Source organism: Chlorocebus sabaeus, chromosome 6 (assembly GCF_047675955.1).
Source record: "Chlorocebus sabaeus isolate Y175 chromosome 6, mChlSab1.0.hap1, whole genome shotgun sequence".
In the NCBI taxonomy this organism is placed as follows: Eukaryota; Metazoa; Chordata; class Mammalia; order Primates; family Cercopithecidae; genus Chlorocebus; species Chlorocebus sabaeus.
The window spans coordinates 4,773,824-4,845,912 of record NC_132909.1 but is presented as its reverse complement, the minus strand read 5'-3'; the positions used below and the strand labels follow the sequence as shown (position 1 = coordinate 4,845,912).

General features: G+C 44.8%; 1 protein-coding gene and 2 pseudogenes across 1 annotated transcript; all 3 read left to right on the top strand.

Moving 5' to 3' along the window:
- Nucleotides 1-20,298: 20,298 nt before the first annotated feature.
- LOC103235216 (uncharacterized) lies at nucleotides 20,299-37,795 on the top strand. The gene is made up of 4 exons (XM_073015998.1): nucleotides 20,299-20,401; nucleotides 25,859-25,946; nucleotides 29,401-29,527; nucleotides 35,946-37,795. Exons 2-4 carry the CDS (start codon nucleotides 25,932-25,934, stop codon nucleotides 37,652-37,654), a joined length of 1,851 nt encoding a protein of 616 aa, XP_072872099.1. The 5' UTR covers nucleotides 20,299-20,401; nucleotides 25,859-25,931; the 3' UTR covers nucleotides 37,655-37,795.
- Nucleotides 20,398-22,544, top strand: LOC103235217 (tropomyosin alpha-3 chain pseudogene; annotated as a pseudogene).
- Nucleotides 37,716-51,018, top strand: LOC140711956 (uncharacterized; annotated as a pseudogene).
- Nucleotides 51,019-72,089: the final 21,071 nt, after the last annotated feature.

Sequence of the window (72,089 nt, the reverse complement as noted above, 5' to 3'; positions counted from 1 at the left end):
ACTTGGGAGGCTGATGCTGGAGAATCGCTTAAACCAAGGAGTCAGAGGTTGCGGTGAGCCAAGATTCCACCACTGCACTCCAGCCTGGGGACAGAGTGAGAATCCGTCTCAAAAAAAAGTAAATAAATGTAATCTTAATCTCTGAATCTGCCATTTCAATTTATCAAATGCACAAGATTCCACCTTACAGATTTAATTTTCTGTATATGTTCTATATTAACACCATTTACACACCTCACCTCAACACTTTTATTCAATTAATCTATGCATTAATTGATGACTATATGAACTGAAAATAGTGGTAATTTAATTTCTACCCACTCTCTTTTACGATACTCTAGTGTTTCACATTATGTCGTTAGGACATGATATCAGACTGTTCCTGTGGTAGATGCCATCGTACTTTCTTTCTTGGCATAAAAGGAAGTGAGTCTCTCTGTGGCTGTCCTGATATGGGGTCAGTCTTTTAAATCTAATTTAGTCATGAGGCAGATTCCTGTAATTTTATACTCTAATCAGTCTATCTACATTTTATCAAGGTCTTTAAAGATTTATTCATAATTGCTATCAGTCTGGGGTAATATTTTACACATCAATGCAAACTGGTCAAAACCAAAATTAAAAACTCTCACCTGTGTAAAAGATAAAGACAAGGTATTAAATAAAAATTAAATATGTATCTTCATTATTGGAAGAACTCCACTAACTGGCTTTGACAGTAGAGCATGGTGGTTAATGCACTCTGAAATCAGCCCAGACAAGATCAGTCCCCATTCCACCCCAAACACAGTGTGAATTTACACAAATGTCATCTCTCTGTGCTTGAGACCTCTTGGTCTTTATAATGGTGGTGCCTGGCTCATAGATTATGAAGACTATGGAGGTGAATACATGTCTGTTCTTCATAGCAAAGAGCAATTCATTGCAAATACACTTAAAATGGGACACATCCAAAGATGGCAAACTCTTCATAATATAAAGTAACTTTATGAAGTATTTCTATTTATTTTTTGAGACAGGGTGTCACTTTGTCACCTAGGCTGGTAGGCAGTGGCGCGATCTCGGCTCACTGCAGCCTCAATCTCCTGGGCTCAAGGGATTCCCCCACCTCAGCCCCCACCAAGTACCAGTTACCTTTCAAATGTTGTTCATGCATCACGTTCTCTGCAGGATCCTGTGCCTCTGAGTAGCAGCCTGTGGGAACTGACAGAACGGCTGCTGGGATGTGGCAATGGGAATGATGTTCTTATTGCAGACTGTACTTGGAATCCTGGGGAATTTCTCTCTTATTTACCATTATCTGTTCTTTTCCATCACTGGGTGCAGGTTAAGGTCCACAGATTTGATTATCAAACACCTAATTGCAGCCAACACCTTATTCCTCCTCCCTAGAGGAGTGCCACAGACAATGGCAGCTTTTGGGTTTAGACATTTCCTGAATGATTCTGGATGTAAACTTCCTTTGTGTGTCCACAAAGGAGTGGTTGGGGGAGTGTCCATTGGCAGCACCTGCCTCCTGAGTGTCTTCCAGGTCATCACCATCAGCCTCCGGAGCTCAGGTGGGCAAAATTTAAAGGGAAAGCCCCCAAGCACGCTGGCTCCTGTGTATTCCTCAGCTGGCTCCCGCACATGCTGGTGAATAGCATTGTTCTCATGCACGTGACTGGCAAGTGGAGTAGCAAAAATACCACAAAGACCAAAGATCTGGGATACTGTTCTGCTGCTCATCACCAGGACACCAGAGAGTCGCTGCACGCGGCACTGCTGTCCTTCCCTGATGTGATCTGTCTGGGGCTCGTGCTCTGGGGCAGCAGCTCCATTGTTTGCATCCTCCACAGGCACAAGCAGCGTCTCCCCCACATCCTCCTCTGAGTCCAGAGCTACCAAAACCATCCTCCTGGTGAGCACCTTTGTGTCCTTTTACACTCTCTCTTCACCTTTCAAGTTTGTTTGGGTCTTTTGAATAATCCCAGTTAGTTGGTGGTGAACATCTCTGCAATGATCAATGCAAATTTCCCAAATGTCAGCCCCTTTTTTCTCATCAGTGGAGACTCCGGTGTATCCAAGCTTTGCTCTGCTTGGCTGAGTACCACAAAACCCCCTGATCTTATCAGAAACATGTGAATTGTACATGTTTGTACAATGTTTATGTTTCTTCATTGATCTCTATAGACCCATAAACACGGTTGTGAAACGAGGCTTGTTAGTGCTGTGCTGGCCAGCAGGGATGACTGCTTCCTTCCTTAACTCCTGATCCCTCCCTCCACCCACACCACACTGGAGCAGCTCTGTGGAAAAAGTGGAATCAGCTTAGAGGTTTTTGGGTAGAAGACACTGAAACGTAAACGTTATAAGAAAGGGATGTTGTACAAGCACACATGCCTCATTCCTGTCCCTTGGAGTGGACGGAATGTGTGCAGATGTGAAGTTCTTGCTGTCATTTATGTGATGAATAATAAAATACATATTTTCTCAGATCCAGAAATCTCATGTCTTCAGCCAACATCCATAAACTGACAATCTTACTTGTTGGCTTGCAAGTAAGGTAAAAATCTAAAACCCTTTGCAATTTCTGATAGTTCTGGTGATGCTGAGACAGGTACGACTTTGTGTAAGAGGAAGGTAGAAAGATTCTTCACCGGCGTGGTTAGCAGACAGAAGACGGCTTTCTGGAACAAGCAGCAAATTCTCTCACCCAAACTGGAGTGAAATGAGAGTAAGATTCCTCCACTCTCTAACCCTTGAATGGGGCTGTCGTGTGAGAGGGAGGATTGAAATGAACTGTCCGAATGTGATTTATCTGTGGTTCATTCTCCTCCTGGCAGAAGGAGGAAAGGACAAGGAGTCCCCGAAGCTGATACTGAACTCATGGGGTTGAGCAGACATTGGCCAACAGGCTGTGGTCAACTCTAATAAAACGAGGCGTGTTAGTGCTGCACTTGCCAGCAGGGGTCACTGTTTCCTTCTGTACCTCCTGCTCCCTCCCTCCACCCACACCGCACTGCAGCAGCTCTGTGGATAAAGTGGAATCAGCTTAGAGGTTTTTGGGAGGAAGACACTGAAACTCCTTTTTTCTTTTTTCTTTTTTTTTTTTTTTTTGTTTTTTGTTTTGAGATGGGAATCTCATTCTGTTTGGCCAGGCTGCAGTGCAATGGTACCATCTTGGTTCAGTGCAACCTTCCCACCTTAGGCTCTGGCAATCCTCCCATCTCAGCCTCCAAAGTAGCTGGGACTACAGGTGTGCCTCACCACCATGGGCTTTTTTTTTTTTTTTTTTTTTTTTTTTTTTGATTTTGTATTTTGTAGAGACAAGGTTTTGCCATGTTTCCCAGGTTGGTCTTGAACTCCTGGGCTCAAGTGATCAGCCTACTTGGGTCTCCCAAAGTGCTGGGATTACAGATGTGAGCCACAGTACCTGGCCTAAAATTCTTTTACTCCTGTTGCATGCAAGGATTTAAGTCACCAACGTATGTGGTTTCCGGGAAGAAGGGTCAGTAGGTGCAGGAGTGGGTGAAGGTGCTAAGGATGGTGGGGTGAAGTGTAGCTGCAAACAGGGAGAAAGACACAAGCTTCTGACCCTGAACAGTCACCAAATGCTGGATGCTGCAATGCTAAGATTTTAAGGATTTAATCATCAGGTCCTTTTTTTTTTTTTTTTTTTTTTTGAGATGGAGTCTTGCTCTATCACCCAGGCTAAAGTGTAGTGGTGCGATATCAGCTCACTGCAGCCTCCACCTGCTGGGTTCAAGCGATTCTCCTGCCTCAGCCTCCCAAGTAACTGGGACTACATGAATGCACCACCATGCCCAGCTAATTTTTGTGTTTTTAGTAGAAATGGGGTTTCAGTATGTTGGCCAGGCTGGTCTCAAACTCCTGACCCCAGGTGATCTGCCCACCTTGGCCTCCCAAAGTTCTAAAATTATAGGCATAAGCCACATGCCCGGCCTCCCTCTACTTTTTTATTGATCAGCTCTCTTGTTGTTTTACCCATTATTGAAAGTGGGATGTTGAAATCTCCTAGCATTACAATGGAGTATCTTGGCGAGGGGAGTGCAGCAGAGGGCAACAGGGTGATGGTGGGGAGAAGGTCATCAGGAAAACATGTGAGCAAAGGAATCTGTATCATGAATAAGTTCAAAGAAAGGTGCTGTGCCCGGATGTGCACATAGGCTAGATTTATGTGTCACTTTACACAAGTATCTTAGTGTAGCAAAGAGTAACAGCAGTATTGCTGCCAGCATCTCTCACCTCCAGCCACAGGGCCGTTTTCTGCTATCTCAGAATAGAACGAATGGTCGGCTTTACACTGAGACATTCCATTCCCAGGAATGAGCAGGAGACAAAAACCTTTCTCTTATCTCAACTGCAAAGAGGCCTCCCTCTTTCACTCCTCCTTCTCAGCAAAGACCCTTTACGGGTGTCGGGCTGGAGGATGTAAAGTCTTTCCTTTCCCACGAGGCCATATCTCAGGCTGTCTCAGTGGGGGGAAACCTTGGACAATACTCAGGCTTTCTTGGGCAGAGGTCCCTTGGGCTTTCCGTAGTGCATTGTGTCCCTGGTTAACAGAGAATGGAGAATGGCAGACTTCTACCAGGCATACTGCCTGCAAACATATTGTTAACAAGGCACATCCTGCACAGCCCTAAATCCATTAAACTTTGACTCAATACAGCACATGTTTCTGTGAGCACAGGGTTGGGGCTAAAGTTACAGATTAACAGCATCTCAAAGCAGAACAATTTTTCTTAGTACAGATCAAAATGGAGTTTCTTATGTCTACCTTTTCTACATAGACACAGTAACAATCCCATCTCTCTCTCTTTTCCCCACAGACAGGCGAATCACTTGAACCCAGGAGGCGGAGGTTGTGGTGAGCTGAGATCACGCCACTGCCCTCCAGCCTGGACAATAACAGTGAAACTCTGTCTCAAAAAAAAAAAAAAAAGAGAGAGAGAGAAAAGCTATATACTCCCCTCACAAACTGGGAACCTCGAGACCTCCACCCTAAAATAGTTATTTTGCATTTCTCCCTGGCAATGTAAACTGGTAGCTTATCTGCACAGGTGTGGGACAGAACCATCTCTCTGCACACCTGAGACAAATGCCTATCTGATTGCTTCACCTGCCCTATTTATGTAAAAATGCAGTCACTGAGGCAGTCGGGTGGGGATTTTAATATCTCGAAGCACCCAGATTCCTGGTGTGGCTGGACTCGGGGCTGGGATGCTGCGAAAGACAGGTTTGAAGCAGAAAGACAAAAGAACAGTCACCTGAGTCAACCCCCGGCGCTGCAGAACAACCGTGGGCGGGCCCTGGACCCTTGGGAGGGAACCGGAGGGGAGAAGGTCGCCGAGGGGGCGGGGCCAGAACAGGTGCTGGGTCGGGGAGAGAGGGTGCAGGCGGCCTTGGAAACCCGGCCTGGTTAGACGGTGGGGGTGGGGCCTGGAATGGGACTGGGCGGGGCAAGAGGGAGGAGGTTGCCTGGGGGCCGGGCTGGACAGCAGGAAAAGACGGGACCAGAGAGTTATCGTCATCTTGGGGTTGGGGTCTGGAAGGGGTTTGGCCCTGAAGGCGGGGCCTGGAGGGGGCGGGTCTGGGTTCTTTCCTCAGCTGGGCCATGGATATCGCCTAGGCTCATCCTCTTGCCCTCCAGGACTGGATCCTCCGGGTTCTGATTGGTGGATTGTTTCTGATGTGCCATGATATTACCCCTAATATCACAGGGATGCTTCCTGTCCCTTTTAAGTTAGTATTTCGAACAATCAAAGGTAAAACAACATATTGTAGTGGGCCACCTGTACTGAACGTTGAATCGTTTTTCCTCTTGAGTTGAAAATAGTTTTAATGCAAAGAATCTTTTTGGAGCAGGTAGAGTCCCGCGTCCTGCAGGCGGGGCGAGCTCCCCTCAGTCTGGGGCAGGGCGGGGGAGAGGGGCAGGGACCTCGCTAAAGGGGTGGAGTGGGGCGCTGGTTATAGCGGGCACTGACAATTAGCGCGGCTTATTGAACTAAGCAAGGTCCTGGGTTGTTTGAGTGGATGATGGAAACTGAAAGGTGACATGCAAAACTATTACACACTGGAGTGGAGGATAATTTCATATTTAATGGAAATAAAGTCAGGGCCTGGAGCGGTGGCTCACACCTGTAATCCCAGCACTTTGAGAGGCCGAGGCGGGAGGATCACTTGAGCCCAGGTGTTCGAGATCAGCCTGGGCAACATGATGAGACCTCATCTCTACTAAAAATAAAAAATAAAAAAAAATCAGCCAGGTGTGGTGGTGCCTGCCTGCGGTCCCAGCTGCTGGGGCGCTGAGGTGAGAGGATCACTTGAGCTAGGGAGTTGGAGGCTGGAGTGAGCCCTGATCTCACCACCACACTCTAGCTGGGTGTCAGAGCTAGACCCTGTCGCAAACAAACAAGCAAATAAATGAAAGGCGTAATTCCTCCTTTGAAAATAAGAGATTTGCTTTCCTTTCGTCTCTTTTCTTAGGACACTTATTTAGAAAATTTGTAAATGGATTTTCTCTGTCTTCTGAGGTTTTGTTGTTGTTTTGTTTTTGTTTGGTTGTTTTGTAGATGGAGTTTTGCTCTTGTTGCTTAGGCTAGAGTGCAATTGCACGATCTCGGCTCACCGCAGCCTTCAACTTCCAGGTACAAGCCTGGTTTCGAACTCCTGACCTCAAGTGATTCGGCCACCTCGGCTTCTCAAAGTGCTGGGATTACAGGTGACAGCCACCACGCCTGGTCTGAAGTGGTGTTTTTTAGAAACTAACTAAACCTTTTTTCAGCTTGATGACCCAGGGATGTATTTCTGAAGGACTTTGGAGCTCTCTTTGAAAGGCAAAATACAAAGGAGATAGTACCTGTATCTCAGTAGGAAATTAAATAATTCAAATGTCAAATAATTCCAATTTAAAGCTATGGCCTTTAAATAATTCTGAGGCTTCGAAGCGAGAGGCCATTTCTCTTACTGTCTCCTGTCTCTGAAGAGGAGGAAGTAAAAGTTGAAAAACAACAGGAATAAAGTCAGTGGCAAGACCAGCCGGTGCCACTGATGACCAGGCCTGAGGTTAAAAGATTAAACCCCCCACTCTAACCACATGTGCTCTCAATCTATCATGACCCTTTCACATGGAACCCCTTAGAGTCGTAAGCCCTTAAAAGGGCCAGGAACTCTTTCTTCAGGGAGCTCAGTTCTTGAAACGCAAGTCTGCTGATGCTCCCGGCCAAATAAAGCCACTTCCTTCTTTAACCGGTTTCTGAGGGCTTTTGTCCATGGCCAATCCTGCTACACCTTGAGAGGAATATGTTCATGCAACTTGAGTCCAGTGGAATACAGGCGTAACTTCTACGAGTTTTCCCGGCCAAGTGTGGTGGCTCACACCTGTAATCCCACCACTTTGGGAGGTCGAGGCGGACAGATCACATGAGGTCAGGAGTTCAAAACCAGCCTGGCCAACATGGTGAAACCCCCTCTCTACTAAAAATACAAAACAAAAGGCCGGGCGTGGTGGCTCACACCTGTAATCCCAGCACTTTGGAAGGCTGAAGCAGGTGGATCACAAGGTCAGGAGTTTGACACCACCCTGCCCAACATGGTGAAATCCCATCTCTACTAAAAACGCAAAAGTTAGCTAGGCTCCCAGCTACTCGAGAGACTAAGCCAGGAGAATCGCTTGAACCCGGGAGGCGGAGGTTGCAGTAAGCAGGTGAGATCGTGTCACTGCACTCTAGCCTAGGCAACACAGCGAGACTGTCTCAAACAAACAAAAAAATGGTGGCATGCACCTGTTATCCCAGCTACTTGGGAGGCTGAGGCAGGAGAACTGCTTGAATCCGAGAGGTAGAGGTTGCAGTGAGCCGAGATCGCCCCACTGCACCCCAACCTGGGCGAGTCTTGCTCTTTACAGCAAAAGAGTTTTCCTGTAAATAATTAGGAAGACTAAGCAGCCCCAAGGATAAGACCTCCTGGGATCATTGTCCCTTCTTATGGAGTGATAAAATAACCTTCCTTGAAGTGTATCAATCCGTCACCAATCAACTTGCTGCACTCTATGCACTGGTCTTGAATGGAAAATATGGTGCTTCTGCTAAAGCTTCTCTGTCTTTCCCTGTGTGTGAAACCTTAATGTCTCCACTTTGGAACGCTGATCCCATTCATTAGGAGTTGATGTTTCCAGGTGGCTATCTTCATGCTTTGTGTTCAGATAAGTTGTATACTTAATCATAAATTCTAAATTTTATTATTTACTGCTGACATCAGTTTCTGTGGTATTGTAGGAGCCTCACTAGAGACGGCACCTGTCGCCATGTTGTAAAACTCACACTTGTCAAAGAAACATGGGTTAGGGTTTTTCCCCTCCTCGGCATGAAGCTAGTTAGCTGAAAGAGATGGTCACCTCCATTACCCAGTAGAGCCAGGATGAACTATGTGTGAGCAAGGGTGTTGTCAAGTCCTCTTCCCTGAGGACTGATTAGTGTTTATCTTGAAAACATGTACTTAATGGGTTGTATAGAACAGTGAAGTTTCTTTCTCTCTTTTCAACCTCTCAGCTGTTTGCCTCTATTTCCCATCACATTCTGGTCTAAGGCTTATCTGTTAATAACTTTTTAAATTTATTTCTCTATTATCGTCGTGCAGATGTTTTGTCATTTGGGGGAAGATTTTGTTTTGTTTTGTTTTCAATTATATTTTCTCAACAATTAGAAAGTGAAGTAAAAGGTATTTGTTGGATCAGGTGCAGTGGCTCACGCCTGTAATCCCAGCACTTTGGGAGGCCGAGGCAGGCGGATCACTTGAAGTCAAGAGTTTGAGACCAGCCTGGCCAACATGGTGAAACCCGTCTACAAAAATTAGCCAGGCATGGTGGCACGCGCCTGTAATGGCAGGTACACCGCAGCTGAGGCAGGGGAATCGCCTGAAACCAGGAGGCAGAGGCTGCAGTGAGCCGAGATCCCGTCACTGCCCTCTAGCCTGGGCTACAGAGAAATACTCTCATTCAAAACAAAATAAGTAAGTAAATAAATAAAGGAATAAATCTCCTCCACAAATGTGCTGAGACAACTAACTGGATATCCACATGGAAAAGAATAATGTTGGATCCCTATCTCACGCAATCAAAATTGTATTTTTGTTATTTAAAAAAAAGGGGGAAAAAAAAAGAGAGAGAGGAGGAAGGGAGCCCTGCGGGAGCGGGTGTTACTTTGTCGCCCAGGCTGGCCTGGACCCCAGGCTCAGCGATCCTCCCGCCGCTGCTTGCTGAGTAGCTGGGTCCTCAGGCTCCCGCCCCCGCGCCAGCATCCCTGCTCTGTTTATCCAGCAGGTGGTCACCTCACTCCTCGCCGGCCTGAGCACTCCGTCCCGCACCCCAGGCGGTGGCTTTAGGGAAGTCTCTGAAGCTGAGCACAGGGTGGATTTTCCCCCCACCGAGTGAATGGAGAACAGAAAGGGAGAGAATTTCTATTCTGTTCTGTGGCCCCTCAGCATGAAATTGTACCTTCGGCCCAGGCAGGGCTTTGCATTTCACATTCTAGTTTACATACCCATTCCGGACAATTCCAGGGCTTTTGAATCATGCCTCAGCCTTTCTGGCGGGTCTCGACTCCAAAACCTTAAAACAGGCGCCGGAGGGAGGGTGAGGAACTCACAGGTCCCGCCCCGGCCCCGCCCTCTGCCGGTTCTAAAGAGCAAAATCTCTCCGCCTCGCGCCCCGCCCCTACCTCGCCTAGGCCCCGCCCACCTCCTCGCGGGTCCCACCCAGGCCTGGCTTTTGTCCTGCGCGCAGATTCGCGAAAACCCGGAAGCGGATCGCGTGGAGTGACGGTCCCATCGCGGCGCGTGAGTTTCGTTGTGTGTTGTATTAAGTCTGCGCTTCCCAGGTCCCTGGCGCTTCTGTACCTGGGGTGTGGGGTCCCCACAAACCTGGAAATTTTCAGCCATCTTCCTTCACCTAGAGCAAATTGAGACGACCCTGTGAGAGTCCGGGGGTCGCTTCCTTTGGGGTTTAAGGTCGCCCTGAGGCTGGTCCCGACCCGGGTCTTTCCGCTGTAGGGCAGTGTGTACACTTTCTATCGCGTAGTTTTCCTGCTCTAAACCTTTTTCTGACTCCTCCCGCCCCGCGCTTTTTAAAGTCCTCACCCGATAGGTGGATTCTCGCCCTCTTCCGCCCATGGAGCGTAGAACTGCGGCCCCAGTCCCGGGAAGGCCGCCTCCTCTGTCTGGTCCTGGGATCCTGCAGACCCCACCCTTGTCTTAAGGCGCCCTCGGCCCCGACCTCCCTCCTTCTGCTGGGCCCTGCTGCTCCCTAGGTCTGCCCTCCGCAGTCACGGCTTCCCCTGAGCCTACGTTGGGGAGGTGGCTGGGGCCTGTCCTGTTAAAGGGGGCCAGCCCTTCCACACCTGTGGGTATTTCTCGTCAGGTGGGACGAGAGCCTGAGAAAAGAAGGAAGACACAGAGATCAAGTATAGAGAAAGAACAGTGGGCCCAGGGGACTGGTGCTCAGCATAGGGAGGACCCGCACCGGTCCCAGCCTCTGAGCTCCCTGAGTATTTATTGATCATCATTTTTACTATCTTAGCTAGGGGCGTGTATCAGGGCAACAGGTGGGGAGAAGGTCTGCAGGGAAACGTGTGAGCAAAGGAATCTGTATCATGAATAAGTTCAAGGAAAGGTGCTGTGCCCGGATGTGCACGCAGGCTAGCTTTATGTTTCTCTTTACCCAAACATCGCAGTGTAGCAAGGAGCAACAGAGCAGTATTGCTGCCAGCATAGCTCACCTCCAGCCACAGAGCGGCTTTCTCCTATCTGAAAATAGAAAGAATGGGAATGGTCGGCTTTACACCAAGACATTCCAATCCCAGGGACCAGCAGGAGACAGCCTTCCTCTTATCTCAACTGCAAAGAGGTCTCCCTCTTTCACTAATCCTCCTCAGCACAGACCCTGTATGGGTGTCAGGCTGGGGGATGGTCAGGTCTTTCCTTTCCCATGAGGCCATATCTCAGGCTGTCTCAGTGGGGGGAAACCTTGGACAATACCCAGGCTTTCTTGGGCAGAGGCTTTCCGCAGTGCATTGTGTTCCTGGTTAATCGAGAATGGAGAATGGCGGTGACTTCTACCAGGCACACTGCCTGCAAACATATTGTTAACAAGGCACATCCTGCACAGCCCTAAATCCCTTAAACCTGGATTCAATACAGCACATGTTTCTGTGAGCACAGGGTTGGGTGTAAAGTTACAGGTTAACAGCATCTCAAAGCAGAAACAATTTTTCTTAGTACAGGTCAAAATGGAGTTTCTTATGTCTTCCTTTTCTACACAGACACAGTAACAATCTGACCTCTATTTCTTTTCCCCACATCCTGTGACATGGGGTGTTCTTGCCTGCCCAGCTCCAGCCCCTTTAAAATGCGCTCCCCTGGGATGCAGGCGTCTTACTCCAAACCCTCCTGTGAGTGTGTGGGCCAAAGGGATCAGGAGACAGACAGAGACCAGTAGAAAACCTGAGACAGAAAAGAATGACAAAGACTCATAACAGATGGCAAAGTAGAGAATGGGGTAGGGATTTGCCAAGAGATAGCAAAAGTGAAAAAAATAATAATAATAAAGCAGGAGGAGAAAAGCAACTGAAGAAATGCAGAGAAAAGCTAGAAGGACCGACAGATGGCCAGGCGTGGTGGCTCACGCCTGTAATCCCAGCACTTTGCAGGGCTGAGGCAGGCGGATCACTTGAGGTCAGGAGTTCGAGACCAACCTGGGCAACATGGTGAAACCCTGTCTCTACTAAAAATACAAAAATTAGCCAGATGTGGTGGCGGGCGCCTGTAATCCCAGCTACTTGGGGAGGTTGAGGCGGGAGAATTGCTTGAACCCAGGAGGCAGAGGTTGCAGTGAACCTAGAGCATGCCACTGCCCTCCAGCCTGGGTGACAGAGTGAGACTCTGTCTCAAAAAAAAAAAAAAAAAAGGACAGACAGATGAAGGACAGCAAGGTAGGGAGAGGGACAGCAAAGAGGGAGGCTCGTCAGAGTGAGGGAGAGGAGGAGGTATTTGGAGCCAGGGCAGACAGAGCAGAGTGGTGCTGGTGGCAAGGAGAACAGAGGGAGAACCACAGCAGGGAGGACACCTGGGGATCTGGGCTGCCAGACAGTGGGGACAAGGGGTGTAAAGGGAGGAGATAATTTAACGGGGAGAGCAGAGGAGGCACAGAGATGGTGGTGTGGCAAACTGAGGACTAGAGAGACTGATATGGGGGAGAAAGGAGGATGTTTGTTTAAGGTACGCACCGGCTCAGTGGATTTGCATCTAAAAAGCTGAGCATTTCAACAAAGACAGTGGGGTTTTATAAGCAGACTCACAGATGCAAAATAAAAGCAGTTAGTCATATAGTGATAGGTCATGTAATCTATACCATAGCATAACTTGTAACCTTGCATAGCTGGTAGCCTTGTAGCTGCATTGAAAGAAAAACAAGAACAGCTAAATACACACATTTCCTTCCTTCCTTCCTTCCTTCCTTCCTTCCTTCCTTCCTTCCTTCCTTCCCTCCCTCCCTCCCTCCCTCCCTCCTTCCTTCCTTCCTTCCTTCTTTCCTTGCTTCCTTTTCTAAAGGGGAGGTGTCTGGAGCCCGCTTCTTTGGCTTAGACTTCTCAAACAGCGTTATAACTGTCCTTGAAGTGAGTTTGCTAGGCAGAGGAAAACTGATTCTTTTCTTTTTAACCCTTGCCTTGCCTGTTACTTTTCCTGGAGTGAATGAATGCATATTTATTTCTTAAATTTCTGCCTCAGTTTTCTCCCTTTGGTGCTTTTTATAAACAAGATTTTAATAGAAAGCATCACTGTTACTGGAATCTTCATGAAAGAGCAGGTTTTCTTCTTTAGGCACAGGCTGATATTCATATAGAGCTATTAGCTGAGTGATAGTCTACCTGGTTACAATTGCTTCTATAGTTGATTGAATGTTCTTAACAAGGAGAGGTAAGAGACAAGGGAGTATTAAACAAATTCTTAGTATGGATGGAACTACTCATATTAAGATTTTGAATGTACTGAAGGAGGAAAACCAGCCTCTAAAGAGGGACTCAGGAGTCTACTTTGTCTAAGTATGGACTGGAACATGGGCTAATTTTTTCATTCTGGCGGTTATTTCTGTAATAGCCTTCCTATTGTCATGGATTTCTAGGCAGCAATTGGTTAGATTAAATTTTCTACGTACTTCTCCTTCCTGGGCCAGGAGGTAGTCTAAAGCTAATCTATTTTGGTAGATGGCATTTCGTTTTCATGGCTTGTTGGGCCAGTAAGTTGAATGCATTTGCTGTTTCATTAGTGATGATTTCAAGTGCTGCTTGCAACTTTAGGATGTGGTTAAGCGTGTAAATTGGGGTGCGGTAGCTTTATGACTTACCTTGTGCCCAGGTAGCTGGCCTAAAGTACTGAATTAGTCTTTCAGGGGCCAATCTGTGTCTTTCTAATCTTCTATTTTATGTATTTTCTTATGTCTATGTCTCTTTTGTTTTTTTCTTTGATTTTTTTGTAGACAGGATACCTTCAAGTTTCTCCCTGTTGCAGTGGGAGTGAGAAGAAACATGGTCTAATTGTTTCAAGTACACAAACCATCGTCCTTTTTCCTGGCAACTGTCCGTAGTCGCGAGGCCCACAGATCTAATAGAGACCGGAGGGTGCTTGCAAGGTATTTGGAGCTTCAAGCTGATACTAGATGCGGTTTAGAGAAGAGAAATGGGAGAATGGATTTGGATGAGGTGATCTGGAGTCATCTTTGCCTTGCCATGAAGTTTTCTGTAGTGGTTTATTATAATATTGCTGTCTTAAACAAGTTAATTCTTCTAGTGAGTCCGTAAAAGCTTTTCCTTAGCGAGCAACACAGTATCTCCTGATAATGGAAGTTTTTAAGAGTGAGGCGCTTGAACTTGTGGGCATCGGTTTGGGAGAAGAGTCAGTTAGAGTTAAATTATCTTGTGATATTAACGCTTTTGCTTCTTAAGGCCATTGGTCTCCTATGTTAGTCCTTCTACAAACGTAACATGAGAAAATGCTTAAGCTGCTAGCAATGTTTTCAGCTACCCGAGCAAACAGGTTTTTAGCTAAAGGAGGAGGCTCTGGTAACTTCTGGTCTACGTGCTTATGGAATGATTTAAAGACTCAGAATTGTTGCTGATCCGGGTTCCTTTTTGATAACGTATAGGTAGGTTACTGGGTAGGTGTGTGGAGACATGTATGGGGTAACCCGCAGTCCGCATGGGTAGGTCTGGCTTTAGAATGGTGAAATTTACAGGATGACAGGTTTTTGTTTCACAATCTGGTTTTTCCGGCATTTCGGTAAGCATGATTGGCCTTTGTTGTGTGCTGGGGTGCCACAATGTGCAATACTCACCATCTTTTTCTGGGTCCCAGGGGGATGAGGTGGCATACATAGGTATTTGTAGTCATTTCTATAGTATCTCTGTACAGGTAGGTTACCACAGACGGGTGAGTCTAGGTCTGCTGCTGGACAAGCATCAAAATACAGAGAAATAGGCCCTCGATAAAAGGGAGGGACCTTGGTTTGGTTTAAGAAGGGAGTTTCTTTTGACCTTGCACAAATTTTAAACTATTCGCCAAGTGAAAATTTGGGGTTATAACATACATAAGGTTGGTTATTTCCTGGGTCACAAATTGAGTAGATGGTCTGATTAAACGTACGTGTCTTTTTTTTTTTTTTTTTTTTTTTTTTTTGAGATGTAGTTTCACTCTTGTTGCCCAGGCTGGAGTGCAATGGCATGATCATGGCTCACCACAACCTCCACCTCCTGCGTTCAAGCGATTCTCCTGCCTCATCCTCCTGAATAGCTGTGATTACAGGCATGCACCACCATGCCTGGTTAATTTCGTCTTTTTATTCGAGATGGGGTTTCTCCATGTTAATGAGGCTGGTCTCAAACTCCCAACCTCAGGTGATCCACCCGCCTCAGCCTCCCAAAGTGCTGGAATTACAGGCATGAGCCCCGTGCCTGGCCTGTATAATATTTTTTATACACTTTATACAATCCTAATAACTATGGAACAATAGAGTCTTAGTTATCCTCTTCCCTGACCAGGTAGTATGTGTACAGTGGGGACACAGTTCTATAGGTGCTTCTTCTAACATGGTTAAGGTGGGTAACAACAGCAAAACAATGGACAGCATATTCATATCCAGCAAGGTCAGAAGAGGTCCTTGCCTGGGGGAGGAGGTTGAGCACAACGACAGAACAATAATAAAACGGTTAGTATTACAAGGAAAACTACTAGTCTTAAGATTTCCAACCACATTTACTTGCATGATGAGTCCTCAAGCTTTGGCTATGTGTTGAAGACTAGTCAGCTTCCGATGTGTGACTAGAGCAGGGCTTGTCGTCCCCTCCAGCTTCAGCTGTGCGTAGACTGGTCAGCCTCTGGGGTGACCAGAGCAGGGCTGTCGTCCTCAGCAGCAGCTTGGTCTCATCTCAGGATCAGCCGAGTTGGATGATCTGGGTCTTGCTGGCTGGTCCACTTGTCCTGAGCTGCCGGTTTCAGCTGACTGTGGTGGATCTAAGGCACGATTCCTGCAAGTTTAACAGCAGTGGGTGTGGATGAGATTACAGTATAGGGCCCATCCTATATGGGTCCTAGAAAAGCTGGATTCTACTTTTTAACATAAACAGAGTCTCCAGGTTTAAAGGGGTGTACTGGATCTGTCAGACTTATGGGCATTCTTTTTCATATTCGGTTATGGACTTTTTGCATGGCTATTCTTAAAGCCTGCATTTGCTTTCTTTTTTTTTTTTTTTTTTTTTTTTTTTTGAGACGGAGTCTGGCTCTGTCGCCCAGGCTGGAGTGCAGTGGCCGGATCTCAGCTCACTGCAAGCCCCGCCTCCCGGGTTCACGCCATTCTCCTGCCTCAGCCTCCCGAGTAGCTGGGAGTACAGGCGCCCGCCACCTCGCATGGCTAATTTTTTTTGTATTTTAGTGGAGACGGGGTTTCACCATGTTAGCCAGGATGGTCTGATCTCCTGACCTCGTGATCCGCCTGTCTCGGCCTCCCAAAGTGCTGGGATTACAGGCTTGAGCCACCGCGCCCGGCCTGCATTTGCTTTCTTAAAGTTAATTCCTCTAGTTCTTGAAGATCACTTTTAATTTGACTTGTGATTGGACGAGGCTGACTGAACAAACTCTCATAGGGTAAATACCTAGTTTGTTTGGTGGGGGTGCACCTAACTCGGAGGACGACCGTAGGAAACACCTGATGAGTTTCTTGGCAGTGTTTCTTCAGTAGCAGCTTAGTGTCCAGTTCATGCATTTTACTTTTCTTGAACTTTCCGGCCAATAAGCTAGGCATAACTACTATTTTATTTTTAACAGTCTTGTTAAGTCTTGCACTATTTCAGCTACAAATGCCAGCCCATTGTCTGACTTTAAAGTTAGAGGCAGTCCAAGCCTGGGGATAAGGTCTTTTATCAGTACTTTAGTCACTTCTCCTGCTTTTTCTGTCCTGGTGGGGAAAACCTTAACCTATCTTGAAAAGGTGCAAATAAGCTCGAGCATATGCCCATAGCGTCTGGTACGGAGCAGTTCGGTAAAGTTTATAACCAAGTTTTCACAAGGCATGGCTCCTGCTTCTTGAATTCTTGGGGGCCGAGTGGGCCCCTGTCACAGGTTATTCTGAGCACAGGTTTAGCATTGTTTACAAACGGCTCAAATGACAGCACAGAGCCAAGGCACATAGAAATGGCACTTTTGTGGCCAGGTGCGGTGGCTTACGCCTGTAATCCTACCACTCTGGGAGGCCAGGGTGGGCGGATCACGAGGTCCGGAGTTCAAGGCCAGTGTGGCCAACATGTTAACACCCGGTCTCTACTGAAAAAACAAAAAAAATTGCCGGTCATGGTGGCAGGTGTCTGTAATACAAGCTACTTGGGAGGCTGAGGCAGAAGAAATGCTTGAACCCGGGAAGCAGAGGTTGCAGTGAGTCAAGATCGCGCCACTGCACTCCAGCCTGGGTGATGGAGCGAGACTCCGTCTCAAAAAAAAAAAAAAAAAAAGAAAGAAAGAAAGAAATGGCACTTTCATAACGTTTCAAATGCTGTTTTTCTTATATGAGTTTCTGATGAATTGGCTTCACAAACTTAGGAGCTAACATCTTTGGAATGGCTGGTCTCCTATCAAAGATAATTTACTACCTTCTTTTAATATATTTTTTGTCTTCTTGGGCACACCAGGCTCTTTGGTTTGGACCCTCTTGCAGAGGAGGTCTGGGAGGAGAGGCATAGCTAAGGCTTCCTCTTTAAAATGTGGTGGGAGCACTGCTGCGTGCTTTGCCTCTCTGTCTGCCTTTCTGTTTCCTTTGGCTTCTGGCGTCCTTGCCTTTTGGTGCCCTCTGCAGTGCATTATAGCTACTTTTTCTGCAGCCTGTACACCTCTAAGAACCGTAGAATCTCTTCTTTGTACTTTATTTCTTTTCTCTAGCTGTTAATTAATCCTCTAGCTGTTTCCTTTCTCTCTTAATATATAGTTCCATGTACATGCAATGTAGTAAAAGCATACTGAGAATTAGTGTAAATACTGACTTTCTTGTCTTTTCTAGCAACAGTGCTCTTGTCAGGGCTATTAATTCTGCCTTTTGAGCTGATGTTCCAGTGGACAGAGGCTGAGCCTCTACTACGGAGTCTAATGTCACCACTGCATACCTGGCACGTGGAACCTCTTCTAGCACAGAACTGCTTCTACCTGTGAAGTACTTGACATCCGGGTCTCCGAGAGGCCTGTCTGTAAGATCTTTCTCACTGGGGAATACCCCATCTACTGTTTCGACACAGTCATGGAGGGGAGCTCCCGGTTTGACTGGGAGCAGAGTAGCCAGGTTTAGGGTGTTTACTGTTCTAAAGTTGTATAAGGGTTTTCACATAGAAGCCCTTGGTACCGAGTCATCCTTGGGTTTGATAACTAATGATGCCTTCTTTGATCCATCACAGTTATGACTGAATGTGGCGCCCGGATGGTTCGTTGCCGTCCTAGAGTGAATTTGCTATCTTCTTGTGTTAACAAGATGGTGGCAGCTAATGCCTTAAGGCAAAGAGGCCATCTTAGCACCACGGAGTCTAGTTGTTTGGATAAATATGCCACTGGGCGATGCCATGATCCTATAAGTTGAGTCAGAGCCCCTATAGCCATTCTTTTTCATTCATGCACATATAGAAAGAAAAGCTTACTTATGTCTGGTAGTCTTAAGGCTGGGGCCTTAGTTAAAGCTTCCTTGATCTGTTTGAAGGCTATTTCTTGATTAGTTTTTCAAAGGAAGGTCTCCTTTTCTCCTCCTTTTGTGGCTTCATATTAACGATCATATTAGCCATCGGTGGGAACTTTGGAATCCAGATGCGGCAGAATCTTGCTGTCTCTACAAATTCCTATTTGATGTAGGGTGGTCAGGGCCGGAAGCGCGCAAACGGCCTGCCTCCACTCATAGCCAAGCCAGTGTACCTCGTGGCTCACTATGACACCTAGATATGTAACCTCTTCATGGCAAATTTGGGCTTTACTTTTTGATATTTTGTAACTTACTTTCTATAGGAGATGGAGGAGATCCTGGATTCCCCGATAACAGCCCTCTGAGGTTGGGGCCGGCAAAAGAAGCTCATCTACAGACTGTAGCAAGGCGCAGTTGTTATTTGGTGGGGTATAGGCCATGAGGTCTGAGGCCAATGTCTCTCTAAAGATTGTGGGAGAGAACCAGGCCTGGTGGCTCGCACCGGTCCTCCCAACACTTTGGGCGGCTGAGGCGGGTGGATCACGAGGTCAGGAGTCCAAGACCAGACTGGCCAAGATGGAGAAACCCCATCTCTACTAAAAATACAATAACTGGCCTGATGCGGTGGCTGGCACCTGCAATCCTAGCTACTTGGGAGGCTGAGGCAGGAGAATTGCTTGAACCTGGGGGCAGAGGTTGCAGTGAGCTGAGATTGCACCACTGCACTCCAGCCTGGGTGACAGAGCAAGACTCCATCTCAAAAAAAAAAAAAAGGTTGTGGGAAAGTGTTTAAACCTTCATGGGAGTCTAGTCCAGGTGAACTGTGATGCTTCTTTGTCTTATGAAATGCAAACATCGGCTGACTAACTGCTGCCAGACAGATACAAAAGAAAGCATCTTTTAAGTCTTAAGACTGTAAACTAGCTCTTCCTGGAATAAGTCCAGTCAAAGTGTACAGATTAGGTACCACTGGATGGATAGTTACCGTGGCCTGGTTTACAACATGCAAATCTTGCACCGGCCTATATTCATTAGACCCTGGCCCTGGCAATGGCTTCTGAACTGGCAAAAGTGGGGTGTTCTAAGGCAACTGGCATTGGACTAGAATCTTATGTTTATAGAGCCGTTCTAAATGTTTGCAGATGCCCTGTATGGACTTTTGAGGAACTGGGTACTGATGAACCCGAACAGGAGTTGCTCCTGGCTTTAACTCTACTACTGGTGCATGATTTACAGCTAACCCAGGTGAGTTGTCCTCAGCCTATACTCCAGGAATTTCTTTAACTAACTGAAATAATAATTTTTCTTCTTGTTGAGTGTGAGGTTGCATTGGTGCCTGAAAAAGGGGCTGGGTGCAGTGGCTCATTCCTGTAATCCCACCATTTTCAGAGACTGGGGCAAGGGGATTGCTTGAGTCTAGGAGTTCGAGACCAGCCTGGGCGACATAGTGAGACCCCTGTCTCGGCCAAAAATAAATAAACAAATAAATTTAACCAGGCATGATGGTGCACCCTGTACTCCCAACTACTCTGGAGGCCGAGGCAGGAGGATCACTTGAGCCCAGGAAGTCCAGGCTGCTGTCAGCCGAGATCATGCCACTGCACTCCAGCCTGGTCAACAGAGCGAGACCCTGTCTCAAAAGAATAAAGGGGTGGGTGAGTTTGGGTTCAGATGAGTGGGTGAGTTCATTGGATATGATTACTTGTGACATGTTGACTTCTGTGTATATAATCTAATAACTTAAAATTTGTTTAAATTATACGGATGAGATTGAAAATTTTAAAATTCCTATCTATAAGGCATGTACATTCTATAAATGTTGACATAGAGGTCAGCTTCCACTTGGAATCCCTATTCAGCCAGAGGGCAGTAACTTATTCAGTTGTGAATTACTCTATTCCCTTTTCGCAGGGTGGGGTAGGAAGTGGTGCAGTGATGTGGGGAAAAAAAATCCGTTTCTGTTATTACATAATACTTTTTATTACATTAATTAATAATTAATATTTTGGGACAGGGCCTGGCTCTAACGCCCAGGATGGAGTGCAGCGTAATCTCTTCTAACTGCAGCCTCGACCTCCTGGGCTCAAGCGATCCTCCTACCTCAGCTTCCTGAGTAGCTGGGACCACAGACATGAGCCACCAAGTCGGGCAAGTTTTCAATTTTTTTTTTTGTAGAAATGGGTTTCACTGTGTTTCCCAGGCTGGTCTCAAAATCCTGAGCTCAAAGGATCTTCCTGCCTTCACCTCCCAAAGCACTGGGGTTACAGACCTGAGCCACCGCACCTGGGCTACATAGAACTTTTTACAAGGGACATCAAAACGTGGTGGCTACTGCCAGTAACCCCAGCACTTTGGGAGACAGAGGCGAGTGGATCACCTAAGGTCAGGGGTTCAAAACAAGCCTGGCCAACATGGTGAAACCCGGTCTCTACTGAAAATACAAAAGTTAGCCAGGCGTGGTGGTGTGCACCTGTAGTCACAATTACTGGGGAGGCTGAGGCACAAGAATTGCTTAAACCTGGGAGGTAGAGGCTGCAATGAGCCGAAATTGTGCTAGTGCACGGCAGCCTGGGTGGCAGAGCAAGTCTCCATCTCACAAAAGCAAACAAGTGAACAAAAAATAAAATAAAAAACAAAAGGGACATCAAAACTGCGTTTGTTCTTGTGTAATAGATTTACTTTATTTTCTTTGTTTCTTCTTCATTTCTTTCTTTACTCTTTTTCTCTTTTTGGCAGAATCTCGCGCAGTCACCCAGGCTGGAGTGTAGTGGCATGATCTTAGTTCACTGCAAACTCCGCCTCCTGGCTTCAAGCGATTCTTTTGCCTCAACCTCCTGAGTGTGTGGGTCCACAGGCCCGTGCCACCATGACCAGCTAATTTTTGTACTTTTAGCAGAGATGGGGTTTCACCATGTTGGCCAGGCTGGCCTCGAACTCCTGACCTCAGGTGATCCACTCACCTCGGCTCCCCTAAAGTGCTGGGATTACAGACATGAATGACCACACCCGGCTAAGATAAATCTTAGTTTTCAAAATTTCTCTTTTAATACATAATCATGGGAGAGGAGGCTGCAATGCCAAATGGAGGAGGCAGCAACCGGAGCACACGTGTAGCTGGGTGGGCACCATGGCTGGGATCTCCACCACTGAGGCAGTGAAACGCAAGATCCAGGTTCTGCAGCAGCAGGTGAATGATGCAGAGGAGCGAGCCGAGCGCCTCCAGCGAGAAGCTGAGGGAGAAAAGTGGGCCCGGGAACTGGCTGAGGCTGAGGTGGCCTCCTTGAATGGTAGGATCCAGCTTGTTGAAGAGGAGCTGGACTGTGCTGAGGAGCGCCTGGCCACAGCGCTGCAAAAGCTGGAAGAAGCGGAAAAAACTGCTGAGGAGAGTGAGAGAGGTATAAAGGTTATTGAAAACTGGACTTTACAAATCGAAGAAAAGATGGAACTCCAGGAAGTCCAACTCAAAGAAGCTAAGCACATTGCAGAAGAGGCAGATAGGAAGTATGAAGAGGTGACTCGTAAGGTGATGATCATTGAAGGAGACATGGAAGGCACAGAAGCACGAGCTGAGCTGGCAGAGTCGCATTGCCGAGAGATGGATGAGCAGATCAGACTGATGGACCAGAACCTGAAGTGTCTTGAGTGCAGCTGAAGAAAAGTACTCTCAAAAAGAAGACAAATGTGAGGAAGAGGTGAAGATTCTTACTGATAATCTCAAGGAGGCAGAGACCCATGCTAAGTTTGCTGAGAGATCGGTAGCCAAGCTCAAAAAGACAATTGTTGACTTGGAAGATAAACTGAAATGCACCAAAGAGAAACACCTCTGTACACAAAGGATGTGGGAACAGACTCTGCTAGACCTGAATGAGATGTAGAATGCCCCAGTCCCCCGCTGCTGCTGCTCCTTCCTCTGACCCTGACTCCATCTGAGGCCAGCCTGCCCGAAGCTGACTTTTACCTGAGGGCTGATCTTTAACTGGAAGGCTGCTTTCTCTTTGCACCGCCCCCTCCTCCCCTGCGTCTTTTCACCAAACTTTCTCTGCCTCTTCCCAGAGATTCCAGCTGGGCTACAAACTGAGAACCTTTGGAAACAACATTTAAGGGAATGTGAGCATAATGCATAATGTCTGTGAAAAGCATGTTCTGATTTAAAAAAATACATAATCACTTCTGGAAGACTCCTTTGTCACATCCTATAATCAGCTCACATCATTTTTTTCCTGTACATTCTCCAGTTATTTTCCTGTTGACCCCAGAATTTGTTAGATTTTTTTAAAAAACAATTTCAAAATAGCTTCTGTTTGAAACTAGTTGCGTCCGGTTGAGATCGAGGTCTGTATGCTTTCCAGTCTTTATTATTTATTGGAAACCTTTGGTACCTAATATAGAAAGTTGATTGTGTCAGTGTGTACCTGGTAAAGATGTCAGTGACCTTTTACCTTAACATCAAAATGTAGTTTAACCAGTTAGTCTGTTTTTCAGTTTTCTTTCCTTATGTCATCTGTGAACATCTTGAGCTGTGAGCTATTAAGTGCATGCTTCCCTCAAGGCCCTCTGGTCCCTTCTGGACTAATGTTGAAAGATGGGATGGATTGGCATGGAACTGTTGGGGTGGCCACACCCAACACCAGGCCTTGGGGGCTACGAAGTCTGGCGGAGTCAAAGGAATGAGAAAAGACAAGTTAAGGATGCATAAGGTGGGTCCAGGGGGCCAATGCTAGTATGGAGGCTGCAAAAGACCCGAGCTCTGGAAGCCCACACTAGTTATTGGTGGTCAAACAAAGAAGCAGGTGGTGTGACTGTGGGGCTTGAAAGGAAGTAGTGCATGAAGCACATGATCTACAGGTGTGTGGTTTAGCATTTATATGGAACATGTTCTGTACTTGAGATCACGGGGAACATGTTCTTCTGGTTTAAGATACAATCATTTTATGAGCCTGGGAGTGGTAGAAGCAAGGAACCAGCAAGTCTGGGCACATTCCAGAGGCCACAAGGGGTTTTATGCCCTGAGCCCTGGATTCCATCCAAGCCATGAGGCATTTTATGCCCTGGGCTTAGATTGTGGTGCAGCAGGGCAACCTTCCACCCTTTGGCACAGAGCTCGGTGTTCCAAAGACCACAAGGGGTTTTAACTCTGGACCCCAGCATGTTCCAAGACTCTTTTTATATTATATCAGACTAGCAAGCCCTGCCTCAGGTTTTCCCCAAAATGGAATGCTATTCTAAAAGCACCCATGTATATATATATATATTTTTTGAGATGGTGTTTCACGTTTGTTGTTCAGGCTAGAGTGCAATGATGCGATCTAGGCTTACTACAACCTCTGCCGCCTGGGTTCAAGTGATTCTCCTGCCTCAGCCTCCCGAGTACCTGGGATTACAGGCACCCGCCACCACATCTGGCTAAATTTTTGGATTTTTAGTAGAGACAGGGTTTCACCATGTTGGCCAGGCTCGTCTCAAACTCCTGACCTTGGGTGATCCACCTGCCTGTACCTCCCACAGTGCTGAGATTACAGGCATGATCCATTGCACCTGGCCACCCATGTATTCTTGATTGAAAAAATTTGCTTATGTCTTAGTTCTACAGCTGACCTTTTTCACCGTTTTCAAGGTCAATAGCTGTGTGTTCACACTTCTGCATTTTATAACTGTAAGTGTGATTTTCATGTAAGGAAGAATTAAATGTTGGTAGTCAATGGCATCAGAACCTTGCAAAAGAAGTTTCTTTAGCCCAGGTATGTGAAAGATGCTTCTCTAACTTTCAAGGATAGGGGTGATAAAGACCAGCCCTTCCCATTAGCCCTTCCAGGCCCCCATGTAAGAATTCAGGCACACCTTCTCACTCATCTCAGACCTTCTCAGGGTAACTTGGTGAAAATTTCTCTTTCTTTGAGCCCCAGTGAGCCTCCCTGCAACTTGGAGATGACGGGCTTGACCAGAAGAGCTCAACCCGAGTGACCCTGGCCCCTGAAATGGTTGGCAAAATGGAGTGTGTGTCTGGGTGTGACTTTTCTTCTGGAGAGGGGAGTGACCAGTTGTAATTAGTATTTTAAATGGGATGCAGTACCCTAAAAATGACAAATAAATAAAACGCAAAAGAATAGAAGAAACAGAGGTATAGACTCAAACACAGAGACCATCTTCGGGGCCTTTCTCTGTGTTAGGATATCACAGCGAAATCTAAAGCAGTCATGGCAGTCCCTGGCAGGGAACCCTCCACCGGCTTCCCGTGTTCCCCAGGACAAAAGCCCAACTCCTCACTGGGGCTCCACAGCCCTGTGTCCAGGGCCCCTGCCAGTGTCCAGCCTCCTCCTGGGAGCTTGCCCTCCTCTCCCGACTCCCTCTGCCCCAGTCACCTTTGCTTTTCTCTTTTTCCCAAACATCAAAATCCTTCCTGTCTCAGGTTATTGTCCCTGCTCTTACCCTATGTCCCTAAATGATCACGACACTGTCCCTTTCCTCCTCGTTCAGGTCTAGGCTCTGAGCTGTCTCCCATGCCCTCCCACTCCCATCTGGAGTTCCCTTTGCTCTTCAGTCTCTATCACGTTACTCAGGTTTTATTATCTCTGCATCAGTCATATCAGAAACGCTTTTTTTTTTTGAGACAGAATCTCACTCTATTTCCCAGGCTGTGAGTGCAGTCTGATGATCTTGGCTCACTGCGACCTCCATTTCCTGGGTTCAAGTGATTCTTGTGCCTCAGCAACGCATGTAGCTGAGATTGCAGGTGTGTGCCACCACACCCAGCTAATTATTGTATTTGTATTTTTATTTTATTTTATTTTAGTTTTGAGTCTCACACTGTCACCCAGGCTGAAGTGCAGTGGCATGATCTTGGCTCACTGCAACCACCACCTCCTGGGTTGAAGCGATTCTCCTGCCTCAGCCTCCTGAGTAGCTGGGAGTACGGACACACACCAAGCCCAGTTACTTTTTGTATTTTTAGTACAGATGGGGTTTCACCACATTGACCAGGCTGATCTCTGACTTCTGATCTCAAGTAATCCACCTTCCTTGGCCTTCCAGAGTGCTAGTATTACAGGCATAAGCCACCGTGCCTGGCTCAATTTTTGTATTTTTAGTAGAGATAGGGTTTCATCGTGTTGGCCAGAGTGGTCTCGAACTCCTGAGCTCAAGTGGTCCTCACACCTCAGCCTCCTAAATAGCTGGGACCACAGACACAGACGAGCACAACCATGCCTGGCTAAATTTTAGTATTTTTGGTAGAGATGGGGTTTCACCACGTTGCCCAGGCTGGTCTCAAACTCCTGAGCTCAAGAGATCTACGCACTTCGGCCTCCCAGGGTGCTGGGATGACAGGCGTGAGCCACCACACCTAGCACCTGCATGGGGTTTGGTCAGGTCTGGTCTGTGCCCTGAAGGGGAGCTCATTCCAGCCCAGTTCCCCACTGCTGCAGCATGTGTGTGGGCTTTTGCAGAAGTGGAGCAGGAGTTTTCCTGTAGGAGTTTATTGTCCCTGGTGCGGTAGGCAGCAGTGGGGACCATATTTACCAGGGTGAGGTCTCCTTTGTATGTGTTGTTGTGTTACAGGGATGGGGTGTGTTGATTCTGAGCAATAAACAACATATTTTTAACATTCAGGATTGATTTCTAAAGACTCTTAGTCTGTGAGGAAGAAACCCGGAAGAGGAAGAGGAAAGCAGAGGAGTCAGGGATGGCTCCTCCTCAGGTGAGATGATATTCTCGGTGGATTGTTCTGTCTCCTTCCTTTCAGAAACGCTGGGCCTTGGAGTGGGGAATCTTCTCTGAGTCTGAAGCGTCCTGTCTGACAGGTTTGCTCACACTCACCCATGCCTTCCCTCAGTCCCTCTCATCTCGCTTAGATTCCGTCTCTCGTGACCCAGTGACATGAACTTGGGAAGAGGCGGCACTGGGCATGGTCCTGGGAAGGGCTCACACCAGACATGGATGGAGACGGGGTGAGGGTCCCGTGGTGTCAGTGCTGTTGGGCAGCAGGGATTGTTCAGGGGCCACATCTGGAGGCACTGTCAGCTCTCTGTGGACCAGGATTAGAGCAGCTGCCAATGGAAGTCACGTATTCATGTGCACAAAGTACCTGGTACATTCTAGAAAAGGTGACCATTATGGGGAAATCTTTTCTCCCTGATTTTACACTACATTTTTAGGTAATTGAGTGAGTTACTGTGTTTCTGATTCCAAAAATCTTACTAATTAGAATGGAAAGTTCATACACAGACATGAATGATACAAGGTGTTTTACTCGATCATTAAGAATAGGAAATCTACCTAAATAATAGCAGGAGATTCATTAAACCATTCTTAGTGCATTAAGCTCATGGAGTCTGTGGTTTCATTAAACATGGTTATAACTTGTATTATCATTATTATTATATTGTGATAATATTATTATATTTTAAATATATGTAGTCTTGCTCTGTCACCCAGGCTGAAGTATAGCGGCATGATCTTGGCTCACGGCAACCTCCACCTTCCAGGTTCAAGTGATTCTCTTGCCTCAGCCTCCCAATTAGCTAGGATTATAGGCACGCGTCACCATGCCCAGCTAATTTTGCTGTATTTTTATTAGTGACGAATATCACCATGTTGGCCAGGCTGGTCTGAAACTCCTAACCTCAGGTGATCTGCCCGCCTCAGCCTCCCAGAGTGCTGAGATTACCGGCACGAGCCACTGTTCCCAGCCCCACCAATTATTATTAAATACATATTTTTATATTTAAACATTACATGATGAATATATTTGCTTTGTGGTAAAACTCCAAGCAAAGCTGCAGCTTAGACCCTTGGCCATAAAGCATCTCTGTTCCCAGTCACATCCTCCACCCTCCTTCCAGCCTCACTGGGGAGGGGCTACTGTCAGTTCTATGCCAGGTGTCAGAGCTAGTCTCGTACTCGTGTATTTCTGCATCATTACGAGACTTAGAAAAAAATTCTGCAGTAAATTAAAAAAAAAAATACTTTTTTACAAAAATTAGCCGGGCGTGGTGGCACATGCCTGTAATCCTAGCTACTCAGGAAGCTGAGGCAGGAGAATCACTTGAACCTGGGAAGCAGAGGTTGCAGTGAGCTGAGACTGTGGCACTGCACTCCAGCCTGGGCACAGAGCAAGACTCCGTCTCAAAAAAAAAAAAAAAAAAAAAGTTTTTATGTTTCTGTTTGCACTTTAGGTTTGCGGCTACATGTAAATGTTTGTTACACAGGTAAACTAGTGTCATTGGGGTTTGTTGTACAGATTATTTCATCACTCTGGTGTTAAGCCCCGTACCCAATAGTTATTTTTTATTTATTTATTTTTTTGAGACTGAGTTTTGCTCTTATTGCCCAGGCTGGAGTTATTAATGGCATGATCTCAGCTCACTATAACCTCCGCCTCCCGGGTTCAAGCAATTCTCCTGCCTCAGCCTCCCGAGTAGCTGAAATTACAGGAGCCTGCTACCATGCTTTGCTAGTTTTTGTATTTTTAGTAGAGACAGGGCTTCACCATGTTGGCCAGGCTGATCTTGAACTCCTGACCTCAAGTGATCCACCCGCCTTGGCCTCCCAAAGTGCTGGGATTACAGGCGTGAGCCTCTGCATCCAACCCCAGCATTTATTTTTTGTGCTTCCCACCCTCCACTCTCAAGTAGATCCCAGTATCTGTTGTTTTCTTCTTTGTGTTCCAGTAAATATTTTACTTTGATATTTGATTCTGCTGGTTGTGAATTTACATGTTGTCATGTTAGTAAACATGGCTAGCTTGCTCTTTGGCATCTGCAGTGGAAACTGGCTGAATGAAAACATGTGGGTCCTTTGAGATTTTTCCCTGTATAAAGAGCGCCATAGTGGCTGCCTCTGCGCACGCCTGCATTCCTGCAGATATCTGAACATTCCTCTAGGTTGGGCAGGTGAAAGGTGATTGCTTCCTCTAGGATGAGGCATTTCCTGTTTTCTTAGATCCAACAAGATCCCCCTGCCCCCAACTGCCAAAGTGTCCTTTTCCAGCAAGATGAGATTCCTCTTCAGTTAAACAAAACTTGCTACTTTTTATATTTTTAAACACTTTATATATAGACACATACCCACACACATGACACACACACACATATACATACACACACACAAATGTATATATTTTGAACAACTTTTACAGTTTGAAAATCTGGAGAAAATGACAACCCTTTGTATTAACATCTAGTTTTTTGTGTATGTAGGTTTCATTATTTTGTTGATATATATATATATATATAATGGATTTTCATCCTTCAAGTAATCTAGTTTTCATGTATTTTATTTTATTTTGAGACTGGGTCTCACTGTGTTGCCCAGGCTGGAGCACAGTGGCACGATCTTAGCTCACTACAGCTTCCACCCTCAGGCTCAAGCCGTCCTCCTGCCTCAGGCTCCCAAGTAGTTGGAACCACAGGTGCCTGCCACCATGCCCGGCTAATTTTTTTTTTTTTTGAGATCGAGTCTCTGTTCCCCAGGCTGGAGTGCAGTGGCATGATTTTGGATCACTGCCACCTCTGCCTCCCAGGATCAAGCAATTCTACTGTGTCAGCCTCCTGGGTAGCTGGGATAACAGGCATGTGCCACTGTGCCCAGCCGGATTTTAGTTTCTGATCTTTCACTATGGACGTTGTCATCTCTGAAGACATCACTCATACTCTGTCTCATCTAGATACTGAATATCACTTGGTGTGTCAATAAAAGTTTCTGGGCCGGGCGTGGTGGATCATGCCTGTAATTCCAGCACTTTGAGAGTCTGCGGCAGGCGGATCACAAGGTCAGGAGTTTGAGGCCAATATGGTAAAACCCTGTTTCTACTAAAAATAGAAAAATTAACTGGTCATGGTGGCGCACACCTGTAATTTCAGCTACTCAGGAGGCTAAGGCAAGAGAATCGCTTGATCCTGGGGTGGAGGTGGCAGTGTACCGAGAACACGCCACTGTACTCCAGCCTGGGCACTCAGTGAGACTCCACCTCAAAAAAAAAAGTATAATAAAACACAACTGGGAAGACAAAACATGGTGGAAAATCCCTCACTCAGATTTGTCAGAACATTCACTGCAATTAATCCTTGCTTTCCCCTCTCTCCTCTTCTCATTTTCTGTAAAGATAAGAACTTCTCCTAGAACCATTTGCTTAAAATGTGTTTTCATTCCAGGGTCTATTGACATTCAGGGATGTGGCCATAGAATTCTCCCAGGAGGAGTGGAAATGCCTGGACTCTGCTCAGAGGACTCTATACAGAGAGGTGATGGTGGAGAATTATAGGAACCTGGTCTCCCTGGGTGAGGATAACTTCCCTGCTGGGGATGGGCCCTTGTGTATCTTTGTTTTTTCTCTTTTTTTTAGATACAGTGTCTTGCTGTGTCCCCCAGGGTGGAGTGCAATGGTGGGATCAGGGCTCACTGCAATCTTGAATTCCTGGGCTCAAGTGATTGTCCCACCTCAGCCTCCCCCAGTAGCTGGTACAGGTTCATGCCACCATGCCGGGCTACTTTTTTAGTTTAGTTTTTTGTGTTTTTTGTGTGTTTTTTTTTTTTTTTTTTTTTTTTTTTTTACAGACAGGTGCTTGCTGTATTGTTGAAGTTGGTCTTGATCTCCTGGGTTCAAGAGATCTTCCTCGGCCTCCCTAGTAGCTGGGATTACAGGTGCCAACCCCCATAACTAATTATTGGCTTTTATTTTTAAAATTTTTGCATATGTGTGTCCTTAAGGCCAATATGAGTCTTCTGCAGAGAACACGTAGTTGGTTCCTGTTGATTGAGCCAGTCTTTACCTTCTGAGTGCAGAGTTAAATATTTGCATTTGAAGTATTCCTGATGGAGAAGACCTTACCATTGCCTTTCTGTTACTTATTATCTGTATTTCTTGTAGGTTTTTTTTTGTTCTTCATTTCTCATTTACTACTTTTTGTGTTTAATTGCTTTTTTGTGTAGACATGTTTGGCTCCCTTCTTATTTACCTTTTTGTTTGTTTGTTTATGATGGAGTCTCACTCTATCGCCCAGGCTACAGGGCAGTGGCATCATCTTGGGTCACTGCAACTGGCTCCGCCTCTCCAGCTCAACCGATCCTTGTGCCCCAGTGGCTCACGCCTGTAATCCCAGCACTTTGGGAGGCTGAGACGGGGAAATCACCTGAGGTCAGGAGTTCAAAACCAGCCTGGCTAACATGGCAAAACTCCGTCTCTACTAAAAATACAAAAATTAGCCGGATATGGTAGTGGGCGCCTGTAATCCTGCTACTCAAGAGGCTGACGCAGGAGAGTCGCTTGAACCTGGGAGGCGGAGGTTGCAGTGAGCTGAGATTGTGCCACTGCACTCCAGCCTGGGCAACAGAACGAGACTGTGTCTCAAAAAAAAAAAAAAAAAATTCCATAACCTGCAAAAACTACTGTTTCTCCACCAGAGAACTCTTTGTTTATGTCAGAATTATTTCTGTATATGTTGCATTTTCATCAACATATACGTATATTGTGTTTTCATGCTTTTTTCTTCTAAAAAACAGGAAAAAAAGTTGAATTATGAAGAAAAGGTGTACTTATAACAGTTTCTATATCTGTCCTTTTATTTGCCTATTTATTGATTGATTGATTGATTGGTGAGGCGAAGTTTTGTTCTTGTCACCCATGCTGCAGTGCAATGGCACAATCTCGGGTCACTCCAACCTCCAACTCCCGGGTTCAAGTGATTCTCCTGCCTCAGTTTCCCGAGTAGCTGGGATTACAGGCGTGTGCTACCACACCTGGCTAATTTTGTATTTTAATAAACACAGAGTTTCTCCTTTTTCCTTTTTTTTTTTTTTTAAGACGGAGTCTCGCTTTGTTGCCCAGGCTGGAGTGCAGTGGGGCAATCTCGGCTCACTGCAAGCTCCCCCTCCCAGGTTCACGCCATTCTCCTGCCTCAGCCTCTTGAGTAGCTGGGACTACAGGCGCCGCCACCTCGCCCGCTGATTTTTTCTATTTTTAGTAGAGACGGGATTTCACCGCGGTCTCGATCTCCTGACCTCGTGATCCGCCTGCCTTGGCCTCCCAAAGTGCTGGGATTACAGGCGTGAGCCACCGCGCCCGGCCGAGTTTCTCCTTTTTCATCTGACTGATCTCAAACTTCTGCTCTCAGGTGGTCCGTCAACCTCAGCCTCCAAAACTACTGCAATTACAGGTGTGAACCACCACGCCCAGCCTATCTGTCTTTTAATTTACCTTTATTGCAGAACTTTATATATATTTGTGGGTTGGAGTGACTCTTTAGACTTCTTTTATTTCTTTCTTTCTTTTTCTTTTCTTTTTCTTTTTTTTTTTTTTTTTTTTTGAGATGGAGTCTCAGTCTGTTGCCTAGTCTGGAGTGCAGTGGCGCAATCTTGGCTAACTGCAACCTCTGCCTCCCAGGTTCAAGTGATTCTCCTGCCTCAGTCCCCCAAGTAGATGGGACTACAGGCACGTGTCACCACACCTGGCTAATTTTTTTTTTTTTTTTTTTTGTAGAGGCGGAGTTGGGGTTTCACAGTGTTAGCCAGGATGGTCTCGATCTCCTGACCTCGTGATCCTCCTGCCTCAGCCTCCCAAAGTGCTGGGATTACAGACGTAAATCACTGTGCCCGGCTGGCCTCAAAGTTTTTAAAACATGTTATTGCTATTAGATGGCTTCAAGTATTGCAAGATTTATAGTACAGGCTCTGAACTTTCTTTGCTTAATAAGATTTGTCAACCTTGGTGATGTTGATGACGAGATGCTTCCTTTTGTGTCCCAGTCATTTCACTGTCCTCTCAGAAATACTTTCGACTGACCAGCCAAGGTGGGTCATGCCTCTAATCCCAGCAGTTCGGGATGCCGAGGTGGGCAAATCGCTTGGAGTCAGGAGTTTGAGACCAGTCTGGCCAACATGGTGAACTCTCGAATCTACTAAATACAAAAAATTGGCCAGGTGTAGTGGTTCACGCCTGTAATCCCAGCAGTTTGGGAGACCAAGATGGGCAGATCACCTGAGTTCAGGCGTTTGAGACCAGCCTGGCCAACATGGTGAAACCTCGTCTCTACTAAAAATACAAAAATTAGCTGGGCATGGTGGCGCACAGTTCTTATCCCAAGTACTGGAGAGGCTGAGGCAGGAGAATCACTTGAATCTGGCAGGTGGGATTGCAGTGAGCCAAGATTGCCCCACTGCATTCCAGTCCAGGCGACAAAGTAAGACTCTGCGCTAAGGCAGGAGAATCTCTACACTCCAGCCTGGGTGATAGAGTGTGACTCAGTCTCAAAAACAAACAAAAAAAGTAATAAACTGGGAGGCTTCAGACACAGAAAATTATTTCTCATGAATTTGGAAAGTGGGAAATCCAAGAGCAAGATGCCAGCCACATTGTTCCTGGTGATGGCCTTCTTCATGGTTTAGCCCAGCCGTCTTCCTGCTGTGTCCTGACATGGTGGAAAGAGGAACAGGAAATGAGCTCTTTAATATCTCTTTTTATAAAAGCACTGGTCCTACTCACGAGTAGTCAACACCGATGACCAAATTCTCTCAGAGACCCCATCTGCAGGAACATCCTATTGGAGAATAAGAACTCTGAATGTGGCTTTTGGCCAAGAAGAACATTCAGACCAGGGATCCTGCATCATATTGTTTTTACTGTGCATCTTGTTATAAACAATGTTTTCGCTGATCTCAGTTTATAAATTTTCCCAGTGCACATTCTATGTTTTATATTTTATGCTAGTGAACTAGATAACTAAGGGCAATGCATGTATTTAGAATTGCTGTCTTTCCTGGCTGTTTCATAATTGTGGCTGTGACATCATAATTGCACCCTCTGACACTGTTAGTCAATTCTTTTTTTTTCTGAGACGAAGTCTTACCCTTTCACTCAGGCTGGAGGGCAATGGTGCGATCTTGGCTCACTACAACCTTGGCCTACTAGGTTCAAATGGTGCTCCTGCCTCAGCCTCCCAAGTAGCTGAGATTACAGGTGCACACCACCATGCCCAGCTAATTTTTTTGTATTTTTAGTAAAGTTAGGGATTCACCATGTTGGCCAGGCTACTCTCGAAATCCTGACCTCATGATCTGCCCACCTCGATCTCACAAAGTGCTGGGATTACAGGCATGAGCCTCCACGCCCTGCCGTTAGTTAATTCCTATTCCTTATAATGCTGTGTATGTTTTTGACCTCATACATCAGGAGGTAGTGATCTTTTTTTTTTTTTTTTTTTTTGAGACAGAGTCTCGCTCTGTTGCCCAGGCTGGAGTGCAGTGGCGCAATCTCGGCTCACTGCAAGCTCCGCCTCCCGGGTTCACGCCATTCTCCTGCCTCAGCCTCCCGAGTAGCTGGGACTACAGGCGCCCGCCACTGCGCCCGGCTAATTTTTTGTATTTTTAGTAGAGACGGGGTTTCACCATGGTCTCGATCTCCTGACCTTGTGATCCGCCCGCCTCGGCCTCCCAAAGTGCTGGGATTACAGGCGTGAGCCACCGCGCCCGGCGAGGTAGTGATCTTAACATGTATTTCAGTTCCTTTTTTTTTTTTTTTTTTTTTTTTTTTGAGACGGAGTCTTGCTCTGTATCCCGGGCTGGACTGCAGTGGCCGGATCTCAGCTCACTGCAAGCTCCGCCTCCCGGGTTTACGCCATTCTCCTGCCTCAGCCTCCCAAGTACCTGGGACTACAGGCGCCCGCCACCTCGCCCGGCTAGTTTTTTGTATTTTTAGTAGAGACGGGGTTTCACCGTGTTAACCAGGATGGTCTCGATCTCCTGACCTCGTGATCCGCCCGTCTCGGCCTCCCAAGTGCTGGGATTACAGGCTTGAGCCACCGCGCCCGGCCTCAGTTCTTTTTTTTTGAGACGGAGTCTCGCTCTGTCGCCCAGGCTGGGGTGCAGTGGCTGGATCTCAGCTCACTGCAAGCTCCGCCTCCCAGGTTTACGCCATTCTCCTGCCTCAGTCTCCCCAGTAGCTGGGACTACAGGCGCCCACCACCTCGCCCGGCTAGTTTTTTGTATTTTTTAGTAGAAACGGGGTTTCACCATGTTAGCCAGGATGGTCTCAATCTCCTGACCTCGTGATCCGCCCGTCTCGGGCTCCCAAAGTGCTGGGATTACAGGCTTGAGCCACCGCGCCGGGCTGTATTTCGGTTCTTATATTGTGTGCTGGTGGTAAATAGAAGTTGTGGCTTTTTTGTTAACAGGGAATTGTTTAGAATTCTGCAGGTTGTATAAATGTACTTGTTATTTGCTTGCTAGTTTTATGGGTTACAATATTTTACTAACTAATTTTTATGATTGTACATAAGGCTTTTCGGTATGTGGTATGCAACATAACTGACACAGTCCACTAGGTAATGTCACTTTTTTTTTTTTTTTTTTTGAGATGGAGTTTCACTCTTGTTGCCCAGGCTTGAGTGCAGTGTCGTGATCTTGGCTCGCTGCAACCTCCGCCTCCTGCGTTCAAGTGATTCTTCTGCCTCAGCCTTCCCGAGTAGCGGGGATTACAGACATGAGCCACCACACCCAGCTAATTTTGTATTCTTAGTAGAGACGGAGTTTCTCCATGTTTGTCAGGCTGGTCTCAAAGTCCTGACCTCAGGTGATCCACCTGCCTTGGCCTCCCAAAGTGCTAGGATTACAGGTGTGAGCCACAGCGCCCGGCGTTAATGTCACATTAACTAGGGCACTGTGGCTCATGCCTGCAATCCCAGGACTTTGGGAAGCAGCGGCGGGTGGATCATTGAGGTCAAAAGTTCGAGGCCAGCCTGGCCAAAATGGTGAAACCCTATATCTACTAAAATTACAAAAATTAGCCAAGCATGCTGGCACATCCCTGTAATCCCAGGTACTCAGGAGGCTGAGGCAAGAGAATGGCTTGAACCCAAAAGGTGGAGGTTGCAGTGAGCCGAGATCGGGCCATGGCACTCCAGCCTGTTGTGACAAAGTGAAACTTCATCTCAAAAATATAAAAATACAAATATATTTTTTTAAAAAAGTCACAATATGCCTTTTCTGCATAGATATAGGTAATTTTATGACAGTTATTCAGGAAAATATTGTATTAACTTTTTTTTTTTTTTTTGAGATAAAGTCTCACTTTTTCACCCAGGCTGAAGTACAGTGTTGCAATCTCAGCTCAGTGCTACCTCTGCCTCTTGGGTTCAAGCCCTTCTTGTGCCTCAGCCTCCTGAGTAGCTGGGACTACAGACGTAGGCCACCACGCCTGGCTAAATTTTGTAATGTTTTCTTATCTTTTTAGTGCTATGATTGTTTGACAATATAGAATTTCCATTGATTTTGGTTATCCTTACATGAGCTTGTTGTGGATTGTTTACCAATATCGTATATCCTGTGGTCCTTTAGCATTTATTTTTATACAGTAAATATGCTGTAAATATGAAGAATATATACTTTTTATTGATTGACAGTGATATGTTTTTTGCAAACTGTTAGACACTTTAGGGTCACAGTGGAAAAATACTTCTTACTTTAGGCTTACACACATTTGTGCCCTGTCAGTGTTTTGTCATGATACTGGAAATAGGCTTCTGTAGAAATGATTTGAAGCACATATAATAGCCCTTTTTTACTTAAAGAATCTTACTCCTTTTGTGTTCTTAAACTTTGATGATCATGTTTGGGAAGTTTAAAATAAGTATTGTTTTTTGTGTCATATTTACACATTTTAGTATGCTTTACCATTTGTATACCTACTGGTGTTTATATTTTGTAGATATCTCTTCCAAATGCATGATGGAGTTCTTGTCAACTGCGCAAAGCAATAGAGAAGTGATCCACACAGGAACATTGGAAAGACATGAAAGTCATCACATTGGAGACTTTTGCTTTCAGGAAATTGAGAAAGATATTCATAACTTCGAGTTTCAGTGGCAAGAAGATGAAAGAAATAGCCATGAAGCACCCATGACAAAAATCAAAAAGTTGACAGGTAGTACAGACCGATATGATCAAAGGCATGCTGGAAACAAGCCTATTAAAGATCAGCTTGGATCAAGCTTTCATTCACAACTGCCTGAACTGCACATATTTCAGACCGAAGGGAAAATTGGTAGTCAAGTCGAGAAGTCTATCAACGATGCTTCCTCAGTTTCAACATCTCAAATAATTTCTTGTAGACCCAAAACCTGTATTTCTAATAACTATGGGAATAATTTCCTGAATTCGTCATTACTCACACAAAAACAGGAGGTACACATGAGAGAAAAGTCTTTCCAATGTAATGAGAGTGGCAAAGCCTTTAATTGTAGCTCACTCTTAAGGAAACATCAGATAATCCATTTAGGAGAGATACAATATAAATGTGATATATGTGGCAAGGTCTTTAATCGGAAGCGAAACCTTACATGCCATCGTAGATGTCACACTGGTGAGAAACCTCACAGGTGTAATGAGTGTGGCAAGTCCTTCAGCCAGACGTATTCCCTTACATGCCATCGTAGACTTCATACTGGAGAGAAACCCTACAAATGTGAAGAATGTGACAAAGCTTTCAGTTTCAAATCAAACCTTAAAAGACATAGGAGAATTCATGCTGGAGAGAAACCATACAAGTGTAATGAATGTGGCAAGAACTTTAGTCAGACATCATCCCTTACATGCCATCGTAGACTTCATACTGGAGAGAAACCTTACAAGTGTAATGAGTGTGGCAAGACCTTTAGTCGAAAGTCATCCCTTACATGCCATCGTAGACTCCATACTGGAGAGAAACCTTACAAGTGTAATGAGTGTGGCAAGACCTTCAGTCAGGAGTTAACCCTTAAATGCCATCGTAGACTTCATACTGGAGAGAAACCTTACAAGTGTAATGAATGTGGCAAAGTTTTTAATAAAAAAGCGAACCTTGCACGTCATCATAGACTTCATACTGGAGAGAAACCCTACAAGTGTACTGAGTGTGTCAAGACATTCAGTCGAAATTCAGCCCTCGTAATTCATAAGGCTATTCATATTGGAGAGAAAGGTTACAAATGTAATGAGTGTGGCAAGACGTTCAGTCGAATTTCAGCCCTTGTAATTCATACAGCAGTTCATACTGGAGAGAAACCTTACAAGTGTAATGAATGTGGCAAGGGTTTTAATCGAAAAGCACACCTTGTATGTCATCATAGACTTCATACTGGAGAGAAACCCTACAAGTGTAATGAATGTGGCAAGGTTTTTAATCGAAAAACACACCTTGCACATCATCATAGGCTTCATACTGGAGATAAACCTTACAAGTGTAATGAATGTGGCAAGGTTTTTAATCAAAAAGCACACCTTGCACGTCATCATAGACTTCATACGGGAGAGAAACCTTACAAGTGTAATGAATGTGGCAAGGTTTTTAATCAAAAAGCAAACCTTGCACGTCATCATAGGCTTCATACTGGAGAGAAACCTTACAAGTTTAATGAGTGTGGCAAAGTTTTTAACTGAAAAGCAAAGCTTGCACATCATAATACAATTCATACTGGAAAGAAGCCTTACTACAAGTGCAATGAGTGTGGCAAGACCTTCTGTCACAATTCAGTCCTTGTAATTCATAGTTCATACTGGAGAGAAACCTTACAAGCATAATGAATGTTGCAGAATTTTTAATCAAAAAGCAAATCTTCCATGTCATCATAGACTTCATAGTGGAGAGAAACCTTAGAAATGTGAAGCATGTGACCAAGTTTACAGTAGCAAATCAAGCCTCGAAAGACAGGAGAATTCATACTGGAGAGAAAGCTTACAAAGGTGAAGAATGTGACAAAGTTTTCAGTCACAAGTCAAACCATGAAAGACATAAAAGAATTCATACTGGAGAGAAACCATAAAATTGTAAGAGTTTGTGTCAAGGCTTTCGGGCGTGATTCACACCTGGTACAACATACTAGAATTTATACTGGAGAGAAACCTTACAAGCGTAATAAGACTGGCAGAGCCTTAATGAGCAGTCAACACTTATTCACCATCAGGCAATCCATGATGAAGGAAACTTTACTAATGTAATGATTGTCACCAAGGCTTCAGTAAGGCTACAACCGCTGCAAATCATTGGAGAACCCATAATGAGAGATCATACAAGTGTAATAATTGGCAAATTTTTCAGACATCGTCCATACCTTGCAGTTCATTGGCAAACACATACTGGAGAGAAACCTTACAAATGTCATGATTGAGGCAGGGTCTTCAGTCACGCTTCATCATATGCAAAACATTGGAGAATTCATACAGGAGAGAAACCTCACAAGTGTGATGATTGTGGCAAAGCCTTTACTTCATGTTCACACCTCGTTACACATCAGAGAATCCCTACTGGACAGAAATCTTACAAATGGCATCAGTGTGGCAAGGTTTTCAGGCCAACTTCACTCCTTGCAGAATATCAGAAAATTCATTTTTGAGGTAATTGTTCCAAATGCAATGAGTATAGCAAACCATCAAGCATTAATTGACATTAAAGTGTTTATGTTAAGAGGACTGGGCCAGCCGCAGTGTCTCACGCCTGTAATCCCAGAATTTTGGGAGGCCAAAGCAGGTAGATCACTTGAGGTCAGGAGTTTCAGATCAGTCTGGCCAACAGACATGAGCCACTTTTCCCAGTTTGCTTTTTGTTCTTTAACAAAAACTGATAGGGATTTTTATGGGTATTGTGTTGGGTTATATAATTATTTAACAACATTAATTTTTCCGAACCATCAATATGGGTTATATCTCTGTGTATGTTTTTAATCATATTGATCTATGTTTGTAGATATCAAGGTACAAACTTCTCACCTTTTTACTTTTATTCCTAAGTATTTCTTACTTTAAGTTCTCTAGCAAATGGAAGTGTTTTTCAATTTTGTTTTAAAATAGTTTATTGTTAATGTATGGAAATTCAACTAATTTTTGGTGCTGATATTGTATTGTGCAGATACACCGAATGTGTTTGTGAGTTCCAGTAGTATTTTGACTGACTCTGTGATTTTCTACACAGAAGATCTTGTCATCTACAAACAAATATAATTTGACTTCTTTCTTTCTGATTTGGATGGGTTTGATTTCTTTTGCTATTTCATTGCTCTAGCTAGGACAGCCAGTATTGATTGAATAGAAGGGGTGAGAGCATTCTTGCATCATGTGAGATCCTACAGGAAAAGCATTCCATGTTCCTTGCTTTGTTATCTACTCGTTGGTCATTTCATGGATGATCTTTCTATTGTTGAAGTAAATTTCCTTTTCAATCTATTTTGTTTAGGATTTCCATGATGAGTGGGTGTTGAATTTTGTGAAATACTTTTTCTCCATCTATTGAGATGATGTGGTTTTCATCTTTCATTTTGTTCAAGTGAAATATCACATTGATTTGCTTGAATATGTTGAACCATCCTTGCATTCCAGAAATAAGTGGCACTTGAATATCTACAATCCTTTTTATATCCTCTTGAATACAGTTTGCTAGTACAAGGGGTCTTCAAGAAGTTCATGGAAAAATACTTATTTTACATATTATGAGAAAATCGTGTGTGAATTTCCCAGTTTTTGCACCAAAATAAACTGGTACAAATCTGTTATAACATGTCTGAAGAGGATCTAGTTTGTGGCACTCAGAAGGATAAGACATGAGTTTGAAAAGAGACTATCTGCTGGACACAGTGGCTCATGCCTTAATCCCAGCACTTTGGGAGGCCGAGGAGGGCAGATCACCTGAGATCCAGAGTTCGAGACCAGCCTCGCCAACATGGAGAAACACCATCTCTACTAACAATACAAAATTAGCCAGGCGTGGTGGCGGACGCCTGTAGTCCCAGCTACTCTGGAGGCTGAGGCAGGAGAATGGCTTGAACCCGGGAGGCAGAGATTGCTGTGAGCCAAGATTGCACCATTGCACTCCAGCCTGGTCAACAAGAGCGAAACTCCGTCTCCAAAAAAAAAGAGACTCTATCAAAGCAATATAAATCGTGCTAAAATTGAAACAAAAAGAAGCATCAAATTTACAATGAGACCAGATGCAGTGGCTCAGGCCTGTAAGCTCAGCACTTTCAAAGGCCAAGACAGGTGGGTCACGTGAGCCCAGGTATTCAAGACCAGCCTGGGCAACATGGTGAAATCCCCTTGTCTACAAAAAATACAAACATTAGCTGGGCATGGTGGCATATGCATGCAGGGCCAGCTGCTGTTGAGTCTGCGGTGGGAGGATGGCTTGAGCCTGGGAGTTCAAGGCTGCAGTGAGCTGTGATCATGCACTGTAGCATGGGTGATGGAGCAAGATACTGGCTCAAAAAAAGAATACTTATGGTAAGGTTTGGGTAGAGGAATAATGAAATCATTGATGCTTTCTGAAAAGTTTATGGAGACGATGCGTAAAAGAAATCAACAGTTTGTAAATGGATAGCTTATTTTGAGTTGGGACAAGACAATGTTGAAGGTGATGCATGGAGTGGCAGGCACAGCATCCACATCAGTTTTTTTGTTTCTGTTTTGTTTTGTTTTGTTTTGTTTTGTTTTGTTTTGTTTTTGAGATGGTGTCTCACTCTGTCTCCCAGGCTGGAATGCAGTGGTGCAATCTTGGCTCACTGCAACCTCTGCCTCCCAGGTTCAAGTGATTCTCCTGTCTCTGCCTCCTTAGTAGCTGGGACTACAGGCGCCCACCACCATATCAGCTAATTTTTGTATTTTTAATAAGATGGAGTTTCACCATATTGGCAAGACTGGTCTTGAACTCTTGACCTCGTGATCCGCCCGCCTTAGCCTCCCAAAGTGCGGGGATTACAGGTGTGAGCCACCGTGCCCCCTCCACATCAGTTTTACAAAAAAAAAAAAAATTCTTGTTTGTGCACAATGAAGAGGACTGACAGGTAACAGCAGAAACAATAATCAGGAGTTCAAGAACAGGCTGGTTAACATGGTGAAAACCCATCTCTACTAAAAATACAAAAATTAGCTGGGTGTGGTGGTGGGCGCCTATAATCCCAGTTACTTAGAAGGCTCAGGCCAGAGAATCACTTGAACCCGGGAAGCGGAGGTTGCAGTGAGCCAAGATGGTGTCATTGCACTACAGCCTGGGCTACAAGAGCGAAACTTTGTCTCAAAAAAAAAAAAAAAAAAAAAAAAAAGGTGTCAAGCCCCTTCTCTTCCTCTCTCCTCTCGTGGTGTGTACTTGACCCCGCTTCTTGCCAGATCTTCTCACAGGACTTTCAGGATTAAGCGATTCCTGGCCAAGAAACAAAAGCAAAATTGTTCCATTCCCCAGTGGATTCAGATGAAAACTAGTAAGAAAATCCAGTACAACTTTAAAAGGAGACATCGGAGAAGAACCAAGCTAGGTCTATAAGGAATTGCACATGAGATGGCACACATATTTATGCTGTCTGAGCATCACAATCACGTTACCATATCAAGCTGAAAATGTCACCATTATCTGGAGAGTTGGACATATTTTATTGGGAATATATTTTTTCTCTCTGAATCTGTTATGAACCCATTGGTTGGCTGGGTTCAGTAACAAATATGTGAGACTTTTCATTTCAAAATAAAAAAGGGAAACTGTAATTCCACAGAGTACCTTAATTTCTGTATTGCCTTTTTTTTTTCTTTTTTTGAGATTGAGACTCCACTGGGTTCAGTGGATCACACCTGTGGTCCTGGCACTTTGGGAGGCTGAGGTGGGAGGATTGCTTGAGACCAGGAGTCTCCTGGGAATCTTCTCGTCTCCTAACCCAATTCATGACAGACCCTTGGACTTCACTGTTATGGAAAATGTATATAAAGCAGTATCAGTGTGTCAAAGCATTATGTCTGTCACAAGCTCGTGAAAGGAAAATAAAAATCACTAAGCCAAAGAGAAAGGTCAACCTGAGAACTGCATCAGAAAAACCTGCCTCCCATTTTATTCCTAAATGAGATAGCTACAAAGACAAAAATAAAGCTACATAGAGGCCGGGCGCGGTGGCTCACACCTGTAATCCCAGCACTTTTGGAAGTCGAGGCGGGTGGATCACTTGAGGTTGGGACTTTGAGACCAGCCTGACTAACATGGAGATACCCTGTCTCTACTAAAAATACAAAAATTAGTGGGGTGCGGTGGTGCGCACCTGTAATCCCAGCTACTTGGGAGGCTGAGGCAGGAGAATCGCTTGAGCCCAGGAGACGGAGCCTGCAGTGAGCCGAGATCACACCACCGCACTCCAGCCTGGGTGACAGAGTGAGACTCCATCTCAAAAAAAAACAAAAAAATTCCAGCAAATATCATATGTTATAATAATTCTTTGCCACAGAAGAGAATCAGTTATGGTAAGTTCCTGCCTGGAAATCAATATGTGAGTTTCTACTCTGTCTTCAGGTGCCTTCCCAGAGATGCCCCCAAATTTTCATACAGCAGTTGGGATATGGGATGGACTGATGCCCCTGCGAAAAGCCCATATAAAGCAGTTCCCATTTCCCTCCACAAACTGCGGGCTCCCAGTGTCAACCTAGCTAGAGAATTATTACCATTTGGGATATTTCTGTTAAGAGAAATTGGTATACTATATATTGCTGAACTATATTGGCGATACTATATTTAACATAGTTATATAACTAAACATCAATATAATTATATAGTAATATGTATTTCAATATTGGTAAACTATATGTTTCTATGAAATTTCTATATAAGTTCTTATTCAGTTGTGCTCACAAGTATATTGATTTTATTTATTTATTTATTTATTTATTTATTTATTTATTTATTTATTTTTTCCTGAGATCAAGTCTTGCTCTGTAGCCCAGGCTGGGTAGCAGTGTTGCGATCTCAACTCACTGCAACTTCTGCCTCCCGGGTTCAAGCAATTCTCCTCTCTCAGCCTTCCAAGTAGCTGGGATTACAGGCGCATGACAGCACACCCAACTAATTTTTATATTTTTAGTAGAGACAGGATTTCATCATCTTGGCCAGGCTGTTCTCGAACTCCTGACCTCAGGTGATCTGCCTGCCTAGGCCTCCCAAAGTGCTAGGATTACAGGCGTGAGCCACCACACCTGGCCATATCTGGACTTCTTATATACCTCCTTCTACTGCGGACTCTACCTGTCAAACTGAAATATAAAATACGTGACCCATCCTTCTGTCGGGATGGTGAGTTCAAAGTGTGCTGGTCGTGCCAGTCAGTATTATATGAGAGGGCAGCAGCCAGGCTGCTAGATATGGGCTTGTGGTTCTGTGACCTCACCTGCTGTCACAACTGCAATGATCATTTTACCTGTCACAGCTATGACAGTGCAGTCCTAGGAAGCTATTCTTTTTTTAAAACTTTTTCCCCATTGTAATTACCAAGAAAACATTTACTGATTCCTGGATAGCATCTCCAAAGGGATTTTGGAGTGTCTTCTTGATTCCTGGAGGCAGAGAGGGTCTCACAAGAAGGAAGCAGGAAATACTGAGCTCTGGTACATCAGGGACTGAACGCACACCAGGTATGTCTCAGTGGATTCTCTGAATCCCAGAGAAATCTTTCCACCCAAAGTAGGTTTCCTTATAATATTCAGACCTTTGATGGTTTAGGTTATATGCAGATAAATGGAATCAGGCAACGTACCTAAAAAGGATTTTGAGAGATTTAAAAAAAAAAGTAAAAGGAAGAACATGAAGCCATTAGTTCACATTAGAAATTTTGGAAGTCGCTGCTCTGTCTTCCAGAAAATAGACCTAAAGACAGTTATACCATTCAACCCAGCAATCCTGTTACTGGATATATGCCTAAAGGAATATAAATTGTTCTATTATAAAGACACATGCATGTGTATGTTCGTTGCAGCAATATTGACAATAGCAAACATGAAGTCAACCAAAATGTCCATCACTGGTGGACTGGATAAAGAAAATGTGGTACCTGTACACCATGGAATACTATGCAGCCATAAAAAAGAACGAGATCATGTCCTTTGCAGGGACATGGATGGAGCTGGAGGCCATTTTCCTTAGCAAACTAACCCAGGAACACAAACCCAAATGCCGCATGTTCTCATTTGTAAGTGGGAGGTAAATGACAAGAAGACAGATACGTAGAGGGGAACAACACACACTGGAGCCTATTGGAGGGTGCAGGGTGAAAGAAGGGAGAGGATCAGGAAATATGACTAATGGGTACTAGAATTAAACCTGGGTGATGAAATGATCTGTACAACAAACTCCCATGACGCACGTTTACCTTTGTAACAAACCTGCTCATGTATCCCTGAACTTCAAAGTCTTTTAAAAACGAAGAAAATCTTGACTCTATCTCTCAGAACCTGGACTAGAGATTCATCTTAACTTCCAATGGATCTCCCATTGACAGTCATAATGAAGTAAGAACAAGAAGACAGGGAAGAGGCAGTGTAAAACCATGGCATAAATTTACTAAGGATAAGCTGAGTGTACTGCAGCAGTCATTTGCACAGAATCCTTATCCTAATTTTACAACCAGGGAAAAACTGGCTGGACAGTCTCTTGTCCCGTGTTTGTAATTGATAACTGGTTTCAAAATAAAAGAGCCAGACTGCCACCTAGAGAGAGACACAGAATGTTCGCTGCCGGGAAACTGCATGATTCCTTTGCCGAAGGCCGCCCATTTACAAGAATCCAGGGAAACCAGGTGGAATCTTAGGTGGATGACCCTGAGCAGAACTTCTTGTACCCGCGAAGTTCTACTGGGTGGAACTGGCCACTCTTCCGTGGAGACACAGGGGATTCCCAATTAACATGATGGCTCAAATAACTCTGTAGCCTTATGAATTAAAAGGAAACTAAGCTGTGATTTGGAGTATCCAGGTGATACAGAAAATGGCCCTTCTCGATTTAGATCAGCATTATTTCCTCATCCTTCTGCATCTCCTCCTCAGTATTCTGAAAGGGACAAGCCTGAGATGGCGGGAAGCCAGCATGCAAGGCCCTCCCGTTTGCACTGTGTTCATGGTATACGGGGAGAGAGGCAGCTTAAAAAAAAAGGAGAGCTTAAAAAAAAAAAGAAGCCTAGATCTGTGTAATTGTATGAGTGTTCTGGGACATACTGTTTATGAAAAATCAAGTTATTGAATAGTTTGATAATATGATAATCATGAAAATAAAGGACAAAGCAGCAAGTAATGATTAAAAAAAAAAAAGAAGAAGGAAATCTAATCTCCAAATCTGCTATTTCAATTTATCAAATGCACAAGATCCCATGCCTTAGAGATTTAATTTTCCATATATGTTCTATATTAACACCTTTTACAAATCTCGCCTCAACACTTATTGTTTTAGTTAATGTATGTACTCATTAATTGATGAGTATATGAACTGAAAATCATGATAATTTAATTTCTACCCAACTCTATTTTATGATCCTCTAGTGTTTCACTTTACATAGTTGGGACATGATATCAGATTGTCCATTAATTCCTGTGGTAGGTGCCATCGTACTTTCTTTCCTGGCATAAAAGGAAGTGAGTGTCTCTGTGGCTATCCTGATATGGGGCCAATCTTTTAAATCTAATTTAGTCATGAGGCAGATTCCTGTAATTTTATACTCCAATCAGTGGATCTACATTTTATCAAGGTCTTTAAAGATTTATTCATAATTGCTATCAGTCTATGGGGTAATATTTGACACATCAATGGAAACTGGTCAAAACCAAAATTATAAAATTAAATGTCACTTGCGTAAACTATACAGACAAGGTATTAAATAGAAATTAAATATGTATGTTCGTTATTGGAAGAACTCCACTAACTGGCTTTGACAGTAGAGCATGGTGGTTAACGCACTCTGAAATCAGCCCAGACAAGATCAGTCCCCATTCCACCCCAAACACAGTGTGAATTTACACAAATCATGTCATCTCTCTGTGCTTGAGACCTCTTGGTCTTTATAATGGTGGTGCCTGGCTCATAGATTATGAAGACTATGGAGATGAATACATGTCTGTTCTTCAAAGCAAAGAGCAATTCATTGCAAATACACTTAAAATGGGAAACATCCAAAGACGGCAAACTCTTCATAATAGAAAAGAACTTTATGAAGTATTTCTATTGCATTTCAGCTGACTTTATTATTTATTTATTTATTTACTTATGTATTTTGAGACAGGTCTCACTTTGTCACCCAGGCTGGTGAGCAGTGGCGCGATCTTGGCTCACTGCAGCCTCAACCTCCTGGGTTCAAGGGATCCTCCCATCTCAGCCCCCACCAAGTACCAGCTGCCTTTTAAATGTCGCTCATGCATCACGTTCCCTGCAGGATGCTGTGTCTCTGAAGGTAAGTAGCAGCCTGTGGGAACTGACAGAACGGCTGCTGGGATGTGGCAATGGGAATGATGTTCTTATTGCAGACTGTACTTGGAATCCTGGGGATTTTCTCTCTTATTTACCATTATCTGTTCTTTTCCATCACTAGGTGCAGGTTAAGGTCCACAGATTTGATTATTAAACACCTAATTGTAGCCAACACCTTATTCCTCCTCCCTAGAGGAGTGCCACAGACAATGGCAGCTTTTGGGTTTAGGTATTTCCTGAATGATTCTGGATGTAAATTTCTTTTTTATGTCGACAGAGTGGGTGGGGGAGTGTCCATTGGCAGCACCTGCCTCCTGAGTGTCTTCCAGGCCATCACCGTCAGCCCCAGGAGCTCAGGTGGGCGGAGCTTGAAGGGAAAGCCCCCAAGCACGCTGGCTCCTGTGTGTTCCTCAGCTGGCTCCTGCACATGCTGGTGAATAGCATTGTTCTCATGCATGTGATGGGCAAGCGGCGTAGCAAAACTACCACAAAGACCAAAGATCTGGGATACTGTTCTGCTGCTCATCACCAGGACACCAGAGAGTCGCTGCACGCGGCACTGCTGTCCTTCCCTGATGTGATCTGTCTGGGGCTCGTGCTCTGGGGCAGCAGCTCCATCGTTTGCATCTCCACAGGCACAAGCAGTGGGTCCCCCACATCCTCCCCTGAGTCCAGAGCTACCAAAACCATCCTCCTGGTGAGCACCTTTGTGTCCTTTTACACTCTCTCTTCACCTTTCAAGTTTGTTTGGGTCTTTTGAATAATCCCAGTTAGTTGGTGGTGAACATCTCTGCAATGATGAATGCAAATTTCCCAAATGTCAGCCCCTTTATTCTCATCAGTGGAGACTCCGGTGTATCCAAGCTTTGCTCTGCTTGGCTGAGTACCACAAACCCCCCTGATCTTATCAGAAACATGTGAATTGTACATGTTTGTACAATGTTTATGTTTCTTCATTGATCTCTATAGACCCATAAACACGGTTGTGAAATGAGGCTTGTTAGTGCTGTGCTGGCCAGCAGGGGTCACTGTTTCCTTCTTTAACTCCTGATCCCTCCCTCCACCCACACCACACTGGAGCAGCTCTGTGGAAAAAGTGGAATCAGCTTAGAGGTTTTTGGGTAGAAGACACTGAAACGTAAACGTTATAAGAAAGTAACGGTGTACAAGCACACATGCCTCATCCCTGTGTCCCTTGGAGTAGACGGGGAAATGTGTGCAGATGCGAAGTTCTTGCTGCCATTTTCTTGATGAATAATAAAATGTGTATTTTCTCATATCCAGAAATCACATGCCCTCAGCCAACATCCATAAACTGACAGTCTTACTTGTTGACTTGCAAGTAATGTAAAAATCTAAAACCCTTTGCAATTTCTGATAGTTCTGGTGATGCTGAGACAGGTATGACTTTGTATAAGAGGAAGGTAGAAAGATTCTTCACTGGCGTGGTTAGCGGACAGAAGACGGCTTTCTGGAACAAGCAGCAAATTCTCTCACCCAAACTGGAGTGAAATGAGAGTAAGATTCCTCCACTCTCTAACCCTTGAATGGGGCTGTTGTGTGAGAGGGAGGATTGAAATGAACTGTCCGAATGTGATTTATCTGTGGCTCATTCTCCTCCTGGCAGGAGGAGGAAAGGACAAGGAGTCCCCGAAGCTGACACTGAATTCATGGGGTTGAGCAGACATTGGCCAACAGGCTGTGGTCAACTCTAATGAAACGAGGCCTGTTAGTGCTGTGCTTGCCAGCAGGGGTCACTGTTTCCTTCTGTACCTCCTGCTCCCTCCCTCCACCCACACCGCACTGCAGCAGCTCTGTGGAAAAAGTGGAATCAACTTAGAGGTTTTTGGGAGGAAGACACTGAAACTCCGTTTTTTTCATTTTGTTTTGTTTTCGTTTTTGTTTTTAGATGGAATCTCACTATGTCGCCCAGGTTGGAGTGCAATGGTGCCATCTTGGCTCATTGCAACCTTCCTGACCTGGGCTCCAGCAATCCTCCCGTCTCAGCCTCGTGCCATGTTTCCCAGGCTGATCTCGAACTCCTGGGCTTAAGTGATCTGTCCGCTTGGGCCTCCCAAAATGCTGGGATTACAGACGTGAGCCACCGTACCTGGGCTGAAACACTTTTAGTCCTGTTGCATGCAAGGATTTAAGTCACCAACCTAAGTGGATTCCGGGAAGAAGGGTCAGTAGGTGCAGGAGTGGGTGAAGGTGCTAAGGATGGTGGGGTGAAGTGTGGCTGCAAACAGGGAGAAAGACACAAGCTTCTGACCCTGAACAGTCACCAAATGCTGGATGGTGCAGTGCTAAGAATGCAGCATAGGCTGGGTGTGGTGGCTCACGCCTGTAATCCCAGCACTTTGGGAGGCTAAGGTGGGCGGGTCATGAGGTCAAGAGATTGAGACCATCTCAGTCAACATGGTGAAACGCCATTGCTACTAAAAATACAAAAATTAGCTGGGTGTGGTGGCAGGTGCCCGTAGTCCCAGCTACTCAGGAGGTGGAGGCAGGAGAATCACTTAAACCTGGGAGGTGGAGGTTGCAGTGAGCCAAGATGGTGCCACTGCACTCCAGCCTGATGACAGATCAAGACTCCATCTCAAAAAAAAAAAAAAAAAAGAAAGAAAGAAAAGAAATGCCGCACGACCATGCTCTGAAAAGCTAAAAAAGAATCACACCTCCCCATTGTCGTGGCCCCTACCACACACACACACACACACACACACACACACACACACACTCTCACACACTCCTATCCTAGCTTCCTCTGGTCTGCTGGACCCTCGCAGTCCCTTACCCCTGCCATTGTATAGCGTATACTTATTAGTCTGTGTTTACATAGAGAAAAATTCAAAACGCTAAAACAAGAACCAAACTCAACAAAGAGGGTTTGTGCTAATTCAATGTCCTGTTCGGTTTCTGCATCAGAATCAACAGCAGGAATTGATGGGTTGCGTGTTTTGGGGCTTCCTGTCTCTATGTACCAGAGGAAATTATTAATCTGGGTGGGGTGCAGGCAGGGACGTGTGAGACTAACTCTCCTGCCATTTGCCACTAGTTGGGGGCAAGTCATTAGGATTCCTATGAGTGCCTCTAGCCTCTGTTGTCCCAAATCCTCACTATGCAGATCATGTTCTGTGTCTCGGCAGGTGAGAGGAGTTGCTCTCAGTCTTCCTGTGTGGGGTGCGATCCTCGTTCTGCCAGCAGAGGTAACTGACAGAACCCAAAGAAATGCAACCTTCTGTTTTCCGGGGAAGGTTTATTGAAATTATGAGCTGACTTACATTGCTCAGTGATTCCAGTGGTGGACAACAGTTGTGGCTGATGATTTTGTCATCTGCAGCCTCTGGAAAAGGGAGATAGCCTCCACCTAGAGGTGCCCGTGGGGTCCTAGTTACCCTGACACAATAATAGTCACACTGATTTTGATCATAATCTGTCAGCTGGCTAGTGAGCTCTTGTCATCACCAAATCCTGACCCACAGACAGCTTGAGGCTCCCCAACTTGATATTCCAATTTTGAAATGGGTTAGTCCGAACTCTACAAAAGCCCCTGAAAGCCTTGCTTATTATACAGAAATGGTATATTCTGGAAGAAAAATGGACCAGTCCAGGAACATCTGAGCATTAAAGGAAAAATCAAGATCTATTGTCGGTGAAAATGTGATGTCCTTCTCCACTGTTGGAAACAAAGCTGTGGCATTATGGGGTCCCAAATTTAGCACGTACCCCCTAAATGTCTGGTCCGCGTTCACTGGTGGGTCAGAGAAGTAGATTCCTCATGGTGTCCACAACAGAGACTGTTCAGGCTCAGTGCCAGCCACGTGGGACCTGAAGCAGGTGCGGCCTCTCTGCTCAATGGTCAGACTCAGGGCCGGGCGTGGGGGCTCCAGCCTGTAATTCCAGTCGTTTGGGAGGTTGAGGTGGGCGGATCTCTTCAGGCCAGGAGTTCGAGACCAGCCTGGCCAACATAGCGAAATGCCATCTATACCAAAAATACAAAAAATTAGCTGGACATGGTGGCAGGCACCTGTGATCCCAGCTACTTCTGAACCTGAGATGGGAGAATTGCTTGAACATGGAGGTTACAAAAAAAAAAAAATCGTCAAAACTCAGGGTTTTGGCCACTGCCCACATTCTAGCCATTCGTTCATCCCCGTTCAAACCAGAGCCTGTCTGAGGAAGCACACCCTCTTCGAGGCTGCAAACCGGAAGCAGTCTCAGCTGCCGATCTGACAGTCACATGCATCATTTAGGAGTCCATGGGAAGGGACTGTGTTCTGCAGCACCTGCCCGTAATCAAGCTCTGGACGGAGCCTGAATGTGTCTCATGCAGAGCTTGTCGCTGCAGGCCAGGCTTGTGGTTCTCGGGGAAAGTCGATCTGTTTACCTCACGGTTGGGGACGCCCCTGACCATTCCCGGCAGAACGAGTGCATTGGACTTCTGACCCACTTCTGGAGGTTTCAATCATGTCTCACCACTGTCACCACCGTCAGCGTCACGCCAGCTGACTCCAGCCACGCCACCTGTCCCTTGAAACTCATTCTTGTCACCTTTTAGACTTTAGGACCATTTTCACTCTGACATACTGAGACTTTAATCACCAAATCTCCTGAAAATGGGCCAACTGTCTGATTTTACTTCCTTGTTTCCCCTCTTAATCCATCAGTGTTGTTTAGGTAATTTGTTGACTGAATGTGGCTGTCTCCAAAAGAAACGATCTCCTCTTGACAGCCTCCAGGATCACATGAAATCACTGGGGGCTATGAATCTATTTCCAAAGTATGAGATTTCTCCCTCTGGCCATTCCTTGGCACAATATGTCATTCTTTCTCTGAACAGCAGCCCCAGGCCAGTCTACTTTGCCCATGATGACTGGCAGCCCAGCTAAAAGCGAGTTTATGGAACTTGAAGTCAGTTACAATTAAGGTTTATACAAAAATCTTTATCCCTGTTTCACCTTGCTCTTAGGGACAAGTGTCTTGTAGACAGTAGGGGATGATGAGAATAAGAGTGAAATTCTAGGTACCAGAATGGGACTGACTGACTCTGTGGAGGGAGAAGAGTGACAACCTGAAACCTGGAGAGCAATCAGCTTAGGTCCTACGAGCTCTGAAGAATGGAGGGACATTCATTGCCTTTTGTCTCCCGTAATCACCTCCGTGAGTCCCGGAAAGAGTCTCGCTGGAAATCGTGTTGCGCCAGGACTGTGTTAGTTACCGTTAAGCCAGATGGCAGGGCAGGTGCTGGGGGTTCCTGTGCGTTTGGTCTCCACGTCACCCAGAAGAGTCCTTTGGGACTGTTCCCTCCTTCTGGGATGTAGACATGGGATTCACACAGTGAAGAGTGTGCTCTTTCGGTGCCCATCTGTCCTCCTTGCTCTGTGAGCTGCGTCTCCTGTTTTTGTCCCACGTAGAGACGAATGTATGTTTATTCCTATTTGGATAAATCAGAGAAACAAATCAAGTAAAGGAACTGTAGACCCAGCCCCCAGCATAGCCTGATTCTTTTCTGTTCCTTTTCCCAGTGAACTAATTTCATTATGTCGGTGCAGAGAGATTCCCTGAGATGGGGTCTCTCAGAACAGATGGCAACACCATACATCTTGAGAAGGTGGTTGGAGACGGCAGGAGTCCTAACGAGAATCAAAACTTGTGCCTGATATATTACAGGTGTATCTACAGGAGGTAGATGGATCCAGGAAAGATCCTAGAGCCCTGGAAGAGACTATTTAGAGCCGGCAGGATCCCTGCAGGAGAGCAGAGTAGCAGGCCACAGGTTCAGCAGCCACTTCGGAGGTCAGAGGCTCACAGCTAAGCCTCTGTGGTAGGGCTGATCTGCAGAGCAATGCAGAGCCTGGGAAAGCTCTGATCACACGTGGAAGATGAAACTCTGGGCTTCTATTGATCCATTTTACCACTGCTACAAAGAACTACCTCAGTGGGCAATTTGTACAGAAAAGAGATTTAACTGACTCACCGTTCCACATAGATGGGAGGCCTCAGGAAACTTATGATCATGGAAGAAGGGGAAGCAACGTATGTCTTACCATTGTGAAAAGCAGAGACAGAGAGACAAGAAAAGCACACGCTTTTAAACCATCAAATCTCGTGAGAACGCACTCACTATCAGCAGAACAGCAAGGGGGAAATCCGCCCCCATGATACAATCACCTGCCACCGGGACCCTCCCCTGATACGTGGGGATTACAATTAGACATGAGATTTGGGTGGGGACACAGAGCAAACCATGTTAGAGCTCATGGAGAAGTATCCTATGTGATGGCACATCCTGCTTCTGTGGGCGTGACAGTCTTGGCTCTTTCTTGCCAGAGAAGCACTGGCAATCATCATTTGAGGAGCATGTATAGATAGGCTTTCTTTATTCTGAGTTTCTTGAAAAAGGATTCAGAGGAAACATGTTACCCACTTCCAATTCGAGTGATGGTGGGGAGTGACTTCAGCAAAAAGGACAGATTAGGGAACTCGGGGCGGGAGTGGGAGCTGTCCATCCACAGAAATCTCAGAAGGCCCAGCACAACCTGCCAGAATTAACCTGATTGAAACACACATTTTTGTTTTTGCCATATAGCTTTATTTTTAATCAGAGTTTTATTGTGCTATATTTTGTAAAGAATCTATTTTGTCACTTTGTAATGTGTCTTATGCACTACAGTCTATTTCTGAGTTTTGAGCTCCATCCATCTATCAGTTTGGCCATCAACCAACATGTCTTGCAGGGGTAGCTACCCTCATTTCGTTCTTTTCCAGAGTTTTCTTGGTTATTCTCATTTGTGTTTTCATCTATGAGATTCTTGCAATAACATCCATAATGCGTAACTGAATGTATCCATATTTGGACCAAATTAAATTTATAAATGAGTTTATGAACAATTGATTTTTATAATATTGATTTTTTTTTTACCCAAGTCCATGCTGTAACTTCTTATGTGTACATACATATATTTCCAAAATTTTCTACTTATTTATTATATACATTTCACATGTTTGTTAAAATTATTCCGAAGTATATTTTATTTTATTGTTATTTTATAATTGCATTCCCCACCCCAAATCTAACTTGCAAATTATTATTTCATATATATGTAAGTACCTGCTATGTGTAATTTAAGGCCATGTCATGGGTTCAAACTGATTCGTAACCTAAACCCCTCAATTTTCCCCATTCACTGGGATGACTACTATTCCATATCCACAACAAGCGCTGTTGGGTTGAGGGAAATCAGGGTGGAGATGAAGCAAAAGTGAAGAGAAAACATTATGTAACCCACACATGTGGCAAAACGACCTTCCTATGGATCAATAGGTAATTATATAAGTATAAAATACTTAGAAAATATTAACATTTATCTCATACTATACAATATGGAAATTATAAGGAAAAGATAAAACAATACCCAATTACTTTTATATTCCCTACATCAAAATATATTCATTTATATGGTAAAAGATTGCATGATCACCGTGTAAAATGAAAATAGGAAAATACATAAAACATAACAATATGTAAAGCAAGTGACAATATGTATGTTAGATTTAATACCTTATAGTAAAATAGGCTAAATTAAAACTATAAAATAGAAGAAAGTTTAAATCCAAGCAAATAATATGAGTCAATCAAAAACTAAATATAATCAATAAGCATTTAATACATCTTGACTCAGTTTATATATAAAACAAATAAAAATCAAACAATGAGATGGTTTTGCCATGATGTCATCAAGCATAAAAAGATAAACTCTTCTCAATAAAGATGCATTTCAGGTTTGTGGGTGTGAGTCCTGCATGAACTGCAGGTGAGGGACTGAAGAGACAGAGTCTTTTCTGAATTAAAGTAGAAGGATACATATATATATATTAATTTTTGCTATACTTTGTAATATACAAACACATATGGATGACTACACCGTAGTATTTGTTGTGATTCTACAGAAATGCGTAACTCTCAGGAGACATCGAAAAGACAGCAAATATCTCACATGAAACTGAATAGTAATGTTCATCCTCAATGAAACACAGAGTTCACCATTCTGAGTATATTGTTCAAGTTACTTTCCTATTTTCTTTCCCCAGGATCTAACATATATTAACACCGTGTGTCTCAAGTCGTCCCTGCTGGGCATCTGGAGGAATCTGAGAAGGGGCAGGTCTTTGTTGTGACTCTCAGAACAGCACCTACTGCTGGACAGGGCCGGGCACCCCATCTCAAGCCCAATCTCATCCACTGACAGGTCTGTTATCTCCTGTCCGGGGAAGAGGGGGGCCTCTCTCCGTCCTGGGAGGAGCTCTGGGCTTCTCCTTCATCCAGAGATGTGCCCCAGGGACCAGCCAGTGGGGCTGGGAGGAGCCCCCCTCAGCAGGGAAGACACAGGTGCCTGGGTGGCCGAGGCCTGGAAGGCCTGCACCATGGTGCACGGAGGTCCCGGAGCTGGGTGAGCCCAGAAAGCTGCTCTGGGGTGCGCGGGGACTGTGCCTGCTGAATCTGCACCTAAGCCACGTCTTCACAAATGGCCTCAGACCTAGAGTGCAGGGAGATCCCCTGGCTTTTGAAGTGGTGGCCGGTGGTCCGCTGGGGAGCAGGACCTGGGCTGCTTACTGCCCTTACCCAGTGAGGGCCCGCGGGGAGCTCTTAAGGGGGGAATCATGGGTCTGCGTGATGTGGCTGCTGTGCCCACATCAGAGGGTTTTTCTTTCTTTTCCAAAGTCAAGCTGCACTAATCCAGACCAGGGCTCCCACCCCTGGGCTGCGGACCGGTTCCCGTGGGTGGCCTGTTGGGAACTGGACCGCACAGCAGGAGGTGAGCAGAGGGTGAGACAGCGTGACCACCTGAGCTCGCCTCCTGTAAATTCAGCAGCGCCACTGCGTCCCAGAGGAGTGGGAACCCTACTGTGCACGACGCGTGCCAGGCATCTGGGTTGCATGCTCTTTATGAGAATCGAACTAATGCCTGATGATCTCAGGCGGAACAGGTTAATCCTGAAACCATTCCCCTGTCTGTGAAAAAACTGCCCTCCACGAAACCAGTCCCTGGTGCCAAAAACTCTGGGAACCGCTGATCTAGACAGTTCTCTGCTAAGGAAGCACGTGGTTGAGAAACATCAGACCGGTTCTCACGGACCCTGGAGCCTCAGCAGGCGCCTGGAGGTGAGCTCCACTGACCTCTCCTCTTCCCTCCAGACCTCCTCAGCTTTGGTAATGAAAAGCTGCATCCTCTTCGGTCCCCAATTCCTCTCTGGGTGTCAGGAGCTCTAAAACCCTTTCAGCCGCTGAGAAATTTGTCTGTCTCACAGCGTCTTCATCTGTGCATCATGAAGGACACTCACATGGTGACGTGCCTTGGTTCATGCGAGTAACACTGCAGCAAGCGCGGGGGTGCAGATATCTCTTGAAAATACTCACTTCCTTCAGATACACACTCAGAGGTGGGATTGCTGGATTGTATGGTCATTTTGATTTTTTAAATTAAAAAGAATTTTAATTCTCATGTTGTTTTGAGTAAAGTTAGATTATAACTTGTGAGGCAACTCAATGCTTTTTATAACTGTTTAAGAAATAATTGCTCTGCCAACTGACTGTCCCAACAACAGTGTACAGGGGTATTTTTTTTCCCCTCCACATCCTCATATCTTTTGTCTTTTTCATACCAGCAATCCTCACACATGGGAAGTGATATCTCACTGCGATTTTCATTCGCATTTCCTGATGATTAGCCTATTCAGGCGCCCCCCCACTTCTTTTTTTTTTTTTTTTTTTTTTTTTTTTGAGATGTACTCTCACTCTGTTGCCCAGGCTGGAGTGCAATGGCACGATCTTGGCTCACTGCAACCTCCACCTCCCAGGGAGATGTGATTAGCCACCACACCCAGCTAATTTTTGTATTTCAGTAGAGATGAGGTTTCACCATGTTGGCCAGGCTGGTCTCAAACTCCTGACCTCAGGTGATCCACTTTGCTCGGCCTCCCAAAGTGCTGGGATTACAGGCGTGAGCCACCACGCCCAGCCCCTTTGCTCATTTTTAATAGGGTTACTACTATGACCATATTTGCTTTTGAGTTGTGGGTGTTCCTTATATATTTTGGATATAAACGCCTAATCACAGGTAGGGTATACATGGTTTAACATATTTTCTCCCATTATCATGCCCCAATATCACTAAGTTATATTTCACAGCTCCCTCCTGAACACCTTAAAAAACTTCCTAACATATTTCCATGTGTCTGTATCCAGGTTATTGTGATTTTTGCCTGAAAACACATTTATATATGCTGATATTCTCCAATAACTTATATTTTTTTTCTCTTTTTTTTTTTTTTTTTTTTTGAGAACGGGAGTCCTGCTCTGTTGTCCAGGCTGGAGTGCAGTGGCGTGATCTCAGCTCACTACAACCTCTGCCTCCCAGGTTCAAGGGATTCTCCTGCGTCAGCCTCCCGAGTTGCTGGGATTACAGACAAACACCACCACACTCGGCAAAATTTTTGTATTTTTGTAAAGATGGGGTTTCACCATATCGGTCAGGCTTGTCTCAAACTCCTGACCTCAGGTGATCCACCCGCCTTGGCCTCCCAAAGTACTGGGATTACAGGTGTAAGCCACCACACCCAGCCCTAACTAATGTATTTTAAATAACTTTTTGCTCTTGGCACATGGACTAAAACCACATCACCAGGCCTTCAATGATGTCCAATGTCTGCCATCTTATTTCCACACCAGCTCCGCCCCAGGCATAGTTGTTTTTCTTTTTATTGAAGCCATCTCCTTTTTTTTTTTTTTTTCTTGAGACGGAGTCTCCTCTGTCGCTCAGGCTGGAGTGCAGTCTCGTGATCTCAGCTCACTGCAAGCTGCGCCTCCCGGGTTCACGCCATGCTTCTGCCTCAGCCTCCTGAGTAGCTGGGAATACAGGCGCCCACCACCATGCCCGGCTAATTTTTTGTATTTTTTTAGTAGAGACGGGGTTTCACCGTGTTAGCCAGGATGGTCTCAATCTCCTGACCTCATGATCTGCCTGCCTTGGCCTCCCAAAGTGCTAGGATTACAGGTGGGAGCCACCGCGCCCAGCCAAAGCTTTCTCCTTGCCAAGTTCATTAAAGAGAATGTTTTATTCATCAAATTAGAAATTACATCCTCAGAGAAGCTTTCCAGTATTTGTAGTTCTTACAGGCCACATTTATTACAAGTTTATAGACTCCAAACTTCTCCACTGAACAGTTAATAACAAGGACACAGGCTTATTGTAAAATAATTCATTTAGCGCCTGCCATTCTGACTACATTAGAAATTTAGTTCTCCTGCTCAACGTTCGGTGACTGTTCAATGCATTACTTAAAACTGCAAGATTGAACAGAGAGATCAGCTTCTGACATTGATGAATGCAAACCACAAGAAACCAAGTCTCCTTGGCAAAATGATGAAAATACTAGCAAAGTCACTAAAATCAATCATTTTAGACTTCTGAAATTTACCAAAGCCACAGAACAAAGTGAAAATTATCTATCGCACAGAAAGTACCAAACTTCAGTAAGACAGCAGCATTTGAGTCATATTAACGTGGGGGCATTTCCGTCACCCTCCATCCTTTGTTCAGTGTAGAGCACTGACCTTTTTTTTTTTTTTTTTTTTTAGATGGAGTTTTGTTCTTGTTGCCCAGGCTGGAATGCAATGGCGCAATCTTGGCTCTGTGCAACCTCCGCCTCCCAGGTTCAAGCAATTCTCCTGTCTCAGCCTCCTGAGTAGCTGGGATTACAAGCATGCGCCACCACATTCGGCTAATTTTGTATTTTTAGTACAGACGGGGCTTCTCTATGTTGGTCAGGCTGGTCTCGAACTCCCGACCTCAGGTGATCGGCCCGCCTCGGCCTCCCAAAGTGCTGGGATTATAGGCATGAGCCGCTGCGCCTGGCTGCACTGACTTCTTTTGAGCTCCTTTTAAACCCCTTCTATCTCCACCTTCATGTTCACCACAGTATTATTCACCATGACCAAGACATGGAAACAACCTAAATTTCCTTCAAAGGACAAAAGGGTAAAGAAAATGTGATATATACACATTAAAATATTATTCAGCCATGAAAACGCAGAAATCCTGCCATTTGTGACAACAGGAAAAAAGCTGGTAGATGTTATGCCAAGAGAAATAAGGAAGACACAGAAAGAGAAATATCGCATGATATTCATTTCTTCATTTCTGGGGAGGCTTCAGAATCCAGGTCTTTACTAAGATGTGGCAGGCTAGTTTTGCATTTTAGACTGCTCATTAAAATATGTGTTTATTGGGCCAGGCGTGGTGACTCACACCCATAACCCCAGCACTTTGGGAGGCCGAGGTGGGCGGATCACCTGAGGTCAGGAGTTCGAGACCAGCCTGGCCAACATGGTGAAACCCCGCCTCTACTAAAAATACAAAAATTAGCTAGGTGTGGTGATGCATGCCTGTAATCCCAGCTACTCAGGAGGCTGAGGCAGGAGAATCATTTGAACCTGGCAGGCAGAGATTGCAGTGAGCTGAGATTGTGCCAGTGCACTCTGGCCTGGACAACAGAATGAGACTCCATCTCAAAAAAAAAAAAAAAAGTATTAATTGCCTATGGTTTTAAAAAAAGCAAGTAGTTTCTGAAGGATACACTGAAGACTCTTAAACATAATACTTATGTTTTCTGAGTCAACCTTTCATGTTCAGAGAATGAAAAGATCAAGATGCCTCACCTAACATCCAGGAGGGTCCCTGACTTCCTGATTCTAGGCCCTAAACCTATGTCCAAGAGGAAAGTTAAATGTGTAGTCCAGAGCTTTTTAAACATAGTTATCCAGGCCCCTAAACGGCACAGGAAAATGGAAGCTAACTCCTTACAACTTGCAAAAGAGACAAACCAGCTGCCGCTTTTTTGTTGCTTATGTCGGATTAAAGTGACATCTTTTTTATCTTCTTTCTTATTTAAAGATTAAAAAGCAGGTTGTGTTGACTTACACACTTCTCCATAAAAATACAATATATCGATTCAACATGAAATCTCTACTTTAGTGCCAGATAAATTGAGAATTTGTATGCCAAATTGTAACAAATTTGATGTTCTCAAAAGAAACAGCATTATTCACTTTATTTCAGATGACACCGGGCTTATGTTCACAACGACACACTCACAGAGATATAATGCCACAGGCACACGTGGTAGAGTGGGCTAAGATCATCACAGACAGTAATGACTTGCAATGCCATTGGACAAATCCCCCAACAGAGCTCTATAAAACCACTAGAAAATGCGCACAATAGCACAACCATCATAATGAAAACAGTTGTTGTATAGAGTTGTATAATAGTTGTAGAGCTGTTAGTAGTTGTACAGAGCATCCTTGACATAAGTAACTCCATCTTGGAAAAAGTCTCCATCTTACATTTCATGGGGCACTTTGCCAACAGGGACAAGATGTTTTGCTTAGTAAATAAATAATAAGGACTGCATCCAAGCAGATAAGGACATAAACAGGCACATTCTTCCACTATCAGTCTTCCCCAGAGGACTCTGGCCATAAAAGAAGCTGGGCTTCAGCAGCTGAAAATGGCCATCTTAACTGCCAACCATCCTGCTGTCATTTGTCATAAGCACTTGACATCTGCTGCCAAAGTTTCTACCCACATCAAAGATTCTTCCTTGCAAGATCAACAGACGACTCAGCCCAGACCAGGAGACTGTTTATGTCCTCACTCTCCCTAAGCAGGTTCAAATCTGCTGAGATTTGGTTTATCTCTAATTTTTTAGGGAGAATTTGCTCACACAATCACAAGGCAAAGTCCCATGATAACCCATCTGCAAGCTGAGGAAGAAAGAAGCCAGTGGTGGCTCAGTCCGCGTCCAAAAGCCTCAGAAGCAAGGAAGCCAACAGTGCAGCCTTCAGCCTGTGGCCAAAGGCCTGAGCCCCCAGCAAACGACCAGTGGTCCAGAGATAACCAGGTCCACACACATTTATATCTTTCCACAGTGTCAGGCTTTGATTGATGCTATTTCAATCACAAAAGCCATGAGCTGCCTGGAGTTCCCGAAGAGGCATGTGATGGTTAATATTAAGTGTCAACTTGCTTGGATTGAAGGAAGCCTAGGCAGCTGGTAAAGGTTTCTGGGTGTGTCTGTGCGGGTGTTGCCAGAGGAGACTGACGCTTGAGTCAGTGGATGGAGAGAGGAAGACCCACCCTTGATGTTGGTGGACACCATCCAATTGGCTGCCAGCTCGGGTAGAACATAGAAGGCAGAAGAAGGTGGGATACCTTTGCTTGCTGAGTCTTCTGGCTTTCATCTTTCTCCTGTGCTGGATGCTTCCTTCCACTTCTCCTGCCCTTGGACATCAGATTCCAGGTTCTTTGGTCTTTGGACTCTTAGACTTACAATGGTGGTTTGCCGGGGGCTGTGTGGCCTCTGGCCACAGGCCAAAGGCTGCACAGTTGGCTCCCTTGCTTCTGAGGCTTTTGGACTTGGACTGAGCCACTACTGGCTTCTTTTTTCTTCAGCTTGCAGATGGCCTGTCATGGGACTTGGCCTTGTGATCGTGTAAGCCAATTCTCCCTAATAAACTCCCTTTCGTATAGACACATATCCTATTAGTTCTGTCTCTCTGGAGAACCCTGACGAGCAATTCTCTTTGGTACTGTCCCTTCACTTGCTAGTCAGAGCCGTAAGCACACAGGTTCAAGACACTTCACGAGTCAGTCAATATTGCAAACCATACATAGTAGTGTACTTAATCAATATATATAAATGTTATAGATTAAACATTTCGCAATAAACAAAGTAATGTTTAACACCAAGAGAAAAGAGATAGGAGAAAGGGTTAACAAGTCAATCTAGGGAGAGGAACAAAGACAAAAAGAATCTCTTGGTCAGGGCTGGGCAGGCCCATTGGTCTCACAAGGAGAAGTCTTTGAGGCTTCAGCAGCAGATGCCAAGTGCTCATCACAAATGACAGCAGGATGGTTGTCAGTTAAGATGATTATTTCAAGCCACTCCTCCTTTTATGGCCACAGAGTCCTCTGGGGAGGACAGATGGTGGAAGAATGTGCTTGTTTATGCCCTTATCTGATTGGATGCAGTCTTTATTATTTATTTATTAATCAAAACATCTTGTCCTTGTTGGCAAAGTGCCCTGTGGAATACAAGATGGAGTCTTTTTCTAAGATGGAGTTACTTATGTCAAGGGTGACTTATACAGTAGTCTTACCCACACATTAATAGAAACATACCATCTCATCCATGTCATAATCATGGCCAAAAACCTCACAGGCGCCCTCCCTTTCCTCAACTCCAGGAGGCTCCCTGATGAGTCCACACAATCACAAATCCAGTCACACCCACCAATGGTTCTCTCCCAACAACAGTATATATTTTTGAGGACAAAGCACCTCCCACCCCAGTGTTAGTCTAAATTGCGCCATTTTGTAAGCCTCCTGCTCTTTCACAGACCTAGGTCAAAGTGAAACATTTCACAGGGGTTCGGGCAGTGAGAAACATCCTGCCTAACCACCTGACTACGAGGCAGACAAAGACCCAATTAAAGAAATATTCTCATCATATCCTACCAGGAAAAGGACCAACTAAAAAAACCATCCCTATCATATCTTTCTGGGCAAAGGTCCAAGGAACACCCTGATGACATCCCACCGGAAAAAGGGCCATACCGCCTGATCCTAAGAACATCTTGTCAATATCCTACCGGGCAGCAAGCCATACAGCCCAGGCCCCTCCCGCCCATACCAAGATAACACTCACAGAGACATTCGAAGAGCCAGGCAAGCCTGGGAGAACATCAGAAAAAACGCAAAGTCCTGCCTTTACAGAGACAGCCTTGACACAGACCCAGTCAGGACTGGGTCACTCCCGTGGGACCTACTCAAGGTCCCTACACACGCGCCTGGAGCTCCCCAATCTACTGGGGTGGGGGAAGGGCAGTGCTGAAACGTCCCCAAAATCTCATGTGTGAACACCCTACCTAACACTTTCTAGAGGCATTTCCAGCTTGTGGCTGTATTTCCAAGAACCCTCTGGAGGCACAGCTCTTTTCGAAGGAGGGCCGTGTTGCGTGCTGGGAAATTTTTGAACTTTTCCCAAATCAGAGCTTTTAAGCTTTCTGGGTGTATTATTACTATTTTGAGACAGAGTTTTGCTCTTGTCGCCCAGGCTGGAGTGCAGTGGCGCGATCTCGGCTCACTGCAACCTCTGCCTCCCAGGTTCAAGCTATCTCCCTCAGACTCCCAAGTAGCTGGGATTACAGGCACACACCACCACGCCTGGCTAATTTTTGCATTTTTAGTAGCGATGGGATTTCACTATGTTGGGCAGGAGGGTCTCGAACTCCTGACCTCAGGTGATATACCTGCCTCAGCCTCCCAAAGCGCTGGGATTACAGGCGTGATTTCTGGTCGTTTCAGGCTACATTTCCTTCCCAGCAGGACGCGGGGACACGCCTTCCCTATGGATGGATCCCAAATGCAAGTTGTAAGCAATTAGAACTGTAGTCTCCCAGAGCCTGAACCACTTTTCCCAGGAATTTTTTATGGTGCGCCTTAGGACAAGGAAAATTTCAGGGCGAGAGAAGGCCGACAGGGCTTCCAGCATTTGAAGATTCTCCCAATCTGAAATACTCTTCCCCAGAAGTCTATGGGGAGCAGCTGCTCTAACAGTGGAAGGAAACACCGACGAAGTGCATTCTGAGAGCAGCGCTTCAAGCGCTGAGGATTCCAGGGCAGTGGGCATTTCCCAGAGGTCTCTGGGGCATGGCTCCATTAGGGCCGTGTGCAGTTGCATGCTGGGAAACACTGATGGGCGCCTTTCCAAATACGTCGATTCCCGGGTTATGGTCTACATTTCCCAGAAGCCCTCAAGGCACGACGTCCTTAGGGCCGCGTAGAGTTGCATGCTGGGAAACCCTGACGGCCGCTTCCAACTCTGTGGATTCCCGGGTTACGGGATCCCGAGGCCTCTGGGTCACGGCTCTATTAGCACCGTGTAGAGTTGCATGCTGGGAAACACTGACGGGCGCCCTTCCAGCTACGTCGAAGCTTCTCTGGTTACGGACCACATTTCCCAGAGGGCCTTGGGGCACAGTCCAGTGAGGAGCTGGCCGGGTGGCAGGCTGAGAGGCGTGCTTCATGCTCGCGGGATATTTAAAAATGGTTTTGGGCCAGGAGCGGTGGTTCACGCCTGTAATCCCAGCACTTTGGGAGGCCGAGGCAGGCGGATCACGAGGTCAGGAGATCGAGACCATCCTGGCTAACCCGGTGAAACCCCGTCTCTACTAAAAAAGACAAAACATTAGCCGGGCGCGGTGGCGGGCGCCTGTAGTCCCAGCTGCTCGGGAGGCTGAGGCACGAGAATGGCGTGAACCCGGAAGGCGGAGCTTGCAGTGAGCTGAGATCGCACCAGCCTGGGTGACAGAGTCAGACTCCGTCTCAAAAAAAAAAAAAAAATGGTTTTGCTAGGACCATATCCCACCTGCGCATGAGACTTTGTTTCACTTCCTGATGTCCTGGGTGTGGTTAGGCCTCGAGCCGGGAGCTATTTGCCTCCCAGGAGGACGCCAGAGCAGGGTTCCGCAGGGAATGGCGGTGAGGGAGCTACTCGGGACGAGGAGGCCCTAAAATGAAAAAGCTTCATCCTGAGGCTTCGGGAGCGGCGGGCAGGGAAGTAGGAGTGTGTGTGTGTGTGTGTGTGTGTGTGTGAGAATGAGTGAGAGGCTGCCTGGCGGGGCCCCGCCGTGGCCCAGTGACTGAGATAGTTGTCTTCGTCTGTGGGGGTAATGCGAACAAGCCCCGTCCCCGTAGCTGTGATGCATGCGGGGTTGACGCGGCCGGGCTCTGTCCCCTTAAACTGTGACACAGGTGTGTGTGGACGTCTATGAGGGCCACAGCGCCGGGGTGTAAGGGCATCTGTAGGGGTGACGCAGCCGGGCTGTGTCTCTGCACCTCCGCTCAGTGCGAGGTCAATGCTGGTGGGCTCTGCAGGGGTGACACGGCCAGGACGGGTCTCCGTGTCTCTCAAATGTGCCTTTGCACTTCTGTCGGGTTGACCGGGTCAGGCAGTGTCCCTCTGGTGTGAGCGTTCGTGGGTGTAAAAGGACCAGCGAGTGGGTAGCTGTGAAGGGTTGGGATCGGGCCTGGATGCATGGCCTTTTGAGTGAGCACAGGTGTGTGCGACCGTGTCACCTGTCTTTCTAGTGTCTCTGTGGCTTCCTGTGCCTTCACCTTCCAGCCACGTGGTACCTGCTAGGGAGCAGTGGTTCCAGAGTGACGTGAGAGCCTCGACGCTGTTATGAAAATGACCAAGAAGAAGGCTTCACAAGTAGTCACGAGATGACAATTTTGGAGCCAGAAGTGCTCTCCATGCACACTACCTGGACGACAAGAGGAAGTAACCTCAGGAATAGAATTCCTTTTGGGGAAGAAAGAGGTACCTGACATGGGAGGCGGTGAGAGGGGCAGCTCCGTGTTTCAGAACCCCAATTCCTAGAGTTTTCCAGCATTTCTCTGAAAAACTCAGATGCCTGTGCGCTCTTATTTCTGATTGATTTTAACTGTGGTCTGGGGACAGGTGTGCCCTGTTTTCTTTTTTTTCTTTTTTTCTTTTTTTTTTTTTTTTTGAGACATAGTCTTGCTCTGTGGCCCAGGCTGGAGTGCAGTGGCGCGATCTCGGCTCCCGGGTTCAAGATTCTCCTGCTTCAGCCTCCCAAGTAGCTGGGACCACAGGCGCAGCCACCACACCCAGCTAATTTCTGTATTTTTAGTAGAGACGGGGTTTCACCATGTTGGCAAGGATGGTCTCGATCTCTTGACCTCATTATCCGCGCCCCCTCGGCCTCCCGAAGTTCTGGGATTACAGGCGTGAGCCACCGCGCCTGGACGTGTTCGCTATTTTCTAACGTAGCTTATGATCCAGAAAGGTCCTGGTGCCTCATTTTATCTTCCTTTTCCCCTCGGGCCAGCTGGCCTTCAGGAAAAGCATCCCGGAGGAGGAAGACGAACTGTATCCGTCCTAAAGTCAAGTTTCAGGTGAGTTACCTTTTTGTTCATTCAGTGATTTGTGTTTATACAACTTAAGACTTTACTTTCCTTGGGCCCGCGTCTTCCCAAATAGCCATTTATACCACTAATTCTTCCCCAAAGGAGGGACAGGGCTGTGCAGGTCATTCCTCTGTGTATTCTCCATTGACCCACCCTCTTCTAAAGTGTCTACAAATTGTCTAAGAATCTGATGGTATAGAAGAGATTAATTCTAGCACTTTATATTCCAGTGTGGTTTGGTCAGGAAGGGATTTATTTTTGCATAGAAGGAAACAGCAGATATCTTTGGTCTTTTGTTTATTTTTTATTATTGTAGTTATTCATTTTTTAAACATGTTTTTTAAAATTTTTATATAATTGGCAAATACAAATTGTATTTATTATGTACACATTTTGATATTTGTATACATTATGAGATGATTAAATCAGGCTGATGAACGTATCCATCCCCTCAGTAATTATTTCTGTCATGAGAACATGTAAACTCTATTCTCTTAGCAATTTTCAAATATTATATATATATAATATATTTATTTATTTATTTATTTATTTTTTCTTCTTTTGGGATGGAGTTTTGCCCTTGACCCCCAGGCTGGAGTGCAATGGCATGATCTCAGCTCACTGGAACCTCTGCCTCCCAAGTTCCAGCGATTCTCCTGCCTCAGCCTCCCAAGTAGTTGGGATTATAGGCACCCGCCACCATGCCCGACTAATTTTTTATTTTTAGTAGAGATGGGGTTTCATCATGTTGGCCAGGCTGGTCTCGAACTCCTGACTTCAAATTATCTTCCCATCTCAGCCTCCCAAAGTCCTGGGATTACAGGTGTGAGCCACCATGCCCTGCCTTTGTCCCAATTTTTAATCACATTTTTTTTCACACTCTTGAGTTGTGTGAGTTTCTTATATATTGTGAATATTAACTGCTTATCAGATGTATGGTTTGCAAATATTCCTTCTAATCCATAGGTTCTCTCTTCACTCTGTTGATTGCTCTGCTGTGCAGAAGTTTTTTAATTTGATGCAATTCATTTGTCTATTAGCCACCATGCCCAGCCTCGATTTCTTTTTCAAATAGTTGTTAGTGTATAGGGATACTATTGATTTTTTTTTATAGACTTTAAGTTCTAGGGTACATGTGCGCAACATGCAGGTTTGATACATAGGTATACATGTGCCATGTTAGTTTGCTGCACCCATCAACTCATCATTTATGTTAAGTATTGCTCCTAATGCTATCCCTCCCTCAGCCCCCACTGTCCAAAAGGAGGGTGTGTGATATTCCCCGCCCTGTGTCCAATGATCTCATTGTTCATTTCCCACCTATGAGTGAGAACATGCGGTATTTGGTTTTCTGTCCTTGTGATAGTTTGCTCAGAATGATAGCTTCTGAGGGACAGCTTCATCCATGTCCCTGCAAAGGGCATGAACTCGTCCTTTTTATGGCTGCATAGTATTCCACGGTGTATATGTGCCACATTTTCTTAATCTAGTCTGTCATTGATGGACATTTGGGTTGGTTCTAAGTCTTTGTTATTGTGAATAGTGCCGCAGTAAACATATGTGTGAATGTGTCTTTGTATTAGCATGATTTATAATCTTTTGGGTATATACCCAGTAATGGGATTGCTGGGTCAAATGGTATTTCTAGTTCTAGATCCTTGAGGAATCGCCACACTGTCTTCCACAATGGTTAAACTAATTTACACTCCCACCAACAGTGTAAAAGCATTCCTATTTCTCCAGATCCTGTCCAGCATCTGTGTTTCCTGACTTTTTAATGATTGCCATTCTAACTGGCATGCAATGGTATCTCATTGTGGTTTTGATTTGCATTTATTTCTCCAATGACCAGCAATAATGAGCATTTTTTCATGTGTCTGTTGGCTGCATAGATGTCTTTCTTTTGAGAAGTGTCTGTTCATATCCTTGGCGCACTTTTTGATGGGGTTGTTTTTTTCTTGTAAATTGTTTGAGTTCTTTGTAGATTCTGGCTATTAGCCCTTTGTCAGATGGGTAGATTGCAAAATTTTTCTCCCATTCTGTAGGTTGCCTGTTCCCTCTGATGGTAGTTTCTTTTGCTGTGCAGAAGCTCTTTAGTTTAATTAGATCCCATTTGTCTATTTTGGCTTTTGTTGCCATTGCTTTTTGTGTTTTTGTCCTGAAGTCCTTGCCCATGCCTATGTCCTGAATGGTATTGCCTAGGTTTTCTTCTAGGGTTTTTATGGTTTTAGGTCTAACATTTAAGTCTTTAATCCATCTTGAATTAATTTTTGTATAAGGTGTAAGGAAGGGATCCAGTTTCAGCTTTCTACTTATGGCTAGCCAGTTTTCCCAGCACCATACATTAAATAGGGAATCCTTTCCCCATTTCTTGTTTTTCTCAGGTTTGTCAAAGATCAGATGGCTATACATGTGTGGTGTTATTTCTGAGGCCTCTGTTCTGTTCCATTGGTCTATATCTCTGTTTTGGTACCAGTACCATGCTGTTTTGGTTACAATAGCCTTGGAGTATAGTTTGAAGTCAGGTAGTGTGATGCCTCCAGCTTTGTTCTTTTGCCTAGGATTGTCTTGGCAATGCGGGCTCTTTTTTGGTTCCATATGAACTTTAAAGTAGTTTTTTCCAATTCTATGAAGAAAGTCATTGGTAGCTTGATGGGGAGGGCATTGAATCTATAAATTACCATGGACAGTATGGCTATTTTCATGATATTGATTCTCCTGTCCGTGAGCATGGAATGTTCTTCCATTTGTTTGTGCCCTCTTTTATTTCATTGAGTAGTTGTTTGTAGTTCTCCTTGAAGAGGTCCTTCACATCCCTTGTAAGTTGGATTCCTAGGTATTTTATTCTCTTTGTAGCAATTGTGAATGGGAGTTTACTCATGATTTGGCTCTCTGTTATTGGTATATAGGAATGCTTGTGATTTTTGCGCATTGATTTTGTAAGGGATACTATTAATTTTTTTTAATGTTGATGTTGCATACTACTACTTTACTGAATTCATTTATTATTTCTAATCATTTTTTGGTGGAGCTTTTAGGGTTTTCTATATGAATAAGATCATGTCATCTACAAACAGGAACAGTTTAACTTCTTCACTTCCTATTTGATTGGCTTTTATTTCTTTTTCTTGCCTAATTGCTCTGCCTAAGGCTTCTAGTACTACATTGATTAGAAGTGGTAAGAGTGGGAATCTTCGTCTTGTTCCTGATATTTCAACTTTTCACCATTGATTATGATGTTAGCTATGTGCTTGTGTTATATCACATTTATTATATTGAGGTACATTCCTCAATACCTAATCTGTTGAGAGTTTTTATTAGGAAAGGCTGTTGAATTTTTTCAGATGCTTTTTCTGCATCTATTGTGATGATCATATGGATTTTATCCTTCATTCTGTTAATGTGCTATATCAGATTTATAGATTTGTATATGTTGAACCATACTTGCATTCCTGGGATAAATCCCACTTGATCATGGTGAATGATCCTTTTTATATGCTACTGAGTTCAGTTTGCTAGTATTTTGCCAAGGATTTTTGCTTTTATGTTTATCAAAGGTATTGGCTGGTGATTTTTCTTGTCTTGCAGTGTCCTTGTTTGGTTTGGTCATGCTGGTCTTATAAAATGAGCTTGGAGATAATCCCTTCTCCTGAATTTTCTGGAAGAGTTTGAGAAGCACTGTATTAGGTTTTCGAATGTTTGGTAGAATTCAGCAGTGAGGGCATCAGGTTCTGGTCTTTCATGGGAGATATTTTATTGCTTATTCAACCTCTTTACCTGTTGTTAGTGTGTTCAGATTTTGTATTTCTTCGTGATTCAATCTTGGTAGATCGTATATTGCTAGAAATTTATTCATTTATTCTACATTATTCAATTTTTTGGCGTAGAAATTTTCATAGTAGTCTCTTGTGGTCCTGTGTTTTTCTGTGGTATGAATGGTAATGTCTCTTATTTCCAATATTTTCATTTGAACATTCTCTCATTCTTTCACTGTTAGTCTAGTTAAACATTTGTGAATTGTTTATATTTTCAAAAATCCACTCTTAGTTGCATTGATGTTTTTCTATTTTTATTCTACTCTTATTTCTGCTTTTACCTTGATTATTAACTTTGTTCTACTTTAGGCTTAGTTTGATCTTCTTTTACTAGTTCCTTTCGGTGTGATGTTAGGGTGTTTGAGGTCTTTCTTTTTTAATGTAGATGTTTACTCCTTTAAAATTCCCTTTTAGAACTGCTTCTGCCTCATTCCATAAGGATTGCCAAGACACAGTGAAAGGACATTCACAATCAGGGAGGTGACATTTGCATCAATCACTTTGTTTTTCCAGTATTAGGCTTACCATCAGTTTCTTTCTGCTGCTGTAACCGTTAAACCATTATAGATTTAGTAGTTGAAAACAGCAAAATTTATCTTAAGCCATCAGAAGTCAAGTAGGTCTCACAGGGCTAAAACCGAGATGTAAACGCTGTGTTGCTTTTTGGAGACTCTGCGAGGCATTTTCTTTCCTTCCTTTCCCGGCTTTTAGAGGCTGTTACTCCTTGGCTTCCAACGCAACTCTGCATCACCAAAGCCAGCAAGGACAAGTCATTCTCACATCACCTCACTTCATCTCTGCCTCTGTCCTCACCTCTTTCTCTTCTTCTGACCCCCCTCATCTACTTCTATTACCCTGTGATTACATTGGGCCCACTGGCACAATTCAGGATAATCTCCCTATCTTAAGGTTAGCTGATTAGCAACTTCAGTCCATCTGCAACTGAAATTTCCCTTGTCATGCCACACCACATATTCCCGCATTCATGAATTAGGGTGCGGACATTTATGAGATACACTTATTCTGCTTACCACAAGCCTATCCATTCAAACATTTATTAATAACTATAAGGTGCCAGCACCTTCATAACTCTGATTTTTTTTTACCTTGAGTAATCATTTTTTTTTAATTTAGAACTTCCTTAAGTTATATTTCTTTTTTTTTTTTTCCAGATGGAGTCTCACTCTGTCACTCAGGCTGGAGTGCAGTGGCACAATCTTGGCTGTCACTGCAACCTCCACCTCCTAGGTTCAAGTGATTCTCCTGCCACAGCCTCCTGAGTAGCTGGGATTACAGGCACATGCCACCACACCTGGCTAATTTTGGTATTTTTGGCAGAGACAGGGTTTTACCATGTTGGTCAGGCTGGTCTCAAACTCCTGACCTCATGATCTGCCTGCCTTGGCCTCCCAAAGTGCTGGGATTATAGGCATGAGCCACTGCGCCCAGCAAGTTATATTTCTTATAATGCAATTAACGCAGGCCTGGTATAAAAAAATTAGTCTTCTAGGAGCTCATAAAGAAGACACTCAAAACTACTCGTAACTGTACCATCCAGATAAACTTACTATTAACATTTTCTAGGTATGTGTCCTGTCTCCCACTCCCCCACTAAACACGTGTGTGTGTTTGTTTCTGGAGCATTAAATCCTGCTAATTGATCATGTAAATGAGTTAAAGACTCTTTAAATCTTAGGTTGTGAAAGAAATCCAACTCAGCCATGGGTCACATTACATTTGTGTACATGTGGGGAAGAGAGAGGCAGACCAGTTATCTTTCTCTTGCTTTGAAAAGTCTCACATATTTACACCTTATAGGATTAGAGACACACCATTTCAAACTAATCCCATGACAGCAGATTATAAAGAAAGAGGCCGGGCGCAGTGGCTCACGCCTGTAATCCCAGTACTTTGGGAGGCCGAGGTGGGCGGATCACAAGGTCAGGAGATGGAGACCATCCTGGCGAACACGGTGAAACCCCGTTTCTACTAAAAATACAAAAAATTAGCCGGGCGTGGTGGCCGGTGCCTGTAGTCCCAGCTACTCGAGAGGCTGAGGCAGGAGAATGGCCTGAACCCGGGCGGCGGAGCTTGCAGTGAGCCGAGATCGCGCCACTGCACTCCAGCCTGGGCGACAGAGCCAGACTTTGTCTCAAAAAAAATAATAATAATAAAAAAAGAAAGAAAGAGAGCCTTTCAGAATTAGATTTTCAATGGTTTTAATGTTTCTTTGCCAGAGAATGATCATCAGTGATGTCTGATGCCTTCCAAATATATACTATTACAAGTAACATTTCCATGGTTATATGTACAAGTAACAAATCCAAGATATACGAAATCCAAATACATGAAATGACTAAGATGGCAATAATTTGAAGTAATTACGTAAGTCTCCCATATGACGTAGAACACATGATTCAGTCTCTTGCTAATATTCTCAATTTGGTATCTCTTCTCAGATTAGATTCTTTAAACTTGATTTTTGATGCAGAATCATGTCTCTATTTACCTAGTTGCTGGTAAAGAGGGAACATTTTCTTCTTATGTGTCTTAGAATTGTTTTTGCTAATTTTGCTGATTAAAATAAATTCATGCTTAACATCAGGCTTGGAAAGTTATTTTTAGTTAGCATTCATGATTACAGGCTCACGCCTGTAATGCCAGCACTTTGGGAGGCTGAGGCGGGCAGATCATGAGGTCAGGAGATTGAGACCATCCTGGCTAACACGGTGAAACCCCGTCTCTACTAAAAATACAAA

Coding starts and splice junctions, on each gene's coding strand:
- LOC103235216 (XM_073015998.1), top strand. Junction 29,528..35,945: donor TAGGAACCTGGTCTCCCTGG/GTGAGGATAACT, acceptor TATATTTTGTAG/ATATCTCTTCCAAATGCATG.